This window comes from Glycine max, chromosome 2 (genome assembly GCF_000004515.6).
Source record: "Glycine max cultivar Williams 82 chromosome 2, Glycine_max_v4.0, whole genome shotgun sequence".
In the NCBI taxonomy this organism is placed as follows: Eukaryota; Viridiplantae; Streptophyta; class Magnoliopsida; order Fabales; family Fabaceae; genus Glycine; species Glycine max.
This window is the reverse complement of record NC_016089.4, coordinates 29,258,567-29,330,655: the sequence shown is the minus strand read 5'-3', so window position 1 is coordinate 29,330,655 and position 72,089 is coordinate 29,258,567. Positions and strand designations below refer to the sequence as shown.

At 34.2% G+C, this 72,089-nt stretch overlaps 2 protein-coding genes, 1 non-coding gene and 1 pseudogene across 3 annotated transcripts in view; 3 read left to right on the top strand and 1 right to left on the bottom strand.

Annotated features, from left to right (window-relative positions):
* The first annotated feature begins 14,993 nt into the window (after positions 1–14,993).
* Positions 14,994–20,229, top strand: LOC100812123 (uncharacterized). Its single transcript, XM_003518987.5, has 6 exons — positions 14,994–15,276; positions 15,355–15,447; positions 18,840–18,972; positions 19,400–19,691; positions 19,794–19,848; positions 19,966–20,229. Exons 1-6 carry the CDS (start codon positions 15,199–15,201, stop codon positions 20,038–20,040), a joined length of 726 nt encoding a protein of 241 aa, XP_003519035.1. The 5' UTR covers positions 14,994–15,198; the 3' UTR covers positions 20,041–20,229.
* An 18,559-nt stretch (positions 20,230–38,788) lies between these two features.
* On the top strand, positions 38,789–49,884 carry LOC100788039 (nudix hydrolase 23, chloroplastic-like; annotated as a pseudogene).
* Positions 49,885–51,643: 1,759 nt separating this feature from the next.
* On the bottom strand, positions 51,644–51,730 carry LOC113000967 (small nucleolar RNA Z161/Z228). Its single transcript, XR_003266271.1, has one exon. It is a non-coding gene; the product is annotated as a small nucleolar RNA Z161/Z228 (small nucleolar RNA).
* Positions 51,731–69,072: 17,342 nt separating this feature from the next.
* LOC102667287 (uncharacterized) overlaps positions 69,073–72,089 on the top strand; it is an 8,184-nt gene continuing 5,167 nt past the window's right edge. Inside the window, exons 1-3 of the mRNA XM_014767859.3 lie at positions 69,073–70,590; positions 70,683–70,801; positions 70,914–71,124. Coding sequence (XP_014623345.2) covers positions 69,099–70,590; positions 70,683–70,801; positions 70,914–71,124 — 1,822 coding nt within the window. The 5' untranslated portion in view covers positions 69,073–69,098. The remainder of the gene's footprint in view (positions 70,591–70,682; positions 70,802–70,913; positions 71,125–72,089) is intronic.

Sequence of the window (72,089 nt, the reverse complement as noted above, 5' to 3'; positions counted from 1 at the left end):
ATGCCCAAAGCTACTTTGGGCAAGCTGCCTTTTAACGCATCACACCTGAGACCGAGCTCCATGGTAGTGCGGGCTTTCGATGGCAATTGTTGGGATGTAAGGGGATAGATCGTTCTCTCGATTCAAATCAGACCCTACATATGCCAAATTACCTTCCAAGTAATGGACATAAATCCTTCCTACAGCTGCTTATTAAGCCGACTTTGGATTCATTCGGTTGGGGTGGTCCCATCAACACTGCACCAGAAGTTAAAACTTGTGGTGGAGGGACAACTGATTATAGTTTAGGGAGAAGAAGACATACTCGTAAGTTGTCCATCTTCTATGCCTTATGTTGAGGCTGTAGAGGAGTTATTGGAAACATCCTTCTAGGCGCTGGAAGATGTGAGCAATGCTTAAGTGGAGTCTCCCCCGGTAAAGCTGCGCTCATCTGGTGTGGCTTTGATGGTGGCTCGAGTTATGTTAAGGCACGGATATGAGCCCTGAATGGGTTTGGTCCGAAACAGGAATGGCATAGCAAGTTTGGTGGAGTTCATGGGGAATTGCGGAAGGTTCGGGTGGGGTTACGAGCCTACGTGCGCCAACAAGAGGAGAATCACCTTAGAAAGAAGGGGGAGAAGCTTAGCTCATCCGCAAGGGCTACAAGTGGAAAGAATACCTTTTGCCACATCAATGAAAGCTTCGTCAGTGCAGGGTGGATGTGCGAGGGACAGGTTACCGTGATAAACGAAGAAACCCCTCGAGACCAACCAATTTGGGTGTGGTCGTGTCCTCCAGAGTTTGAATTAGGGAATTGGCAAGTCATCAAACAACCCGGGATTTCCATGGCAAATTCAATGTAATTCAGTAGTTTGAACCCTATTGTTGGGCCTAGGCTTTAGGGTTTGCTTCCTGTTTGGGCATATCTTTTTGTTCCCATAAATTGTAAACACACAACCCTTTTTTATTTGATGTGTTCCATCTTGCACTTTCGTCTATTTTCATTCTTCTGCATATTTATTTTTGTTGCGATTAAATGATTTGACGTAGATCCAATAATGAGTCCTGTGAAAGTAGTGATACTGAGGACCCGAATCTTGATTTTGAGAAACTAATAAATCAAGCCGAGAAAGGAGAAGATGAGGAATGAGGGCTTCCTCCAGAGTTGAAAAGAATGGTCGAGCAAGAAGAAAGGGAAGTGAAGCCACACCAAGAGGAAACAAAAGTTGTGAACTTAGGTGTTGGCGAAGAGAGAAAGGAAGTCAAGATCGGCACTTGCATGTCCCCAAATGTCCGAGATGAATTAGTGGCTTTGTTGCGAGACTACCAAGACATCTTTGCTTGGTCCTATCAAGATATGTCTAGTTTGAGTTTCAACATCGTACAACACAGACTACCTCTGAATCTCGAGTATTCCCCGGTAAAGCAAAAGCTGAGGAGGATGAAGCCAGAGATGTCCCTGAAAATAAAAGAAGAAGTGAAGAAGCAATTTGATGCTAGCTTCTTGGCCGTTGCTCGGTACCCAAAATAGGTTGCCAACATCGTGCCAGTCCCTAAGGTGCGAATGTGCGTGACTATCGAGATCTAAACCGAGCCAGTCCAAAGGATAACTTTCCTTTGCCGCACATTGATATCCTTGTAGATAACATGGCCAATTTTGCCCTGTTTTCTTTCATGGATGGGTTCTCAGACTATAATCAGATAAAAATAGCACGGAGGATATGGAAAAGATGACCTTCGTCACCCTATGGGGAACTTTCTACTACAAGATGATGTCCTTTGGGCTTAAGAACGTTGGGGCAACTTACCGGGGGGCTATGGTGGCATTATTCCACGACATGATGCATAAAAAGATCGAAGTCTATGTGGATGACATGATCGCTAAATCAAGGACCGAGGAGGAACACCTTGTCAATTTGCGGAAGTTGTTCAAGCTGTTGCGTAAATACAGATTAAGGTTGAATCCCGCAAAGTGTACTTTCAGGGTTGCTCGATTTTATCATGAGTCAAAAAGGAATAGAGGTAGACCCAGACAAGGTAAAGGCCATCCTCGAAATGCCCGAGCCACGCACCGAGAAGCAGGTCTGAGGTTTCTTGGGATGATTGAACTACATAGCAAGGTTCATATCATAGCTGACCGCCACTTGCGTGCCTCTTTTCAAGTTATTGGGTAAGAATCAGTCTGTCCAATGGTACGATGATTGTCAAGTGGTGTTCGAAAGGATTAAATGGTGCCTCATAAATCCTCCTTTGCTCATTCCACCGGTGCCCGGAAGACCCTTTATCCTGTATATGACTGTGTTAGATGAGTCAATGGGGTGTGTTCTGGGACAATATGACGAGTCCAGAAAAAGGGAATGGGTTGTCTATTACTTGAGCAAGAAGTTCACGGCATGTGAAATGAACTACTCTTTTCTAGAAAGGACATGTTGTGCCTTGGTGTGGGCGGCTCACCGTTTGAAGCAGTACATGTTGAATTACACCACTTGGTTGGTATCCAAAATGGATCTCGTCAAGTACATCTTTGAAAAACCCACTCTCACAGGACGAATCGCTCAGTGGCAGGTTTTGTTGTCGGAGTTTGGTATTGTTTATGTCACTCAGAAAGAGATAAATGGGAGTGCCTTTGCAGATTACCTAGCTCAACAGCCCATTAATGACTATCATCCTATGCATCCAAAATTCCCTGATGAGGACATTATGATCTTGTTTGAGGAGGAAGTAGAGGATGAAGACAGGGACAAATGGATCGTGTGGTTTGATGGTGCGTCTAATGCACTAGGCCATGGAGTTGGGGCAGTATTGGTTTCCCCAGATGAACAATATGTATCTCTCATGGCTAGGTTGGGTTTTGACTGCACAAACAACATAGCTGAGTATGAGGCGTGTGCCCTTGGGATCACAGCGGCGATTGACTTCAAAGTCAAGTTGCTCAAAGTGTACAGGGACTCGGCATTGGTAATTCACCAGTTGAAGGGTGAATGGGAGACCAGAGACCATAAATTGGTACCTTACCAGGCTTACATCAAGAAGTTGATAGAATTCTTTGATGACATATCCTTTCATCACATTCTTAGAGAGGAAAATCAGATGGTCGACGCCTTTGCCACTCTAGAGTCCATGTTCCAACTAAGCCCCCACGAAGATTTGCCTTACATCGAATTCAGATGTCGTGGTAAGCATGGGCATTACTGTTTAATAAAAGAAGAGAAGGATGGTAAGCCTTGGTACTTCGATATCAAACGATACATTGAAGACAGGGAATACCCGTCTGAGGCCTCTAACAATGACAAGAGGATGTTGCGAAGGTTGGTGGATGGCTTCTTATTGAGTGGGAATATCTTATACAAGAGGAACCATGACTTGGTACTGCTTCAATGTGTGGATGTTAGAGAGGCTGAGCAAATGCTGGTAGAGGTGCATGAGGGATCCTTTAGAACGCATGCCAATGGACATGCCATGGCTCGGAAAATTCTGAGAGCGGGGTATTACTGGCTCACTATAGAGAGCGATTGTTGCATCCATGTGAGGAAATGCCATAAGTGTCAGGCCTTCGCTGATAATGTTAATGCTCCACCCATACCTTTGAACATCTTGGAAGCACCTTGGCCATTCTCTATGTGGGGCATAGACGTGATCGGATCCATTGAGCCTAAGGCTTCAAATGGACATCACTTCATCTTAGTCGCCATTGACTACTTCACCAAATGGGTCGAAGCAGCTTCATACGCTAGTGTGACTAGGAGTGTGGTGATTAGATTCATAAAAAAGGAGATAATTTGCCGATATGGGTTGCCCAGGAAAATCATAACCGATAATGCCACCAATCTGAACAACAAGATGATGAAGGAAATGTGTGAGATTTCAAAATCCAACACATTAATTCCACGCCTTACAGGCCTAAGATGAATGGGGGCAGTTGAGGCTGCCAATATAAACATCAAGAAGATAGTTCAGAAGATGACCATGTCATACAAGGATTGGCACGAGATGCTCCCCTCTGCATTGCATGGTTATCAAAATTTAGTGCGCACATCTACTAGGGCAACTCCTTTCTCTTTGGTGTACGGGATAGAGGCTGTGCTCCCATTTGAGGTGGAGGTTCCTTCTTTGAGAATCCTAGCTGAGTCAAGGTTGGAAGAATCAGAATGGGCCCAAGCTCACTTTGATCAGTTGAATCTTATCGAGGGTAAGAGATTGGCCGCCATGAGTCATGGGCGACTGTATCAAAGCAGAGTAAAGAATGCTTTTGACAAGAGGGTGCGCCCGCGCAAGTTCAACAAGGGGGATCTTGTCCTAAAGAAAGTATCGCAGGCTCAGAAGGACCACAAAGGGGAATGGGCCCCAAATTATGAAGGACCGTTTTTTGTGAAGAAGGATTTTTTGGGAGGAGCATTGTTGCTTGCAAACATGGATGACGAAGAGTTTCCTTCGCCTATGAACTCCGATATTGTCAAGTGGTATTATGCCTAATGCCTAGGGCAATTAGAAGGCTCAACGTCTGGACATCCTCAAGGACTCATTGGAATCTCCAAGTCTTGAAATCTTTTGTAAACTATAATCGCAACATTAATAAATGTGTGTTAATGATTTACATCTCGACCTCCGGTTTTGTGTCTTTTACTTTTTATTGTCTTCAAGAACATACACTCTCAATCTTGCTCACTAAATCTGAAGCCATTCAAAGCGATCAATGGGGTATCGTAAGCATTTAAGTAAAACTTAAACATGATAACACTTGTTTAATTGTTACATTTAACGTTCGATCATAAGCATGCATGCATTTGCATCTTGTCATCCGGGATCCTGCAAATCGAAAGATGAATAAAGAGTCATTTTTGAGTGATGGTCAACACCACACCAATTTGGGTAAGCACTAAGGGCAAGTGAAAGTTAATACAAGCATCTTGTAGTATTGTTTCACGTTTTTTGCATGATGACACTTTCTTTGTCCAAGCTTAGGGGCAGGTACGAACAGGTTCTAGGCCCATGATCAATCGATCACCACCCCCGCGTTCGGCTAAAGATATTAAAGAAGCTCTCCTAGGAGGCAGCCTAGTATCTCTAACTTTGCTCTTTAATTTCCTGTTTCATACTTGTTCTTTTTCTTGAACTATATCCTGAATTCGCCTAAGTTTATATGCAATTATAGGATTTTAAGAGAAAAAATATAACAATGAATAACACAATTTTGTAAAGGATTTTCTTCACCAAAAAAATAATAATTACCTCGCTTGGGCGAGTGGCCAGCTCGCCTAGGCGAGCATGGCTATGGTGAAAAACATAAAAAGGGGAGGGGTGAAGCCATTTTCACCCTATTCTTGCCCAAAATCAAAACCTCCCCCAAGAGCTTACGGGAGCCACCATTGGCAGCAGCCCCCAAGCTTCCTTTGTGCACTTTTGGTTTCATTTTTTCACATTCCTTTCATCTCACACAAGTAAGTCCCATGTCTATTCAATTTTACCTTTTCCTTGTGGTATCTTGGTGCTTTATTTATGTCCTTTGCAATGTTTGTGAATCCATGACTTGAATGCTTGATTAGGGGCTGGAATGGATGGCCCTAGGCCTATCCTTGATCCTATTGTAGATTGGCATGTCATGTTGTTCTCCATTCCTCATTTTTACATGGTTAAACATGCGTCCACCAACTGTTCGATAAAATGCCTCAATGACCATTTCATGTATTGTTTTGGAATTTGAGTTGTGAAATGATTTTATGTATGTACAGACATCATTTAAGATGTGTGAACAACTTAGGTTGGTAGATTAAAATGCCAAGAGCATGAGCTAGGCTTGGAAATCTAGACCTTGTTTTAAATGCAAAATATGTGAATTACATGAACATGTAAAAATGATTGGATGGAATTAACCTAATTATTGGTTGAGCTTGCTACACTATGATGGGCACATTGCATCTAAGTAGCTGTAGAATGTTTATAAAAAAAAAATATGCACTGGTTTGATTTGTTTTAATTAGTTGCACAGTAACACTTGCAATTAGCAAAAGAAACACACACTGCCCAAAATTGGTTGGCTTTTTGCTTGCTTAATATAAATGAAATAATGGTTGTGTGTTACGTGAAAACTAACTTTTTGTGGACATGTCCTTGCAAGCAATGGCTCCAAAGAAGCTTCTCTCTAAGAGGGCAAGGAAGCACCCCGCGAGAGAAGGATCTAGTGCGGCTCCACAAGCGGACATAGAATTTGACGGACACTGCTTTCGAAGTGAGGAACACCAACACCGCTTTGAAGCGATCAAGAGTTGGTCTTTCCTCAAAGAAAGACGGGTCCAACTGAGAGAGGGAGAATACACTGAGTTCTAGGAAGAAGTTGCCAGGAGACAATGGACTCAACTCACAGGGCCCATGGCTAAATATTACCCGGAAATAGTCATGGAATTCTACGCAAATGCATGGCCCACAGAGGAAGGAGTCAGCGATAAGCGCTCCTAGGTGCGGGGTCGATGGGTCCCCTTTGATGAAGATGCCATCAATCAGTTCTTAGGGCATCCGTTGGTCCTGGAGGAGGGGCAATGTTGCGAGTTCAGTGAAAGGAGGACTAGGCTTCGAGATTTGATGAGGAGGCCATAGGCCAACTGCTATGCATTCCGGGACAGGACTTTGCACAAAGTGTGACGGGTGCAGATCATGCGCACTAGCATGACCACCTTGACACAGATCTAGATGGCATTGCTTCTAGCAACATCCTCCACAGCAATCATAATTCTAATCTTCCCCTGCCAAAATGCCAACTGTTCTATGTCATCTTGACCCAGGTTAGTATTCATGTGGCCCAGCTAATCTCGGATGCCATTTACCAATTTGCAGGGATCACACCTCCAAGACACCCAGTGGACCCAGAAAAGTCCAACAGAGCACTGGATTTTCGGCCTTGATCATAGGTCTCTGCCAGTTCTATGGGGTATCAGTTATGCCCACGAAGCTCATCTGGCCTCCCATTAACAGGTCCTTCATAAAAAAGTACTGCATGGCAAGGCAGGCACAATAACTGGGGCAGGACCAACAGCAGCAGCCAGCCATAGATGTACCATTGCCACCTCTACAACAGCCACCATCCCTAGAGTCCATCTCTCCTCACATGTAGAGGATGGAACTCTATCCGTAGCATGTGGCTGACCAGCAGACGACCAATCATAGGGGCCAGGTGCAGTTGAATGAAGCTTTTATTAGTATGCCCTGCATCAATAGCACCAGGATCCCAATCCTTACGCGTGGCCTACTCCTGAGCAGTTAGAGGCCACAGTTGCATGGCTTGGAGACAGACCCAATTTTCAGGCAGTTGCAGGACCCAGAAGGGCCCCAAGAGATGAAGATGGAGCTTTTGAAGATGATGACATGGCTGATGTGATGGACTTTTTCCTTTGATGAGGTTGAGCTGCTTGACCCGGATCGCTTAAAATTGTGAACTCGTCTTTATTTTATTTTATCACTTTTAGTATTTTGTTTGTTATTTCATTGTGATGGAACTCATCTTTATTTTATCGCTTCCAATATGTTGTCATGTTATTTCATTGTGGTGGTTTGTTTGAAACAAGAAAAACTAAGCAAAAAAAAGAGGGGGAGGATTTGTGTGTGGTTTCTTTTCTTTCACGTGCCTTTTGTCCCTTTAATAAGTACGGTCTCAGGTTATAACTTTGCCTAGGATTCAAACTTTTCTATAAAAAAAAAAACTAAAACTAACATGCTTTTAAAAAGAAAAGATTGCCAGTTTTCTTTGGAAAATTCACGGATCAAAACACGAAAGGTTTTTTTTTAAAAAAATAAATGTGCACCTAGAGGGTGAAAACAACGAAAGACTTTCCCGAATGCCAAAATGGACTCAGATGTTTTGTGTGACTTGATAAAAGAGCAATCGTTGAAACAATGGTTTGGCCTGAATGTGGAAACGAACCCTAAGCCTTAGTGTTTGCGTGGCCACAAAGCCTTATATTTGAGTGTCCGCATGGATATGTGCTATGATTGATTTTGCATGAATTTCTAATTATCATAATATGCGTTTCGTGGAAATGATCTGGGCATTCCCTTCTTTATGAGCCATTGGCCAAACAGATGTCCCAATATACATTATGTTCTACCATTTGCAGGCCTTTTAAGCCAAACATCGACCTTTTGCCATAACCTTGACTTGGGATGGAAATTTCCAACCTTACCCTAGGATGAGAGAGCAAGGGGGTCTTCCAAGTGAAGCTTCTATTATCTTGGGTTAGAGGGGTTCGTCAAAACGAAAAAAAAAAAAGCAAAAGAAAAACCCACAAAACAAAAACAACAAGGAAAGAAAGCAAAAGAAAAAGAAAACAAAAAAAAGAAGAAAGAAAAATAATCAATTAATCAAAGATAGAAGAAGAGCAAAGGAAAATAAAAAAGAAAAACAAGTTCTTTGGACCAGACGATGTCTGAACAATGTGCAGAATTGTCGAAAAGAAAAAAAGAGGTAGAAGAGAAATAGTAACTTGGTTAAGACATGGGGGATGTAAAGTGATCGTCTGCTTTAGTTATTAACCAAATCTTTGTGTCTGCTCTCCTGTTCCACACCAAACAAAAAAGAAAAGGAAAAAGGAGGAAAGGCAGAACAACCAAAGCCAAAATTTCCTACAAAATCCAACCTTATAACATTTATATTAGTTAATTTTAATTTATATAAATAAGATAATTTCTCTCTATATATAATTATAAATTTGAGAATGCCTTTGAGAGGTTTGGAATTAGGATGAAACACTTGCTTGTGTGAAACTTCATACACCTTGAGCGATTTTCCTCTATTCGGTTGGACCCAGTGTTTCTTCTAATGTTCTTTTAGAAACAAAATGCTAATGTCTTAAATCTCATTTTTGGTTATGACAAGTTCTATTTGCATGCTTTCATTCCCCTTTAGTCTCATTGTTTGTTTTTTTTTTAAAAAAAATGTATGTTGTTTTGATCGGTTTGAGGGTTTGTTTCTTTACTAAGCGTATTCGCGTTTTAGTGAAAGATTTCAAAGACTTCAATGTATTTTGTCAAGACTTCAACGTCTTATTTACATTTCAAAGACTTCAATGTCTTTTGTCAAGACTTCAACGTCTTCATTACATTTCAAAGACTTCAATGTCTTTTGTCAAGACTTCAACGTCTTCTTTACATTTCAAAGACTTCAATGTCTTTTGTCAAGACTTCAACGTCTTCTTTACTTTTCAAAGACTTCAATGTCTTTTGTCAAGACTTCAACGTCTTCTTTATATTTCAATGACTTCTATGTCTTTTGTCAAGACTTCAATGTCTTCTTTACATTTCAAAGACTTCAATGTCTTTTGTTAAGACTTCAACGTCTTCTTTACATTTCAAGATTTCAAAGTCTTTTGTTTGGTTCTCTTGATACTTCATACATTTATTCTTTTGACAGGTTTCACTGCTTTGGTTTTCGCCAGTTGCCGGTCGGATAACAAGATCGTTGGGATGAAATTAGTGTCCTTATCTTTACTTACCTTTTCATGTTCAATAAAAGATAAATAAAGAGGGGCAACTGTCAGACCTTAATTTCATCCAGGGACTATCATTTGCTAACGTTTTGATTCTCGCTAGCCGAATTGAGCTGTTCGACACCAGTTGCCGCGCAAGATGAAAGATTATTTGACGTTTCGGTAAAGAATGCAGAAAATACCCAAAAGGGAGGGCAAAAAGGTCATTTTAAGTTTTTTTCTAGCCCTTGGCTCGCTTGGGCCCCCAAATAGCTTAGGGGTGAAGTAACTAGCTCACCTGGGCGAGCAAGGTTACTTCAGGTTGAAGCAACAACTCACCTGGGCTAGCTGCAGATCCACTAAACCCCCTCATTTCCTATAAATAGGCGTGAGGTGGGGGGCTGAAGAAAGGGTTAAACTTTCAAACATTGAGAGATTTCAGTGAAAATCAGAGAGAAGGAGAAGAAAGAAGAGAAAAATGAGGTCGAGGTGTTACTGAATCACGACCGTAATCGACTTCTACATCGTTCATCGTTCTGTGTTCTTCGTCCGTCATCTAGTTAGTATTTATTTTAAGGATTTAGATACAATCTATGCACCCTTAGGGGTCCTCTTTGTTGCTTTGCACATCTTCATCTCATTCTTCTACCATCAGTAATATCTTTTCTTCTTGTAAAGTGAGTTTTAACCGATCATTTACATCACAAATCATTTTTTAATGAGATTGAAAGTTAATAAGTGAAACCAAGATGAAATCAACATGTAGTTGAGTTTTTTGTCCATAAAAGTCGCTTGAATCCGTTCAAGGTCCAATGCCTTAACGGTCTCTTTTATTTTTGTTGGTTAAAATGAACCTTTGAAAAGTTTAAAATCAATTCAACGCATAACTTTCTTGCTTTTAAAGAACTACATAGGTCTGAGTTCCTCATCGCACTTGAGGATACATAAGAGCAAAGGTAAGGCTCTTGTCTATAGAAGCAAGCTTCATGATGAATCAAGATTGATTCAAGGAGTTTTGATGATAACAAAGATGATGACAAAAGGCTCAAAAGTCAAGATCACTTCATGATAACAAAGATGATGACATTCAAGAATGAGTTCAAGATTGAGTCAAGAACACTTCAAGGATCAAGAGGAAATTTGATTTCAAGAATCAAGAATCAAGAATCAAGAATCAAGAATCAAGATTCAAGAATAATCAAGATCAAGATTCAAGACTCAAAGATTCAAGAATCAAGAGAAGACTTAATCAAGATAAGTATTAAAAAGTTTTTCAAAACATTGAGTAGCACAAGAAGTTTTTTACAAAATCATTACCAAAGAGTTTTACTCTCTGGTAATCGATTACCAGATTATAGAAATCGATTACCAGTGGTTTTAAAACGTTAAGATTTTCAAAATTCAAAATGAAGAGTCACATCTGTTGATGTGTAATCGATTACACCATTATGGTAATCGATTACTAGTGACTGTTTTCGAAAAATTCATTTCCAAAAGTCCCATTTCTTCAAGTGACTTGTTTCTGAAGATTCTTTCAAAAGTCATATCTTTTTAAGTGATTAGTTTTAAAGGAATTGCCAAGAGTTACAAATTTTGACTTGAGTCATTAAGAAACTATACATATGTGATCTTGGCATGAAACATTTTAACAATCTCATTCAGATCTATCATCTCTTTCAACCATTCTATCTTTCAATCTATCTTTCAATACCTTCTTTCATTTCTTTGAGAACTTTCTTATTTCATCTTCTCTTCATCTTTCTAAAAGTTTTTGTTCAAAACTTTTTCTTCCAAAAAAAGTTCTTTGTTCAAAAACTTGTGCTATTCATCTTTTTCATTCCCTTCTCCTTTTGCCAAAAAGAATAAGCCAAGGACTAACCGCTTGAATTCTTTTTGTGTCTCTCTTCTCCCTTTTCCAAAAGAACGAAGGACTAACCGCCTGAATTCTTTTGTGTCTCCCTTCTCCCTTGTCAAAGAATTCAAAATGACACAGTCTGAGAATTCTTTTGATTCTTCCTTTTTCCATAAACAAAAGATTTCAAAGGACTAACCGCTTGAGAATTCTTTTGTTTTCCCATTCACAAAGTTTCAAAGGACTAATCGCCTGAGAACTTTGTCTTAACACATTGGAGGGTATATCCTTTGTGATACAAGTAGAGGGTACATCTACTTGGGTTGTTGACTGAGAACAAGAGAGGGTACATCTCTTGTGGATCAGTTCTAGTGGAGGGTACATCCACTAGGTTGTTCAAAGAGAACAAGGGAGGGTACATCCCTTGTGGATCTTTTCTTGTAAAAGGATTTTTACAAGGTTGAAAAGAAATCTCAAGGACCGCAGGTCGCTTGGGGACTAGATGTAGGCACGGGTTGTTGCCGAACCAGTATAAAACTCTTGTGTGTTTGTCTCCTTCTTCCCTACTCTTTTAATTTCCGCTGTGCACTTTAATTCCTGCTTTTACTTTTGGTTAAGTTTCTTTTCTATTCTTTATTTTATTAACAACATAGTAAAAGCCTAAGAAGAGTAATTTTTAATTAGTAAAGGTCTAGTAATAATTAATTCAACCCCCCCCCTTCTTATTTATTCGGAGGCCACTTGGTCCAACATTGTCAACCCCAAAAAGTAAAAAAAGATAAAAAAGAAAAAATAAATAAATATAGAAGTCATGACTTTGCTCACTCGATTAAACGTTGTCGTCCTTTGTGACGAACACGTGGGGTGCTAATACCTTCCCCACGCGTAAACAACTCCCGAACCCTTGTTCTTAAAATTCGTAGACCCCTTTTTGGTTTTTTCTAACGTTTTTCTCGAACAAACGTTGGTGGCGACTCCCACGCATTCTCCTTCTTTGGAAGACGCACCTTTGAATTTCGGCTTGTCTTTCCACCAAAGGGTAGGTTGCGACAACAAAAACAATTGATTTGATTCGATTCAATTTTTTTTGTAAAACAAATGCTTAAACATTTTAGAACCATTAGATTTGTTTTATTAGTTTACCAACAACCATTAATTAAAATGCTTGAACATTTTACAATCAATATATATATATATTTACAATAGTCGTTGATTTGAATTAATATCATCTAACATAAATGTTTAAAAAATTATTTTATAGAAATTAAAAATATTGTGAGATATATTTATTAAATGGAATAAGAGAAAAATAATTATTTTTTATAGATTAGTTGATTGAGAAGTGGTTATTGTAAACTCTCATTACCTATATTCGATTCTTATGAATAAAAAAATTAAAATTAAGACAAATTTAAATATATGTTTTTTACTCAAAATTAAATATATGTTAAAACAGGTTACTATTATCATATTTAAAATATCTAATATAAAATATATGAACATATTTAAAATATCTATTTTTTACATAATTTAAAAACGACGGAAATAGAAAAAATATTAAACCAAGAACTAACTTTTAGTTAAGAACCACTTACTATTTTAACATCACATAACAACTAAATATGTAAATCATCTCATTCAGTATCTTTTATTATTTCTTGTGTAATCTCTTTTGCATTTTTTTCTTCTCATTTTACCGTTTTCTTATTTTTATATTTTGATCACTATTGTTCAAGTTTTTTAAACATATTCCTTTATTTTGCTTTTTACTACTATTATATTATATTTTCTCATTTTGAACAAAAATATTAATAATCTGATTTTTACTTTATATTTTCAACTTATAATATATTTTTTATAACATGATACTTTTACTTTATATATATATATATATATATATATATATATATATATATATATATATATATATACTTTAAAAAAATATACGGATTACATAATTTGTATAATTTAAATTAAATTCAATTGTAACAAAATTTATTATTCAAATTTCCATGCACATTAAATATGCATTAGAAATGTTAGTGATAATTATGTATAATAATAATTTATGTATGCTAATATTATTTATTTTATAACATAATTGATTTATTAGCTTACTTGGTTAGAACATTGAAATAATAATCCCAAAATCTTGGATTCAAGTCTTGGCCATTAATTTTGTTCTTCTGGAAGAAGAACTTCTTATTCCGGAAGAACCTTCCCACTCCAGAAGTTTATACGAAAGAAAGTTCTTTCAGATGAACAGATTGGCACAAGGATAATTTTGTCCAATCAAAAAATTGCTAGGTACACCTAGCATGTCCCATATGTAAATCATCTGATTCTGTATCTTTTATTATTTCTTTTGTAATCTCTTTTGCATTTTTTTCTTCTCATTTTACCGTTTTCTTATTTTTATATTTTGATCACTATTGTTCAAGTTTTTTAAACATATTCCTTTATTTTGCTTTTTACTACTATTATATTATCTTTTCTCATTTTGAACAAAAATATTAATAATCTAATTTTTACTTTATATTTTCAACTTATAATATATTTTTTATAACATGACACTTTTACTATATATATATATATATATATATATATATATATATATATATATATATATATATATATATATACACGACTTACAATAATTTTTAATAACCAAATTAAAAATAAAGTAACCCTAAGAAATATATTATATTTTTAATATTTACCAATAATTTTTAATGATAAAAAATTCTCATAATACTTAAATTATAAGATATAAAATTTGAAACATATATAATAATCCTTATTATACTAATAATTTTAAAATGATAAATATTAATTGTTTGTTCAAAATATCTAAATTTTATTAACAAAATTAAAACTATATTTAATTAATAAAAATAACACTATTTCAATAATTTTTTTAAAAAAATTTAAAAAATTTATAAATAAACTCAATTTAGAATATAAGTAATCTTCTTCCTCAAATTTAATGTAAAAAATATTAAATATTAAAAACAATGATTTTATTAATAAATATATATTTTAGAAAAAACTAAATAAAATATAAAAAATAATAGGTTTAAATATAATCATGGTCCTCTATTTTGGTTATTCCGTAATTTTTGTTCCAACATTTTAAAATCAAGAGATTTGTTTTTCTTATTTTTTAAAATACTCAATTTTAGTTCACTTATTTTAAAATAGAGATATTTAGTCATCTTATTTTAGAAAAGTTATAATTTTAATCAAATTTTTAATTTTATCTACATCTTATTTTTTTATCTTATGGTTCAATTGAATCATAAACCTAACATATTTATTTAAGGTATTATCAAAAAATAATTTAATTAATTATAAAATAAAAAATAAAACATAACTAAAAATAAAGATTAAACCAAAATTATAATTTTTCTAAAATAGGAGATCAAAATTATGAATTTTCCAACAACAACCAAATATTTTATATCTTTAAAATAAGAAGATTAAAATTGTATATTTTTAAAATAAGAAAATCAAAATATTTCAATTTTAAAATAAAAGAATCAAAATTACATTTAAATCAAAATATTATTTAAAGAAATCCGTGCAATTTTAACATCTAGTTATAATGTAAGAAATGATTTAATTTTTAACATGCAATGGAATAAGTTTCATAAGATTATAGGATTAGACTAGTAGTTAAAAAATAGTGTTAATAGTTAAATGTATAAAATTATATACTATCAAAATCACTTTCCTGATCCGACCCAATCCGTTGTCCACTGTTGTTGGCCAAGGGCTTCCCGGCGGTGACGACTGACGAGTGAAATGAGTCTCAGAAAAATTAAGTTGTTTTGTTTCTTCTAGGTCTCTTCGTTCCCAACATCCCATGATGCTTGTTGAGCTGTTGGGTTATCCAAGCTTCAAAATTCTGAGAAAATGAACAAGGCCATCTTCACCAGATTCTTTCACTCCACTCCTCTCTTGGAACGCAAATCCCGCACTTTTGGGGAATCTGTTAGTCCCTTGAACTGTACTACCTCGTTTGTATCAACATGAATTACACCTATTTTTCTAACACCCCTTTGATCGCAGAGATGCAACAATTACTCCAAAAGATTCCGAAAACTCCGTGCCAAACAAACGCTGCTTCACGATGTCAATGCCTACGCACAATTCATGTGTCAGGTTTAAAATTATTTTTTAATTTTAGTCTTATGCCCGCAAGTTAATTGTTGATTTACAAGTTTCCAACAAAGCACTATTCAGGAAAATATAAAATTAAGGATAAATAGTTATTTTTATCTCGAATATATGTTTAGTGTGCGGACAAATTCGTCCTTCAAAGATGAATATTCAAGTTTTAGTCCCCTAAAGTAAAAAAAGTGCGAGAAATCTATCCATTCATTAATTTCCGTTTGTTACCGATAATGAAAGAACCTATGATGAATTTGTCAACCGTCTACACATTCAAATTAATTGTTGATTTACAAGTTTCCAATAAAGCACTATTCACGAAAAAATAAAATTAATTTTAGTGGGTACATGCTAATGTTGTATAGGGTGCGGTGATATTTTTCATCTTTAACTGCTTAGCATTAAATAGGGAAAATGAGCTATTGTGTAAGGTTGTTGTGGTGCCCCTTCCTCTACAATCGTAAGCTTTCAGTTCAGTGTCATGATATGATTTAGTTTGGTAACAGAGAAATGGATAATGGTGTGTTTTTGGGGCTGCAGAACTCAATCCAGAGTCTTAACAATGGCTCTAGAGGATTTTAAAATTGTAAAATTCTGCCAATTATTTATTTAGCAATTCAAGTTTATTTTAGATTATTTGTTTGTTTATTTTGTTTGCAGTTTTTGATGATATTTTGTTGTTCTAATGTGAAATACCGTTAGCTGTCCTAAAACTTGGATTGAATTATCTCCATACTCAAGAGAACACTTATGAATACCTTTTCCCTTCTTAAAATGTTTATCTTTTTCTTTTATAAGCAGATTTTTTATTGAGCTTTTGGTACAAGGGGTACTCAAAACAGTAGGTAGAGTTCGAGAGGAAAGAAGTAAGAACATTAAAGTGACAAACAGTCAGCTGGATTGAAGCAGCACTCTGAGGAATTATAATGATATCTCCCACTTCTAGCTAGGAACCATGATCAAGAATGAAATTTGATTGCATCCAACAACTGCAGCATATCCACTGAACCATCTTGACACATGTTATTTCACATAAGCCTAATAGATCATATTACTGCATGCTGAAGTATCATTCATGCTTTCTTTAAATTTTTTCCCCTTACACCAACCTTTGACGTTGAAGATAATGACCTAAACCAGAAGCTGGAAGAACAACAGTAATTCCAATTCAAGCATAGAAGACAAACCATATCTGAGGAGAAACAGGTTAAGAGAAAACTAGATGATCTGATCGCTGCACATTAACATGACAAAGCACGCACACAGCAAAATTCAGATATGAAATTATATTTAGAGCTGCCCAAGTAGGCACCCTGTCAAGCAAGACTTGCCAAGAAAAGGCAACAACCTTTAAAGAGCATCACATTTTCATAATGACTGAAAACTAAACCATCATATTCACTTGGGGGCACACATACCAAACCATTTGATAATGCTTGATAGTCAGATTTAACAGAAAAAAATATGACTATAATCTGGTTTCCAAATCTTGCCGTCATTCTCCTTATTCAGCTGGACCACATTAATCAAATTGATTAGTTCCATCTCTAATTGCTATTCCCACTCAAACAAAGTTCTTCACCTCAAATTTTAACACCAACTATCATTTTTCCATTCCCCCATTTCATCTATAAAGGCATCTTTATCCACAGAAACCATAAACAATCTAGGAAAAGATTGTTTAAGGCTAACAGAACCAAGCCAGATACAATGCCTGAACTTAACTTGATCACCACACCTTACGACTAATATTTTTAGCAATGTTTTATTTTTATGGAAAAACTTAGGTGCAGTTCCTTAGATGCTTTAGGTGGTGTTCTCTAATTAAAATTAAACTGTCATCTTGGTAAACTTTGCTAGTAAGGTCCACGTTTAAAGTCAACACTGGTTTCTTACTGCTCTGTGATATGATTTGTTTGGTCTTTGTTCACTATGTTTGTAGTGGAATCCATACGGCTTTCTAGTGCGGTTAATTTAGATAAAGTTTGCATTGCTATGCTCCTCCCCAATAGTGTGATATCGAGAAGGGCTTAGTATCATTGATTTTTGTAGTTTTTATTTTTTTTAAATATGCACTCTTTTGGACATAGTTCTAGATCCTTCCCGTGTGTGCATTTTCTCCTGATTTTGTTGGTTGTAAGCAGTGTTGTTAAAACTGGACCAGACCGGTCAGTTTGACCGGAAATCGGTGCCTAGGCTGCTCCGGGTGAGTTATCGGATCGGATCTGCATCTGAACCGGATCAGCCCGTAAGACCCCTCCAGTTTCTTTATCAAAACCGGTGACCCAGCCGGATTTGGTGACCCAGACTGGTTGAGTTTGCAGATCTTTTTATTCTCTGAAAATGCAGCATGTCAGTTTTGTGAACCTTCGTTTGTGCTCTCAGGCCTCAGCTCTCATTTCTCACAAATCTAGCCCTATTCCCCTCTTTGATCTCTCATCTCAAACCCACACAACACCGCGACATTTTCGCTCCTGCAAGGTTGCCGCACCGCACCGTTTTGTGACAGTAGCACCTGGATTCTAACCATCTCCTCTCTAAAGTCGTCCCTGTCTCAGTCTTGCATCCTTCCTGTCACCATCGTAGAGGCTGCTAGAACAGCATCCAGTGGTGTCCCTTTCTCAATCTCACAATATCGCACTCCCTTTCTGAACTTGTCTGTTAATGGGAATTGATTAACTTGGATTGTCTATTGAAATAAGGTTTTTCAGTTTTTGAATTGAGTGAGTTACGAAGTTAGGAGTTGGTGGACAGGAGTAAATCTGTAAATGTTTCAATTTAATTTGGATTGCCTATTGATTGCTATTTTATACCAAGAAGCATTGGATTGACTTAATTAGTGTATAAAATTAATGCACGAGAAAACACCATTCTTGCTTGTAATCTCTTTTTTTTTTTTTCGATACTATTCTTGCTTGTAATCTAAATAGTCATTTGTCAATTTTCTATGAGGAGATTGAGGTGGCAAGTTACAGCGGCTACTATTATGTTTTGATTTTAGTTTCTACTAAGTAGTGTTTGATTTGATCATGCTCGGTAGTTTTTTGCTCTATTTGGAGCTATTGAAGCTCTATTATTTCATTTCTTATTTTGTAAGAAAATAACAATAATTGTTGAACTCAGATCAACATATATACCACACATTAAAAGGAAAAAAAAGAGGTTCTGTAATTGACTGGCAATTATCAAAATTTATACAGCGGAGAATAGTAAATTTATAGTTATATTTAATTTTTTAATATGTATATCGGGTTAAATTGGGTCAATTACTGACCCACTGACCCAATGCCTAGACCGGTGACCGGGCCGGTTTTCACAACACTGGTTGTAAGATGTTGCATCTAAAATGCTTTTGCTTTCCTTTTTTTTTTTCCTTGTCTTAGAGCTGGAAAGAAGATGTTGATGAGGATGGTCCATCTCCCAGTCTAGGCCCCTCATGGTTCAGAAAACAATATTCTCCTAAAGGCTCTGGAAGGCACAGGAATGACAATCAAAGATCAAAGCATCAATTTAGAAGTAAGAAATGTCTACTTGAGTAGGATTGGTGCACTTAACTAGTCATGTTGCTGTTTTGGTTTTAACTTGCATCATAAGCTTTCCTGAATAAGCTACATTATGTTTTTATTTTTAGTTCAAAGAAGATTCTGGTTATATATGGCTTTTTCTGGATTCAAGGTTCTCTTGATTAGAGTTTGTTAGATGGTTTCTTCTGGGAAATCTTCTAATTGTATCTTGTCAGCAGAAACTTTCATGTGTGCTCGAGTAGGATTGTGGATTTATCTAGAGACATCAATCACATCATGTTACTGTTTTGGTTTTAGCTTGCATCATAAGTTTCTTGAATAAGCAATATTGTGTGTGTTAATTTATTGCAAAGAAAATTCTGGATATTATATAGCTTGTTCTAGATTCATATGTTTCAAAAAAACTTGATGTCTTTCAGGAAATCATGAATTTTGCAAAGATGATTTTGACGTTGAAACCGTTTTCCGCTCTGCCTTTGGTGGCAATCGATCTTTTTATTGGTCCTTTATAAATGAGGAAAATCCTCAGTGGAGGAAGTCAGGAGGCTTTTCTAATCATGGGAAATCTTGGAATTGGAGACGTTGGAGTGAAAATGGATATAATGGCACATCAACCGAGTCAGATTGTTCGCAATCAGATTTAATTTCAGATAGATTAGCCCTTGGAATGAGTGCTTCTGGCCCTTTGAAACTTGAAGATGTGAAAAATGCGTAAGTTCTTCTGCACTTCCTCTTCAATGTGATTTTAAACTGTTTTCTGAGTTCTTTTCCACTTCCTCTTCAATGTGATATTGAACAATTTTATGAAACCAGGTACCGGATATGTGCCTTAAAGTGGCATCCAGATCGTCATGATGGCTCTTTTAAGGTGTTGCCAAGCTCCAACTGCTGATTAGTTCTCTCTTTTTGTTCTTTTCCTTATTGAGGAATTTCTATCATACATGTTGAGTTTACTGATAATTTTAATTATTATGCATGTTGATAGGTTATAGCAGAGGAAAAGTTCAAGCATTGCAGTGCTGCTTATCAATCCTTGTGTGATAAGCTGGCCTTGGATTAGGGAGTAAGAACTTGCTTTTTTTTATTCAGAGTTAGAACTTGTTTATTAGTACCTTTTCTACAACTTTCTGGCTCTAAGCAATTATATGCCCAAGCTAATTTATTTTACACAAAGCTTGATCGATATCATTCCTTTTCATTAGTTTATGTACAAACTGAAGGAGTGAAGTGAGATATTTTTTCTCCAGCATATTTATGCATACTGTATATAATCTTCTTTTGGTTTTAACCCTTCGGTACATTAGGGGAAAAAGATCCTGACTAATTCGGAATTTAACCGGGAGATAAGTAAAGCCTGATCAAGAATTGTTTCTGTTAAGGATTAAACTCGAGTACTATCCGAACGATTAAACCTTAACTTCAACACATTAATCATTTCTACTCAATCACTTGGTTATACTGTATATAATCTATTTATTTGAAGAGTTTAATAGGAATGTATTGTTAATGTAACAGTTTTTATACTGTCAACTAATTATAAATTTGATCTTTGATATAACTTTTAAGTTAGTTATTATAAAAGTTAACAAATTTATTAGAAAATTGATACTGTTCAACAGCTTAGAGACAAAAGTTTAAAATGTAATAAATGATAGGTGAAAAGAGTGAATCACAAAAATTTGTTGTGTTGTATATCACATCTCAATTTATTATAGCATGATAATGTGTGATTAAAATGACTTTGTAAAAATCAACAATGGTCGACACAAGGGACAACAGCTTGTGTCCCTTAGTTAAGGGGTCTTAGGGATGACAAAGTGTATCTGGATCTTATAGGTATCAGTAAAAATATCCGCAAGTGATGAGGATAATTACCTGCATATTAGGGTTGGGTATAGGGGTGGGTATTTGTCCGCAAATTTACATGGGTATGAGTGCACGTAGAGGTACTATAGTACCCACCCTGTTCCACCTTGCACATGTCATATATATTTAATTATTTATTTATTTATCATTATAATGTGTTACATTAGTAAATATATCATATATATGATTTTATGTGAACAAATAATTATACCTTTTTCAATTTTGTGACTAATACTCTAACAATAATAGATACATAGAGTAGTGGAGTGGAACCCTAAATCTAATCCCTTCATTTGTGCCTAATTTTTTATGTCTAATCTTCTCTTGATAGTTTTAATTATTGTTTTTGATAGTCTAATCCTTAGTTTTATTATCATGTTCTAGTTTCTATTAGTATTAGTGGACCAAAGGAATACATAGACTTAGGAGATAAGCTCTACAAAAATATAAAAAAATTGATTCTGGTGATGAGGTCAAATATTTTATCCATTTGTGTTTTTTATTTATATAATTTAAAATATATAATTATAAGTTAATTAGTTTTAACGTATTCTTTTTTGACATGCCTTGTAGAGTATCTTCACCTTATGATGTCCAAGTTTGATTAGGTTTTTGTGAAACGATTAAAATATTATACACTTTAAGAATCGTTACGTCCAAGTTGGATGATTATCTTTGTAATGTTTATTTATGACTTGAGTTTGGATGAATTTAAGAATCGTTTCGTCCAAGTTTATTTATGATTATCAGTGTTATACTTACTTGTTTTTAATATTATGTGGGGATGCTTTCAAAGTTATATTTTTTAAATTTAAGAATGTCTTTTTAATTTACTAGTAGTAATTGTTTTAATTAATTTTTTTTATTGATTTATTAACTTTATACAAAAGTAAAATGCGAGTTATGGGTACCGGTATAGATATATAGGTACCCGACAGGTACAAAAATGAACATTAAAGTTGTTATTCACACGAGTATGGGTTTGGGTATCGGGATTTTTTTAAAATGCAGATATGAGAACGAGTACTATAAGACTTTATCCATTGTCATCCCTAGGTGGTCTAAAGTTCAAATCCTGGTTAGCCCTTAAATATAAAATAAATTTTCTATATTCTTTCAAAAAATGCTGCCAACATTTTATGTCCCTTATTTTGAGTTGCAAAATTTCTCTTATAAGCCAATGTTCTCTCCCTTTCCTCCCTTTTATTATAATGCAGTAACCATTGTAACACCCTCTACCCTCACAAATAACGAATAAAGGGAAATAAAATCATGCGGAATTTGTTTTTTAAAACATATTGACTTTAAATTGATTTCAAAAGATAAATGATTCGCATTCACTTAATAAAAACATAGTAGAAATTGTTCGAATAAAAACAACAAAGTTATCCCAGCTCAAAACAAGGTCGTCCATACTGAATGAATAATAATAAAAAAACTAAAACAGAAACATAACACAACTATATCGTTTACAGAAAATATAGCATGCGAAGAAAATCCTATGCCCCAATGTCACACTTATCAGAGCATGTCTCTATCACAACTAAGTTTCTCTGGCTCTAACATGGAATTCTCATGTGATGACTCACCTGAACAAATGACAATCAGCCCATACACAAACACACATCGAGAATGAGTTATCACATTCATATATAATAAAATATTAAAGCATGTAAAACATGTAATGCTTACGACTGAATTTATATAATTAACACTACTTCACAAAATCACATACATTGTGCACATCCATTCTAGTTCATCCACTCCAGAAAATAACATCAAACCACAATTGTTAACCCAATGAAAGTCAAACACATACATTATGCAACAATTACTCTAGACTCAAACCTACATGCAATGTGGTACCATTTTTCAGTGAAAAACCTCGTCGGACGCCTAGGAGTACATGACAGGACATGCCTCACAATGGGTAAGTCAGGTCACTCTCACTAAGTGAAATCATAGGGAGACCAGTCAGGGTCACACTGTTTTGCGAAGAATGCTCCAACCATGTGGGATCGGCACAGGCTTATAGGAGCACTCAAATCGGATGACCCCCAAGGCCTACACTCCGAAGAGTCCGTCAGGGCCTCTCCCTCCTGATTCAGGTCCAACCCCAAAAAAATCATTTGAACACACAGATTCTACTATGAATTATGCAATGCACACAACTACTCAATTGTTTTCAAAATCTCAATTGTATATATTTTTTTTAAATAAAAATATTTTAACTCAGTGCGCCTCAAGTGATTAAACTCGTCGGGTTCCACATCACAACTCATCGCGCATTAACTCGTCGCCCTTAAAGGGTCTTACAGTTGTGTGATTACATAATTCATGGCTCACAACTCAAACATACAACATCTCAAGAGTCATGTAATTCACAATCCATTACATATCAAATGGTTTTCACTTACACATCATCTCAATCACATTTTCATAATAAAATAATTTATCGCATCTCATGTATCCTACACATATTATTCAATAATAACATTTACTTGACACAACAAAAATATAAATTAAACTGAAATATATTAGTAATACGAATTCCAGGTAGTATATACGCGCTAACCAAATCAAAATATTTAGGGATAAAATAATGATATGTACCTCTAAGTCTCGATTAATTAACCAGTAAGAATTTAACTAATAGGTAAGCTCAATTATAATCAATGAAATATATCTAACCTTAAAGCATACAAATATATTTATATGTAATAATATATATCATACATAGTACAATTACATGAATTAACAAATATGTATATATATGTAAATTTGTAAAGTGGAACCTGTAATTGTTGCACAGCCTTTAGGAAGTAATATTTGCAATTATTAACACATATAATTACATAAATTAATATTTGCAATAGTATTAAAGCAGAAACCATAACTACTGCACAAGCAATGATGAAGGAATATCTACAACATATTTAAACTGGAAAGCATAACTACTGTACAGCCATTTATAAAAAAAATAATTGTAATTACTAGCTTATATAACATATATAACTGAAAAGAAATAAAATAAAAATTTTATAATAATATTTAATTTATTTATGAAGAGAAATAATTTCTATAACCTTATTTTATTTGTTATTATTATTATTATAGAAATCTCAAATAGCAAAATGATACCATGAGGGATCACGTATAGGCACTTTCACCCAAAAAGCTTAATATCTAATATATATATATATATTTCAACAAAGCCCAGTACGTATGATTACAAGCGCCAAACAATGAACAATCATACGCATTAATATTTAGTAATATATGTATCTACTAAAAAAAATCTGATTTCATTAGATGATTAGATATAATTCAAAATCAGTCATATACGCATCCGGCAAACGTGGGTAAGCAATTCATATAATTCATATAATGTGCCTACATATATGATCATTATTATGTCATTTAAATTGAAATCAAAACATTGAAACAAGAAAATAATTCACATGAAATCAAAACTTGCAATATATGTAAATAAATCAAATTTTTAAAAAGTGAAATTCAGTCACATGACAAGCATAAATTTGGGAAAATCAGTTAAGAAACAACCCAAAATACCCAAAAATTGATCCTCTAGGGATCCCTATACATGTTCATTCTAATCCCCAAGCGTGAATAACTCATCCCTTACCTCGACGTAGTTCCTCAATCGTTCTCCGTTAGCAATTGTGACGTCTCTGGTGCGCTCTAGAGCTCCTCCTCTGATTGCTCTGTTAGGGTTCTTGTGCGTCAGAAGAAGAGAAAGGGACATAAGTGTTTTGTAAAAGCTGCTCTAGGTTAACATTTGGTTTATATAGTGGAAATTTATGACCTAATTATATTTTTTTTACTTATTTATTAATTTATTAATTTCTTATTTATTTATTAAAAGTTACGGCTGTTACAACCATAATATTTGAAAGACTTTGATGTCACTTTAGGAGTAAAATCTGTTAGCTAGAAACTTATTAGCAGAAATTATGAATATTTTACCGCATTAATCAATATTTGAATTGTTGGCTTTCAGTTTTTCACAAAGTCAACTAAAAATTAGTTACATTATTGAATTTAATGTTGGCCAATATCTTTCTAGTTGAGTTGCTCACTGTTATGGAAGGAACTAAACAACCTTCATCAGAAGCACAACAAGCAGAATCACACCTAGCAGACATGAATCAAAGGCCAAAGAGGGTGGTGACCAAGCCACAATACCTGAAAGATTTTGTGTAACTAACCCCAACAAGGGGTGCTGACATGGCAGAATTCTATTGGCCCTCAAGCACATTCTGTCTGCCATTTCTCATTTACGGTTATTTTCCAAGATGCTAGAATCTTCTTTCTATTAGTGGTAGCCCTGTACCTTTACCAAGATTGATAGAATTTTGGTTAACAACTTTGAATCAACAAGCCAAAAGTGCTATATAAGTCACGAATCATGAAAAAGAAAGGCATAAAAATAATAAATCATTTTCCTTCTTCTCTCGTCTTGGAGGAACTTAGCCCTCGAAGCCTAGGACCCCTTGAGCTAATTCTCAGCTCATAACACTTTTGGTGCTTTCATTGAGTTACCCTGCTATTATGCTTGCCATGGCTGAATCAACTTGTTCGAAATCCAACATGGAGCGTATTGAAGAAGCAATTGCCAAATTAGCTTTCAATCATCTCCATGTCACCAGCAAACTTGATGAGCTCATTCAACGTGTCTTGGTCATTGAGGCTAACCAACACTAGTCACCATCCCCTTCTTCTTCGTCCACCATCATTTCACCTGCACCTTCTCCTTCACACTTTCCCAAAATGAAATTGGACGTTCCCTATTTTGATGGGTCTGACCTCTCAGGGTGGATGTTCAAAATCAAACAATTCTTTACCTACCATGCGACCCCGGAACTAGATCGCCTGACTATTGCCTCCTTCTCCATGGAGGGTCCCGCTCTCGCGTGGTTCTAGTGGATGACGAGGAGTTGCCAAATCACGTCGTGTCTTGGGTTCCTTCAGGCCCTTGAAGCTCGCTTTTCTTCTTCACAATACGAGGATCCTATCGGTATCCTCTTTAAACTCACCCAATGCGGCTCTGTAGCTGATTATTTGTCGCAGTTCGAGTCTTTCACTAACAGGATCGTGGGGTTACCCACCCCGTTCCTTCTTAGCTGCTTCATCTCGGGGTTGGCACTAGACATTCGCCATGAAGTTCAAGCTGTCCATCCCTTGACCTTGACTCATGCCACGGCCCTAGCACGTCTGCAAGAAGAGAAGCTCGCTAACCATCATTGTGCCTTCCGCAGACGGTTTGTGGCAAACCCACCCTCCTCATTTCCAACTACCACACCTCTTGCTTTGCTCCCACCACCAGCGAAACCTCCTCCCCTTCCTCTTAAACGCTTGTCACCGGAGGAAATGGTGGTTCGCCCCAAAAAGGGCTTTGCTTTAATTGCGATGAGAAGTTCTCTCGGGGACACCAGTGTTCCTCCAAGTTCTTCCTTCTCACCATAGATGCAGAGGAGACAGCCACAGAAGAAAACCCTATCGAGAAAGTGCATTCTCCTTCAAATGATACCTCTGACCTGCACCAAGCCCAAATAAGCTTTTATGCCTTATTGGGTCACCTGGCCCCAGAGACACTTCGAATGGTGGGCCGGATCTCGAACCAAAAGTGTAATCATCCTAATTGGCAATGGAAGCATGCACAACTTAATGCAAGCTCACCTCGTTCGTTCCTTGGGCCTCACTGCTCAGCCCACTCATCCTTTTCGCATTGTGGTTGGAAATGGCAATGAGGTCGTTTGTCACCAAATGTGTGTCAAAGTTATGGTTAACATACAGGACTAGAACTTCACCATGGACCTCCGTGCCTTACCCTTGTGTGGTGCGGATGTGGTACTAGGCGTCCAATGGTTAAAATCCTTAGGTCGTATTCTTATTGATTATAATGACCTTACAATGAAATTCATGAGTGAGGATCACATTGTTGAGTTGAAGGGCGACACTGACTGTGGCCTTCATTCAATAACTCCTCTTCATCTTCGTCGTATGATCCATACTGACAGTGCCAATGCTTATTTCCACATTCGCCTCATACCCTAGAGCTTCTTTCAACCAAAACCATCTCACCCCCATATCCTGAAATTGAAAGTTTGCTCTGCAAATTTGAATCCTTATTTCAAACTCCAACTACCCTGCCTCCATCTCGTAGCACCAATCATTCCATCCAACTCCCTAATTCTAAGCTTGTCAATGTGTGACCCTACCGTTACCCCTACTTCCAGAAGCACGAAATTGAAACACAGGTCGAAGCAATGATGCAGAGGGGAATCATTAGACCCAACACAAGTCCCTTCTCCTCCTCGGTATTGTTAGTCAAGAAAAGTGATTGATCATGGCGATTTTGCATTGACTGCAGGGCCTTGAATGCCATTATCGTCAAGGACCACTTCCTAATTTTGACCATAGACAAATTGTAGGATGAATTGGGTGGCGCTTGTTGGTTCTCAAAATTGGACCTATTGTAGGGGTATCATTAGATATTGATGAATGATGACGACGTGAGCAAAACAACCTTTAGAGCCCACAATGGCCATTATGAATTTCACGTTATGCCATTCAGATTATGTAATGCCCCATCATCATTCCAGGCAACAATGAAAAGTATCTTTGTGCCCTATTTACGTAAATTCATCATTGTATTTTTTATGACATTCTCACCTATAGTAGAACCTTTCCAAAACATCTGGTGCACCTGGAGATGGCTTTTCAAGTTCTGCTCACAGGCCAATTCTTTCTTAAATTATCCAAATGCACTTTCACTCAAAGACAGGTCGAATACCTGGGGCACTTGGTCTCTCAGAATGGAGTTCAACCTGTCCCAACTAAGGTTGAAGCCATTCAACAATGGCCCACACCTCGTTCCACCTGGGCCTTGAGAGGATTTCTAGGCTTGTTGGGTTTTTATCAAAGATTCATTAAAGGTTATGCTTCAATAGCAGCTCCTTTGACCTAAGTCTTAGCCAATGATAAGTTCCACTGGTCGTTAGATGCCCAGAAGGCATTTGACACGTTGAAGGAAGCCATTTGTCAGGCCCTTGTTCTCTGGTTGCCAGATTTTTCATTACCCTTCGTCGTAGAAATTGATGCCTCAGGGGTGGGTATGGACACCATTCTCTCTCAACAAAATCACCCTATTGCATTTTTCAGCAAGCCCTTTTGTCCCAAACTTCTTCACTCCTCAACCTATGTTCGAGAACTCACCACCATCACTTCGATAATGAAGAAGTGGCGTCAATATTGTTGGACAAGTGGTCTCAGATATCTTAAGAAGGGGGGGTTGAATTAAGATATTACAACTTATTTCCCCAATTAAAAATTCTATTTCTCTTTCTATTCAAGTTATAAATTCCCTTAATAATGAATTTCTTAAATATTGATTCAAATAGAATAATTTGAATACGAATATAAAACAATAATAAATAAAGGAGTTTAAGGGAAGAGAAAATGCAAACTCAGATTTATACTGGTTCGGCCACACCCTTGTGCCTACGTCCAGTCCCCAAGCAACCCGCTTGAGAGTTCCACTATCTTGTAAATTCCTTTTACAAGTTCTAAACACACAAGGACAACCCTTCCTTTGTGTTTATAATTCTTTCACAACAAGAGACCCTCGGTCTCTTAATCCCTTTTCAGAATGAAGAAGAAGAAAAGAAGAAATCTCTCTTGAAAGAGATAGATTGAACAATTTGAGCACTCAAATAATTCCTTATTGAATCACAAGTAATTTGGCCAAGGAATTTGTAAGAGGATAAAATGATTTTGCTTTATAAGAGGATAAGACCTTTTTGTTCTGAAAAACTCTTAGCAAATTCGTGTCTCAAGTCACATATATATAGGCCTTTGATAGCCATTCAAGAACCACATAAAAAGATGTGACTGTTGAGAATATTTTCTGAAAATCTGCTCTGGTAATCGATTACAGTATATGTGTAATCGATTACAAGCTTTAAAATTTGAATTAAAACGTTCAGAAACTGTTGGTAATCGATTACCATATATGTGTAATCGATTACACAGGGCAAATTTTGAATTCAAATTTTAATAGCTGTTGTAAATCAGTTTTGGTCACTGGTAATCGATTACATCCTCTGGTAATCGATTACCAGAGAGTAAATTTCTTGTAAAAGAATTTTTAACTTAATTTTCTTGGCCAAACCTTTTGCTACTTCAATTGGAATTCCCTTCCTATTTAATATACCCTTTCTAAGACTCTATAGATTGTCTTGATCATCCATCTTGAATATCTTTAATTGCTTTGTCTTGAATAAAGCTTTGAGTCGCATGTGATCTTTTGGCATCATCAAAACATCGGCTTGATCCTTTGTCTACAATCTCCCCCTTTTTGATGATGACAATCCCTGAAATCAAGACAAACTATATACAAGATGATAGCACGTTCACACAACCCTTACTCCCCCTATCTTTTGGCATGTATGCCTAATTTTACTTAATGAAAAATTTCTAATTCTAATTGATTTCTAACCCAAGCTCTCTCAAGTTCTCTCCCCCTTTGGCAACATCAAAAAGAACTAAGCAATACAAACAAAATCCAAACATAGCCAAACATGAAATCAAAATAAATCCACACATTGTTATAACCAACCAAAGCAAAGTCCTGAAATATAATAATAGTGCAAGAGTACGATAACTAGAGCAACAAAAAGCCAAATACACGGCGATAAAACAAAGTACTAAGAATACTTAATTACTAATAAGACTCAGTCATAATAACAATAACAATTAATCTAAGAGGATGATGGAGGCGGTGGTGGTGGATCAAAGCAAGTATGGATGAAGGAGACATCTTCTTCAACTTGTGTGAGGCGAATATCCATGCCGGAAAAGCGTGTATCCAATGAGTCGAAACGTTTACCAACATAAGAACGAAGACCTCGTAATTCGGTAAGGACTTCATTCAGGAGTGTTGAATCTTCACGCTGAGGAGGAGGTGAAGGAGTACGCTCATCTTGAGAAGGGAGTGCGTCTTTCTTCAGTCATTGACCATTCCGATCCTTACGGTAACCAAAGGAAGTCACAGCACCAGCACCAATAGCAAAGGAACGCTTGACTTGAACAAATGGCTTATCATCAAGCAGAATTTGAAAATGACGCAGAAATAAAGTTATCAAATGTGGATAAGGTATAGGTGCTTTGGCCCGTAATGCCTTATGCATGCGGTACCGAACCAAATGGGCCCAGTCGATCTGACGACCGGTGAGAAAAGCCCACATCAGAATCAAATCCTCCTCAGAGGCTTGTGCTAAATTTGAAGATCGGGGAAGTAAAATTCTAACAATTATATAGTGCATGATGCGATTATAAAAAGTTAATGATCCATCCAGCAATCTACCGGTCATTTCAGCCTGATCATTGCAGACCATGCGGCGAGCATCATGACTAGAATAATCAAATTTTCAGTCATCAACAATGGTGCCCTTAAAAGGTGCACCTTGACTGGGTAAATGAGTTAAAGAAAAGAATAAGGACTGATCAATGATCATAGGAATATCATGCACCTCAGAGAAAATAATGCCATCCTGAATTTTCAAATTGCAGTAGAAGACCTTTACAAGTTCAGGATAATGTGGCAGTTTTAATGACATGAAATCAACATGGCCAGAATTTTGAAACACTTGATAGCAATCAAACGTTTCATCATTAAAGAACTCTACATCTAGGTACTTAGGGTCTAAGATGATCCTAGAAGAAAATTGAGATAGGTACCGTAGACGCTGATCATCGGAAGAAAACAATGTGGATGATCTTGGAGATGATAAAGATGGATGAATAGGTGTTGTGGATGCTTCAGATGGTCCGTGGCGGTGATGGGCAGCAGCAGCAGCGGTGGAGGGTGATCCCTTTCTCTTCTTCAATGGCTCTACCATTTGATGAAGTTTTAGTGGATTTTAATCGGTGGAAGTGAAAGAGGAGTGAAAAGAGGAAGATTGGGCTTTACGGGACGTTATTTGGTGAAGAATTGAGTGAGATTCGAAGATTTGAAGTTATAGGTATGGAGGAGACGTGAAAGGAGGTTGTGGCTGCGCAACAGCTCTGATTTCGTGAATATTTATAGATGAGGACGAATTGTAATCGATTACAAGGCTTGGTAATCAATTATAGGAGTAATGAGCCTTTTGGTAATCGATTACATGATGTTGTAATCGATTACAGGCTATCTGTTCTTGTGTAATCGATTACAATGGATGGTAATCGATTACCAGAACATAACTTAGGCTAGTTGCTTAAAAAAATATCTATATCTATTCTAAACACATCTAATATGATTAATCATTACTACTAATGCACTTAAATCAATTATTCAACTATAAAACACACAGGAATACATACATTCTATCATAATAACAAGAATTAAACAAAATCAATCAAAGTAACATATAAACAATCAATCATAAGAGTAAATTAATCAATCAATCATAAAACTTTACCTATCCAAATCACTAAGATCTAAAAGTCCTAATTCTCTTCTTATTGAAAAGAAAATATCCTTTGGGAGAGGTTTTGTAAAGATATCAGCAAGCTGATTCTTTGTATCAACAAACTCTAGCAAACAATCTCCCTTTAGAACATGGTCTCTTAGAAAATGGTGCCTAATTTCTATATGTTTCGTTCTAGAATGTTGTACATGATTTTTGGATAGATTTATGGCACTAGTGTTATCACACCTAATAGGTATTCGATCAAGAAGAATACCATAATCAGATAATTGTTGCTTCATCCATAAAATCTATGCACAACAACTGCCGGCAGAAATATATTCCGCTTCAGCAGTGGATAAGGCAACACTGTTTTGTTTCTTACTATGCCATGAGACAAGAGCGGATCCAATGAATTGACAAGTTCCACTTGTGCTTTTTCTATCAGTTTTAGATCCGGCAAAGTCAGAATCAGAATATCCTATTAAGTTACATGTTGAGTTCTTAGGATACCATAATCCTAAATTTATTGTACCTAATAGATATCTCATGATTCTCTTAACTGCACTCAAATGTGATTGTTTGGGATTGGATTGAAACCTAGCACACATGCATACACTAAACATAATATCAGGCCTACTAGCGGATAAATAGAGAAGAGATTCGATCATACCTCGATACTGTTTCATGTCTATAGATTGACCAAATTCATCTTTATCTAAGTAACAGCTAGTGCTCATCGGTGTAGCCATGTGTTTTGCACTTTCCATCCCAAATCTTTTGATCAATTCTTTGCAGTACTTGGATTGATTGATTGATGAATATACCTTCTTGAGTTTGCTTGATTTGTAATCCCAGGAAGTACTTTAGTTCTCCCATCATTGACATTTCAAATTCACTTTGCATATCAAGGGAAAACTCCTTGCATAATGAATCATTAGTAGATCCAAAAATTATATCATCAACATATATTTGAACCAACAAAATATCATTATGCTTTCTCTTTATGAACAATGTGGTATCCACTTTTCCTCTAGAGAATTCTTTTTCTAGAAGAAAATTACTTAAACGTTCATACCACGCCCTAGGGGCTTGTTTCAAACCATAAAGAGCCTTTTGCAATTTATAAACATGATTTGGTTTATCTGGGATTTCAAAGCATGGGGGTTGTTCAACATATACTTCTTCTTGAATTAAACCATTTAGAAAAGCACTTTTAACATCCATTTGATAGAGTTCAAAATTCCTTATGGATGCATATGCTAAGAGCATTCTAATGGCTTCTAATCTTGCAACTGGAGCATACGTTTCTTCATAGTCTATTCCCTCTTCTTGATTATACCCTTTTGCTACTAACCTAGCCTTATTTCTAATAATTATGCCATGTCCATCTAATTTATTTCTAAAAACCCATTTTGTTCCTATGACAGGATAATTTTCAGGTTTTTCTACCAATTTCCACACATTGTTTCTTTCAAATTGATTCAGTTCTTCTTGCATGGCAACGATCCAGTTATCATCTACTATGGCTTCTTTTATATTTTTAGGTTCAATCATAGATACAAAAGCCATATTATTGCATAAATCTTTAAGAGAGTGTCTAGTTGTTACCCCTTTTGATATATCACCAATAATGTTGTCGAGGGGATGATCTCTTGAGGCTTTCCATTCTCTTGGAAGTTCATTATTTCCTCTAGCCCCATTATCTTGAGAATCCTCATTGCTTCCTTCGTCTTTTTCTTTAGAATCATTTCCATGAATATGTGTATCTTCTAAGGAATCTGAAATATCATCTAAAAAATCCTTTCTTGGAAGAATGGCATTAGACTCATCAAAGGAAACATGTATAGACTCTTCAATTGTCATTGTTCTTTTATTATATATTCTATAAGCTTTACTATGCAGAGAATATCCAAGGAAAATACCTTCATCTGACTTAGCATCAAATTTTCCTAAGTTATCTTTTCCATTATTCAATACAAAACATTTACAACCAAAGATATGAAGATGTGAGATGTTTGGTTTTCTGCCATTGAACAATTCATATGGATTTTTCTTTAAAATGGGTCTTATTAAAGCCCTATTTAAAATTTAACATGCAGTGTTAACGGCTTCAGCCCAAAAGTATTTTGGAAGAGGAGTATCATTTAATAAAGTTCTAGCAATCTCTTCCAAAGATCTATTTTTCCTTTCAACAACACCATTTTGTTGAGGGGTTCTTGGTGCAGAAAAGTTATGCTCAATCCCATGCTTATCACAAAATAATTCAAATTCTTTATTTTCAAACTCACCCCCATGATCACTCCTAATAGATATAATCTTTAGATTTTTCTTATTTTGAATTATTTTTGCAAGTTTTCTAAATGCTTGAAATGCATCATTCTTATGAGTGATAAAAAGAGTCCATGTGTATCTAGAATAATCATCAACTATAACAAGAGCATAGTAACTTCCTCCAAAACTCATGATTCTGGAAGGACCAAACAAATTCATATGAAGTAATTGTAAGGGTTGAGTAGTTGAAACAATGTTTTTAGATTTGAAAGAAACTCTAGTTTGTTTTCCCTTTTGACATGCATCACATAGCCTATCTTTTTCAAATCTTAGTTTTGGCAAACCAACAACTAAATCTTTTGATATTAATCTATTTAAGTGTTCCATGTTTATATGTGCAATCCGTTTATGCCACAACCATGGATCGTCATCTTTACTAAGAAAACATTGATTATTATCTAGTTTTTGACTTAAGTCTATCATGTAAACATTGTTGACTCTAAACCCTATATGCTTTATATTCGTATCATGTTTATGTTCAATGACACACTTTTGAGAATCAAATGATACCAGATATCCTTTGTCACATAATTGACTCACACTAAGCAGACTATGTTTAAGACCTTCAACAAGTAGAACATTTTCAATGGAGGTTGAAGAATTTGTACCTATTTTTCCAACTCCAAGAATTCTACCTTTGTTGTTGTCACCATAAGTTACATATCCGCTTTTCTTAGGAGAGATATGTGTGAATTTTGATGTGTCTCCCGTCATATGTTTTGAGCATCCGCTATCTATGTACCACTTTTTCCTCAAGGGTTCCTACAAAATCAAGGTTGTGACTTAGGTACCCAAACTTTATTGGGTCCTTGTGTGTTAGTATGAATAAAGGATCCTTTTGGGACCCAAATCATTTTAATATTGTTACAATTTCTTCTAAAATAGCATGTAGATCTGCCATGCCCTTTTCTTCCACAATAAAAACATGTGATAAAACTAGAATTATATTTTTGTGTGGAAGTAGAGAAGTTTTTATGAAATTTTTGTTGTTTTTCATATTTATATCCTAGTCCAGCCTTATTAGAGACATGTCTTTGTTTTCCTAATATGACATCTAAATTATTTTTACTATAAGAAAATTTTGCAAGTGAGTTTTTCAACTCTTTGATTTCTTTTTCATACTTTTCACAACAACTACAAGAATCTGACATTTTCTTGTCAGAAATAGTAGAAAGATGAACTTTTTCATTTGGTTTAGAAATTGAGACTTCATTTCTAAGATGATCTAATTCTTTGTTTAATTTTGAAATTTCATTTTCTAAACTTGAAATTGTTTTCTTTGAAGATGAAACTAACTTTGCAAGTTTAATTGACTCTTTATGCAGATCAGCAAATGCATCTTGCAATTCATCAAAAGAAATATATAAGTTGTTTGAAGATGTTACCTCTTCATCACTTTTATAACTTTCATAACTTTTAGCCATAAAGCAGAGGTTTATTTCTTCATTTTCTGAATCTTCAAAAGATTCCATATCGTTTTCATCCCATATAATGTATGCTTTCTTCAATTTCTTTTCATTGATATTTTTCTTTTCAGACTTCTCCATCTTTTTCTTGAAGATGGGACAATCAACCCTCAAATGTCCAGGTTGATTGCACTCAAAGCATTTTAGAGTAGAGGATGAAGTTTCTGTCCTTCTTTTAGGTTTAAAATTGGGTCGCTTTTGATTTCCTCTGACTCTCAGGAACTTGTTGAATCTTTTTACAAAAAGACTAATATCTTCATCATTATCCAAGTCAATTGAATCTTCTTTATCACTGTCTTCTTGGATTGCAGATGAGGCTTTAAGAGAGATTCCCTTCTTCTTCTTATCAGTTTCTTCATGTTGATTTAATCTCAATAATTCCATTTCATGCTCCTGCAATTTTCCAAATAACGTAGCAAGAGACATACTAGACAAATCTTGAGATTCTGTGATGGTTGTTACCTTTGGTTGCCATTCTCTATTAAGACATCTTAAAACTTTATTTACTAGATCTTCATTTTGAAAAGTTTTTCCTAGAGATGCAAGATGATTAACTATGTGTGTGAATCTCTTTTGCATGTCTTGTATACTTTCATTTATATTCATCCTAAAAAGTTCATATTCACGAGTTAAAGTGTTTATCCTAGATCTTTTAACATCTGTTGTGCCTTCATGTGTTACTTGTAGTGTATCCCACATATCCTTAGCACTTTTACAATTTGAAACCCTAAAGTATTCATCTATTCCTAAGGCAGATGTAATAATATTTTTGGCCTTTAAATTATATTGTACTAATCTTCTTTCTTCCTCAGTCCAATCTGCTCTAGGTTTTTCTATTGTTGCACTTCTGGCTATTATAGAGGGAACATAAGGTCCTTGTTCTATGGCTTCCCAAATATTTAAATCTATTGCCTCTATAAAGATTTGCATGCGGGTTTTCCAGTAGTGGTAACCCACTCCATTAAAGATGGGAGGTCTATTTATAGAATTTCCCTCGGGAAACAAGTAGTTTGAATAGGCCATAATTCTTGAAGCTTCTAAACTTTATACAAGAATGAAGCTCTGATACCACTTGTTGGAAAAGTGGCCTCAGATATCTTAAGAAGGGGGGGGGTTGAATTAAGATATTACAACTTATTTCCCCAATTAAAAATTCTATTTCTCTTTCTATTCAAGTTATAAATTCCCTTAATAATGAATTTCTTAAATATTGATTCAAATAGAATAATTTGAATACGAATATAAAACAATAATAAATAAAGGAGTTTAAGGGAAGAGAAAATGCAAACTCAGATTTATACTGGTTCGGCCACACCCTTGTGCCTACGTCCAGTCCCCAAGCAACCCGCTTGAGAGTTCCACTATCTTGTAAATTCCTTTTACAAGTTCTAAACACACAAGGACAACCCTTCCTTTGTGTTTAGAATTCTTTCACAACAAGAGACCCTCGGTCTCTTAATCCCTTTTCAGAATGAAGAAGAAGAAAAGAAGAAATCTCTCTTGAAAGAGATAGATTGAACAATTTGAGCACTCAAATAATTCCTTATTGAATCACAAGTAATTTGGCCACGGAATTTGTAAGAGGATAAAACGATTTTGCTTTATAAGAGGATAAGACCTTTTTGTTCTGAAAAACTCTTAGCAAATTCGTGTCTCAAGTCACATATATATAGGCCTTTGATAGCCATTCAAGAACCACATAAAAAGATGTGACTGTTGAGAATATTTTCTGAAAATCTGCTCTGGTAATCGATTACAGTATATGTGTAATCGATTACAAGCTTTAAAATTTGAATTAAAACGTTCAGAAACTGTTGGTAATCGATTACCATATATGTGTAATCGATTACACAGGGCAAATTTTGAATTCAAATTTTAATAGCTGTTGTAAATCAGTTTTGGCCACTGGTAATCGATTACCACCGATTACCAGAGAGTAAATTTCTTGTAAAAGACTTTTTAACTTAATTTTCTTGGCCAAACCTTTTGCTACTTCAATTGGAATTCCCTTCCTATTTAATATACCCTTTCTAAGACTCTATAGACTGTCTTGATCATCCATCTTGAATATCTTTAATTGCTTTGTCTTGAATAAAGCTTTGAGACGCATGTGATCTTTTGGCATCATCAAAACATCGGCTTGATCCTTTGTCTACAAATATTTGTTGGGTCATCAATTCACGATCCTAACTGATCACTGGAGTTTGAAGGAATTGATGTCACAAGTGGTGCAGACCCCTGAACAACAACTCTATTTGACAAAACTATTGGGTTTTGACTATCGAATCTATTGGGCAATTATTGTTACTAACCACTCCTAATTTCATGTTCTTCCAGGACCTAAAGAGTCAATTACATATTCATCCAAAATATGTGGCCTTTCATGCAAAAATAGAACATGACCCTCACAATCATCTAGACGGTGCCATTGTCCAAGACCTGATTCTACACAAAGGACGAATTTGGCTCCCAAAGGGATTCTGTTTCATTAAAACTCACCTCGAAGAATTCCACTCTACACCATCAGGAGTTCACATGGGGATCACAAAGACTCTAGCTCGTATCAACGATAACTTTACATGGCCAGGCATCAAGGAAGATTTTCGAAATTTCATCCTTACCTGCGTTGATTGCCAGCAAACTTAATATGACCATCGCAAACAACCTGGCTTACTATGTCCCCTTTCGGTACCATCTTGGCCGTGGGAGGATTTATCCCTAGACTTCATTGGGGAGTTGCTTGCTTTCCGAGGACACATGGTGGTTTTGGTAGTTGTGGATCGTTTTTCCAAAGGAATACATTTGGGTACTCTTCCACCTCACCATACAACCTTCAATGTGGTGCAACTCTTTATGGAGATTGTTGGCAAACTTCACAGTATATTGCATAGTCTAGTATCGGACCACGATCCTCTGTTCATAAGTCACTTCTGGCAGGAACTGTTCAGACTAAGTGGCACGAAGCTTCAAATAAGTTCGGCCTATCATCCTTAGTCTGACGGGCAGATTGAAGTGCTAAATAGAGTCATCGAACAATAACTCAAAGGCTTCGTCCATTCTCCGCCGACGAGTTGGGAAAAGTTTCTAATGTGGGTAGAGTGGTCGTAAAACACTTCCACTCACTTAGGAACTTAGATGTCTCCTTATGAGGTCACTTTTGGAAAACGCCCTCCCAATATCCCTCAGTACATTGCGAGAACATCCAACGTTGACATTGTTGATGAAATTCTGGTCAATCGTGAAGTTATGTTTGCTAGCTTACGGAAGAAGCTCCTCAAGGCACAACAAACTATGAAGCACTTTGCTGATGATAAAAGACGCGATGTCAACTTTTAGGTGGGCGATTGGGTGTTTGTGAAGTTAAGATCGTGTCGTCAAGCATCAGTAATGGGAGCTTGTATTCTAAGTTGACTAAAAGATTTTTTGGCCCATTTCAAATAGTGCAGAAAGTGGGTCCCGTGGCTTACCAACTTCAACTACCACCTAACTCCCGTATTCATCCAGTGTTCCACTACTCTCTTCTTAAGCCATCCCACCAAGCACCTAATACGCTTAGTCTAACTGCAGAGCTACCACCTTCATGAGTCAACAATGAACCCATTGTATCGCCTTTAGCAATCCTCAACACTAAATGGGAGTCCTCAAACGGAGCACCTAAGCTACTGGTTCAATGGAAAGGATTTCCCCTGATGATGCCTCGTGGGAATCATGGGACGATCTCAAAGCCGAGTATCACCTTGATGACAAGTTGCTTTTTGAAAGGCACCAGAATGTTATGGAAGGAACTAAACAACCTTCACCAGAAGCACAACAAGTAGAATCACAACTAGCAAACACGAATCAAAGGACAAAGAGGGTGGTGACCAAGCCACAATACCTGAAATATTTCGTGTAACTAACCCCGACAAGGGGTGCTCACCTGACAAAATTCTATTGGCCCTCAAGCACATTCTGTCTGCCATTTCTCCTTTATGGTTATTTGTCAAGATACTAGAATCTTATTTCTGTTAGTGGTAGCCCTATGCCTGTTACCAAAATTGATATAATTTTGGTTAGTAGCTCTAAATCAACAAGTCACAAGTGCTATATAAGTCATGAATCATGTAAAAGAAAGGCATAGAAATAATAAATCACTTTCCTTTTTCTCTCATCTTGGAGGAACTTAGCCCTCGAAGCCTAGGACCCCTTGAGCTGATTCTCGGCTGATAACACCCGCAGTGTCCTTTTCTTCCACCTCAAAATAAAGCATGTTATTTATTATTTAGAGAAACCCATCATTTTAGAAGAAACAGAAGTTAACAAGGAGAAATGTCACTTGTGGCTTAGATTTAGAAGTAGCCAACAAACAGATGAATCATTTGTAAATATCAATTGCCCTTTCAAATTCATGCAGTAGACAATAATTGATATAAGACGAGAAAGTGTCTTTTGGTGAAAATAATCTTACTTAAGTGGGAAATATTCTCAAAATGGTAAAGCTACCCTTTTCACACACGATAGAATTCATTATTTCACCACTTTTTTTTTCCTATACTTCAAAACATTAGATGTTCAAAAAAATTAGATGTTATTTGCACTTAATTATATTTTATATGCTTTTAATTACTGTTGAGATGACTCAATTTAATCCGCTATTCTTAATCTAGTTTGATTTTGATTTTAATGGGTTTGTATTTTTTAAAATTAGACCCGACACATTTTTTAGGACAGGTTGGAATTATATTTTAGGTTGTCTCAACTCGATTTATTGTATAAAGTATTCTCTTAAAAAAAGTATTTTTTTAAAAAAAATATTATAAAATATACTTTAATTTAAGTTTTACAATTATTTTATTCTATGATTTAGTTGTATATAATAATAAGATGATATATTTCATTAAAAAGTTAGATTAATCCAATATTGTCTAATATTTTGACTCGTGATCGGGGCAGGTTCGAGTTTAAATAAATGACTCGATTGAAATTTTGGGTAGGGTAGAGGCAACAATGTACTCTTTCGACTCATCCCTTATTTAATATTTAATATTGTATTTTACAGGATAGATATTTATTTTATAATAATTAAAATTTATCATAAATTAATATAGTTAAATATATAAAATATATTTTGAAATTATTATTAATAATTTAAATTATGATATGAAATTATTTTTAACTATTGAAAATTAATCTAGAGGTAGAGATAAAAGAGAGTAAATTGATTTAGATAGACTACTAACAGGATAAAATATACATGTAAAGATAATTTGAGAATAGTTTGAAGAGGTTAAGAAGTGAAATATTTGTTACACTAATGTGTAAAATGCATTTCTAAATATGAGAAAATAAATATTGAATATAAGTAATTCAGAGAATAAGAAAGTTGTGTATTTTAATTTATATCATAAAATAAATAAATAATAATAATTCGAAGAGAATTGCCTGGAGGGAAAATTTTCCAAGTATACTTATTTTTAAGTTTTAATTACCTATTTAATCTTTATAATTTTTAAATTTATCTCTTTTAATGCTTATAGTTATTAAGCTGGTTTTTTAGTCCTTAAAATTTATATTTTAATTTTCAATTGATTTATCATTAAAATTCCTTTAACTAATGCAATTAAATTTTTTTAAAGATAAAGATCTTTTGAGAATTAAGATGTAAATTTTAGGAACTAAAAGAATTTACTTATTAAATTCTAAGGATTACAAAATTTAGTTAAGAACTAAAAAAATAAATTTGAAAACTATAAATTAAATCTTTTTTTAGTAATAAAAAAAGAAAACTAAGATAAATTTAGCGTGTCGTCGCCATCATATTTATTGCTCAAATGTCATTGTCATTTTCTGTCCGAATGAATTGACTTATCCGCTGTTGAAATTTCAACAGAACAAATCTTCACGGTTCAAAATATTTTTTTACACATTAAAATCTATATAACAAAAATGTAAGTTTGTAAACTTTAAATGGTGGAATATGGAACTACATGACCCTAAAGTTATATCACAACTGTAGAGAATGGCTTTCCTTTTTGGTCACCTCTGCAAATGCTTCAGCTCTTTGACAACTTGGGTTGTTAATCTGCGTTTGTTGTTTAACATTGGTAACCGTGTACAAATAAGATAAAATTGCATTTTTTATCTCCCAATTTATCTTTAGTTTCGGATTTGATCCTCCAACAATTTAATTCACAAATTGGATCTTTCTATTTTATAAAATTGTGTAATGTTGACCCTTAGGCCACAATTGGACATTAATCATTAGCAAGTGACGTTGACGGTTACGTGTCACGTTCTTATTGGATGATAAGTGTTACGTGTCATGTTCTGATTTGATGTCAACTCCATGAAAGATGAAATGCATTGTTGTTTTCATTGACAAATCAGAACATGACACATGACGGTCATCATCCAATAAGAACGTGACACGTGACCGTCAATATTCCTTTGTAACGATCAACGTCCAATTGGTCTGAGGGACCAATACTGCACGATTTTATAAAATAGGAAGATCTAATTCCTGAATTAAATTACTGGGGGGCCAAATCCGAAACTAGAAATAAATTGGGAGACCAAATTTACAATTTTGCTTACAAATAAAGTGTTGTCCTCTTCTGTTTCAATCTCATCATGGATTCTTCTTCTTATCACTCTCCCCCATCATCACTTCATTCTTTTGTAAGTTACTTTAACTATTACATTTCTTTCTCTTTTTTTTTATATTTTTTATTAATAGACTTGTTAAGTGAATTATAATAATAAATATCCCACTTGGTTGTTTTAATCATAACAAATCTTTGGTTCCAAACTATTGAAAATCAATCCTCATATATTCTTTAATGTGTTCCACTATCTATTCTCTACTCTACTATGCTTCTAAGTTTTAATTATTTTTCTTATAAATTGGATTTGAGCCTAATTTAACTCAAAAGGTTATCTCATTGGGTTAGAGTTAACCCCATTTGTCTACGCTGTTTTGGTGACATTACTTGTCAATTGAGATCTTCAACAAATTTTACTTACATTTATATGTTTTGAGTGAGGGCAGGACACAACGGTAAAGTTGCACCTTGGTAACCAGTTGATCATGAATTCAAATTCATAAATAGTCTCTTTGCATATGCAAGAGTAACCCATACCTTCTCTCATAGCTAGGAGTTTTCTCGCATTGGGGTACTTTAGTTTTATACATTTGAAGAGTGTGCAAGATTTGAGATCTTTTTGGATGTGGTTGGTATTTAGTTGTTAGTGGTAGATAGATGAGTAATACTACTACTTTAAATATTATAGTTGCGTTATGGATTGGCTTTTGAATTTTGATGTTATAAGAATGTCCCTTTTATCGATTTTCCATGGTCTCAATTAGAAATATGTCTTGACACTAAGTCAAAATCTTAAAATTATAGATCCCTATACGTTCTTCAAATTTTGTCACCATCTATTTATAGCTACTGGTCTTATAGTTGAGTACCATTACAATGTAGGGAGATGTTCAAAACGTTAAGTTCTGTCAGTGGTGTGGTGGTCCAACGAAGCATGAAATACCGGAAGAAAGGTTGAGAGTTATATGTACAAGTTGTGGGAAGATTACCTATCAGAATCCAAAAATGGTAAGTGGCTAAAATATCACAGGAGCTTCTAATTAATTCAATAAGAATGTCATCATTTCTCAAATGTATGGATAATTTACATAATATTGTTACTGGTGATAAGGAGAATATGAGATGTGTGTGGCAGTTGTGCAAGTAGAATATGAAATGAAATAAGGAGGTAAAATGAATCCAATTTCTTCCATAGTTAAAATCAACTCAATGCACCCCACTTATGGAGAAGTTAAATGAGAAATTTTTTGAAAAGTTGAGGTACCTGATTTGACTTTAACTTCCGTAAAAAGTTTGATTTATTTTAATTTTTCCCTCTAAAAGTGCTTGTGGAGAAGTTTAACCAAATTAAGCTATACTTTTTTAGATAAATAATCTCACTTGTATGAGGAAAAAATTATGATAATAGTTGTATATTATTTATTATAGCAATTAATACTTTCTTCTGATCATGACATGCATTTGGATGGCAAAGTAGGTAGTTGGTTGCCTCATTGAACGATAAGAAGGTCTTCCTTTGCAAGCAGAAGATTGAACCTTCTTATTGTGATATCCTCTACCCCAACATACATATAAATAAATAAAATATATAAAAAATACAAATAAACAAATTTACGTGGATAAAAAGTTCAGATTCACTTTATTATTATCAAATTAAAAGCATATTTGGCTCAGAATAAGATCGTCAAAGTTTACAAAGGAAATTTTGTTAAATCGGTGAGGTAAAATAAAATAAAATAACATCATGCAATTAAAATAAAAATCCGTTTCCAGTGTCACATCCTATCAAAGCATCACTTCTAACGTCCTTTACAAAGTTTTTTAAAGTCATCCACGTAGTCATTCTCCCACAAACACAAGGTCCGAGATCATCATTGGATCCAAACATAAATAACACACAGGGAGTGAGTTATCACATTTCTAAAAAACAAATAAACAAAGACATAATCAAAATAAATTATGAAAGTATTTATAACATAGTTCAACTTAATGCAATCCACATCACTTCACCACTTTATCATTTAAAATTCATTTTTCAATCACCAATCACAATACACGTGAATCACACACTCTGGTCAAGACGTAATAACACTCATCAATTTCATAATAGACAATTAACAAATGTTATATAACAATTATAATAAGACTCACACCTATATGCAATGTGGTATCATGTCACTCAAAAACCACCTTGGGGTGCTTAGGAGTACATAAGGCCTACACTCTGAAAAATATGTTAGGAACTCACCTTCCTACCATAATAATGTATGTGAGGATGAATTACAAATTAGAGCCCCTAATGGCCAAGGGAATGGGTATGATTGGGGTAACTAACTGCTAGCATGGCCATAGGTGAAATTCTGATGTAAACCAAAGAAAAATATAAAATGAGAGAAGAGTAGTAAGAGAAAGTAATGATGTTGTGAATAAGGTGAGGATTGGAGAAATTGGCCCCTCTCAAATTCTGTGTTAGTGGTATCTCTTTCCTTCATATCACTCTCGTAATCCGTTGTGAATCCATCTATATCATCACTGAAATCACATTGATATCGATGGTTATTGTGAAATATTATTACATACACTTTTCTGTGTGATCTGATCCAGTATCACATTTTTTTTCTCTGAAATCTGTATTAAAACAAAAAATGCTAATAAATTTCTCTGCACGGTGAAGATTAGTTTCATATTTTGGTGTCAACAAGGACACTTCCTGATGGTTATTTAGAAATTGGAGAGTCGGCTATGGAAGGTGCTATCAGGGAAACACGGGAGGAAGCCAATGTTGACGTGGAAGTGATTTCTCCCTTTGCTCAATTGGATATTCCTTTAATTGGCCAAGTAAGCAAGAATCATGCATTTCTTTTCTTTTTTTTCTCTTTTTTGTCAATCATCTATGTAACTAGAGATTTTTGGTCATGATTATGGCATCTTAGCAAGGTTGAAGAAACCTCACTTTTCACTTGGTCCAGAATCATCAGAATGCCAGCTTTTCTCACTCAATGAAATACCCTACAGTTCTTTATCTTTTTCATCAATGGTTGTTACTTTAAGTTTGGTATGGTTCAGATACTTGAACATTTTTTTTAGCTTTTGGGTTTTTTTTTTCTACTCATAATTTATCTTATGGTGTTTTCTCATGGCTGTAGTATGTTGAGGATATGAAGGAAGGAGGAAAGCCTAAATTCCATTATGTTACCATTATCAAAAGGTATTTCCATCTTAAGTATAGAATATCTATCTATTTATCTATTATCTATAATATATAAAAGCGGAGTGCGAATTGTGGTATAGACATTTTAGCTACTTGACTTGATTGACATACCTTTTGCCACATCAGTATTTTGTCATTTCTGTCATATTTTGATTCAGTCCTTCACTTCCTCTCTAGGAGTTTACCCACATTTCTTTGATCAATCCTTTACTGAATGTTGGGAGCATATATTTTTCCCAAATAACCTATTGTCAACTAGTATAATAAGACTCATTCCATACCTCTCTGTGTTCCAAACTACAGAGGTAAAAAAATGTGTAATAAATTTCTCTAGGATTTGATGAGATCAAATCATTTGTTGGACATTTTAGTGTAATTGATCTCTTTATTATGTTAAAATAAGAGTGCACGCTTATTTTAATATAATAACGAGATGTTCGGTTTAGGCAAATTTTGGAAGTTACATGGAAATTATTAAAACTTCCATCAACGGTTGGAAGTTACATGGAAGTTACTAAAACTTCCATCAACGGCAGTTTTTAAAAAGAAAAAAACTTCCATCAACTGCCAAAAAGCACCTGTTCTTTGACCATAAAGAATCATTCTGGTTCAGAAAGCATAACGGGTGACAAAACATACAAGACCAAAACAAAATTCTTGAATTATAATCTTCTGATTTTATCCGATTGAACAATTTTGGTTGAACCCCGAAATTTGATTCAATCTGAAAGTGTTATACACGACTTCAGATTTATCCAATATCATCTCGATTTTCAAATTAACCAACAAAAGATTGAATCAAATTTTTTCGAGATGACGAACGATAGTTTGAAGATGACAAGCAAGTTTGCGAAGTTGGACAAGTTTGAAGGACAGGATTTCAGAAGATGACAAAAGAAGATGCACTTTCTCTTGACAACATTGAAGGTGGTGTATGTGCTGAGTACACCAATGTCGGTGTTTATGGAAGACGAAACTCTGGATCAAACAAGGAAGCGTTCGAAATGGGAGAATAACGATTACATTTGTCGTGGACACATTCTGAACGGTTTGTCTGACTCTCTCTTTGATATTTATCAAAATGTTGAGTCTGCTAAGGAATTATGGGACTCTCTTGAATCCAAGTATATGGCAGAAGATGCCTCAAGTAACAAATTCTTAGTTAGTAATTTCTTTAATTACAAAATGATTGATTCGAGGTCTGTTATAGAACAATATAATGAAATGCTGCGGATTTTGGGTCAGTTTACTCAACATGATTTGAAAATGGATGAATTCATTGCAGTTTCATCTATAATTGATAAACTGTCTTCTTCTTGGAAAGACTTCAAGCATACCTTGAAACATAAGAAGGAAGAGTTGACTCTGGTTCAACTCGGTAGTCATTTCATGATTGAGGAGTCGCTGAGGGCTCAGGAAATTGACAAAGTCAATGATAAAAACGTAGCAGGTTCATCTTCCGTTACTATGATAGAGGAAAGTGGAACAGTTAAGCAAAATTACAAGGCTAAAGGTAACAAACGAAAATTTCAAGGAAATAAGAACAAAGGTCCAAACAAACAGACAAAATTGTCATGTTGGAAGTGTGGGAAACCTGGTCATTTAAAGAGGGATTGCCGGGTGTTCAAAGGAAAGAACAAGGCTGGTCCAAGTGGGTCTAATGATCCTGAAAAGCAACAAGGTCAGATTGTAGTGAATAATTTTAATTCGAATACGAATTCAAATTATGTATCACTAATATCTGATGCATTCTATGTGCAGGATGATGACGTTGCTTGGTGGTTTGATTCGGGAGCAACAAGCCATGTGTGCAAAGATCGTCGTTGGTTCAAGGAATTTAGACCAATCGATGATGACTCTATTGTGAAGATGGGCAATGTTGCAATTGAACCAATCCTAGGATTAGGTTGTGTGAATTTAGTTTTTACTTCCGGAAAAAGTTTGTATTTGGATAATGTCTTATTTGTACCTGGTATTCGTAAGAACTTATTGTCTGGTATGTTTTTAAATAATTGTGGTTTCAAGCAAGTACTTGAAAGTGACAAGTACATCTTGTCAAGACATGGTTCGTTTGTTGGATTTGGTTATCGTTGTAATGGAATGTTTAAATTAAACATTGATGTTCCTTTTGTTCATGAATCTGTTTGTATGGCCTCATGTAGTTCTATAACTAATATGACAAAATCAGAAATTTGGCATGCTAGATTAGGACATGTTCATTACAAAAGATTAAAAGATATGTCAAAAACAAGTATGATTCCTCCTTTTGATATGAACATTGAAAAATGAAAAACTTGCATGTTGACCAAGATCACTAGGAAACCTTTTAAGGATGTTAAAAGTGAGACTAAAGTCTTAGACCTTATTCATAGTGATTTGTGTGATTTGCATGCTACTCCATCATTAGGTCATAAAAATTTCTTGTTACTTTTATTGATGATGCATCAAGGTATTGTTATGTATATTTATTAAATACAAAAGATGAAGCTCTTGATAAATTTAAAATTTATAAGAAAGAGGTAGAACTTCATCAAAATGGGCTAATCAAAACTCTTCGTACAGATAGGGGAGGTGAGTATTATGATCCGGTTTATTTTCAATCTACTGGAATAATACATCAAACTACAGCTCCCTATACACCACAACAGAATGGTGAAGCCGAAAGGAAGAATAGAACCTTGAAAGAAATGGTGAATTCCATGTTATCCTATTCGGGTTTAAGTGAAGGATTTTGGGGTGAGGCTATGTTGACAGCCTGTTACTTGTTGAACCGAATTCCTAACAAAAGGAATAAGGTTACCCCATATGGGGACACCAAATTTGAGTTATCTCAAAATTTGGGGATGTAGGTGCGATAGTCAGGCTACTTTGTCTAGACACTTGGATGTTAGACACAACATGGTTCGGGAGTTAATCATGCATAGTGTGATATCAGTGGAGTTTGTGAGAACTCAGCATAATTTGGCCGATCATTTAACCAAAGGGTTAAGTAGAGATCTCGTGAAAAGGTCGGTTGTGGGATTAGGATTAAAGTCCATCTGAAATCTCTTATGTTAAGATACCTAATTCCCATCTAATATGACATTAGGTGCTAAATTCAATGTGGAAAGCTTAACATGTAGAGATTGGAACACATCATCGAAAGTATCCCAAAAGGTATGTGTTCGGTTCTGTAAGTTAAGGAGGTTGAAGTATAACTTCTCAATGGTTCTTTTGAAAAATTGCATTTGCAGGTGCAAGAAAGAAAAGGACTACCTATATAAGCATGAACTTTAGCCGCTTCAAGAAGCTGGGACTTGGCTTTGATATGCTTATGAAGGATAGGGACACAGGCTAGTAAACTAGTGTCGAGCAAGAGTAATGTTATAAACTATTGTGCAGATTATCTTCATGTATTCATTATGAATAGAAAGGGTTCAATCCATAGTGACACCCTGATATTCGAATATTTGAAACGTGTAATTTGCTAAGATGAAATTCAATCGTCACGATATTTCATTTATGCAGTAGTTTGTTGTATGTTATGACTTTGGTGATTTGATCGGTAATTACACTAAAATGGGGGAGGTTTGTTGGACATTTTAGTGTAATTGATCTCTTTATTATGCTAAAATAAGAGTGCACGCTTGTTTTAATATAATAACGAGATGTTCGGTTTAGGCAAATTTTGGAAGTTACATGGAAGTTATTAAAACTTCCATCAACGGTTGGAAGTTACATGGAAGTTACTAAAACTTCCATCAACGGTTGGAAGTTAAACTTCCATCAACGGTTGGAAGTTACATGGAAGTTACTAAAACTTCCATCAACGGCAGTTTTTAAAAAGAAAAAAACTTCCATCAACCGCCAAAAAGCACATGTTCTTTGATCATAAATAATCATTCAGGTTCAGAAAGCATAACGGGTGACAAAACATACAAGACCAAAACAAAATTCTTGAATTATAATCTTCTAATTTTATCCGATTGAACAATTTTGGTTGAACTCCGAAATTTGATTCAATCTGAAAGTGTTATACACGACTTCAGATTTATCCAGTATCATCTCGATTTTCAAATTAACCAACATCATTATATATCCATATCCTTATTTAGACAACAAAATGTTCTGTATATGTTGGGACAAAGAAGAAATTTTTTGTTAAAGACACTTAATTTAGTTTTAAAATTAGTCAGAATGGAATTTTAATTTACGTCTTATGTTAGGTTAACAGTTATAACATTAAAAAGAAATTTAAGCATCTTCCTAACAATTAAAATTCAAGTACATATCTAGTTTTCCTAAAAAAAAGTCCATCATTTTACTTTGTCTGCTTTGAGGGAAGAAAGCCCCTTCAACATTTTAAAAAGTAATTGTACTTCTGTTTAGGAATAATTCTGTTAGCCAGCTTAACTACACACATCTCAACTAGTTGGTGGTTCATGTCTGTGAATTTCTTCTTGTTCTGGGATAGATGTTATAAAAACTTATAAATTAAGTGGGACAGAAAACATTTGGTAATCCTTGTGTGCGTTTTAGAGCTGCTATGCAACTCCTGATCTTTCTGTGATCTCATGTTTGTACAAGGCTTGCTTAAGCTGTTGAATATTTCTACGATGTAGCTACAGCTACCTACACCTTTTGGTGCTCTAATGTTTAATTTTATTCTGGTGGTTGTTGTTAGGCCTGGTACTAGTGCTTCTGATATTCATGCCTATACCCTGGATCACGTGATATGAAAGATCCAAAAATTACTGACTTAAGCTCACCATTGTTGCAAGATTGATGGGCAATGGCAGCAAGAAAGACATGTGCCTGTTGCTTGATGCAATGTTGCAAGTCATGATCACCCCCTCCCTCTTGATGTATTATATCAGAATAGATTGTTGTAAGTTGTCAAAAGTGCTTATTTTTCTAGATATTTGATTTGATGCCCAATACATCAGAACTTAAAAGCTTTTTTCCTGTGTGCCAATTTTCTTTGTCAACCTCCTTGATGCAATGATGATGTGCAGAACTATACAATTTATAATCTGAAAGATGAACCAAAAACCATATACTTCCATTTGTTTTCATGAAAGTTTGATTGTTGACTAAGTTCTGTTTGTCCTAATTGTTCTTAGCTCCTTTTGTTGTCATGGTTGTTTGTAAAATAAGAAGAGATGACTAATTTTACAATTAAAAATAAATGAGAACACAAAAAACACTAGTCAGATACCCAACACAAAAAAACCCAGTGTAAAGCAGGCTACTAAGCAATTTGGCGACTGCAACGGTTTTGTTCATTTCAGACACTAAATATAAACTATATATATAAAAAAAAAGAGGAATGATCTAGAGAATAAAACATTGAAAGAGAATGAGAGGGCAGCGGTAAAAGGATTGGCACTATGTGACAGAGGTTGAATCTGGTTTGCCCTCCAATTTTGGCACCTACTCGTAGGGCAAGAAAGTGCTTACCTATCATGACCCTCAATCTACAAAGCCAAGGCATATTTTACCTCTCCCCTTCCCTTCTCTTTAAATTTTCTTTTTCAACGTTTTTTCTCTCTTGATCTGTCAAATCCTCTTTCATTGTTTGGAATTTTATAATTACTGTGTCCGAACATACCCTTTACCGTTGCTAAGTGCTTAGTACCATTTCACATTGGGTTTTTTGTGTTAAAAAGATTTGGCCAGTGTAATTTGTGTTCTCATTTGTTTTTGTTTGTGAAATTAACCTATTCTCCTTGCTTTACCAAGAACATGACAAGGAGCTGAAGAACGATTAGGACAATCACAAACTTAGTCTATAATCAACTTTCATGAAAACAACAAATGCAAAATTTAATTTCTTTAAATATTCAACCTATCCACATGCACCCAACTTTTGCTTTTCCAAAAGTGATGCAAAATATTGAAGTGATGCTGCTCGGATTTGAACACAAGACCTCTAAGCTTTGCCTCCACTGTCATATTCATACGTTATTTGGTTCAACATTAAATTGAACCGACGCACATTTTTCATGTACGTTTTTGTGAGAAATGAAAATTCATAACTTTTAATTTAACTGTCATTTGAGGAATTCCAAATGGTAAACCAAACACGCTATCTTGAAAAGTTCCTGTAGTTACAGATAACCCAGTAACTGAATAATCAAGTTTGAAAAATTCATGTAGTTACAGATAACCCAGCTACTCAATAATCAAGTTTGAGTCAATAATCAGTCCAATTCTAATAAATCCTTAATCCAGATAGTCACGTTGAACAGAAAAACATAAATTTTTATGCCAAAAAACAAGGTATAAATGCACCAGACACAAATGAGTAAAATATAATTTACGTTTAAAACAATACTAGTACTTTTTAATTTTGCTACAACCCTTCAATATTCTAATAATACCTGCGTCTGATTTATATCCCAATTTAACTTAGAAAAACAATCATGGAATAAAACATCAAATCAAACTAATGTTTCCTAGAGCAAAAATTATGACAAGTTTCCTTTATTTTATTCTTTGAAATGGATCATACCAAGTTCCAACCAATTCATATTTTTCAAAGACTAAGATGGTGTATTTTTTCTTAAAAAGTAAAACAATATTTATTAAAATTAAGAAATTATAAACGCACAATTTCCCAAAATCAAGAAAAATCATCAATAACTCACAATTCCTTGCCTTCAATCCAGAGGCAAAAAACATCCACAGTATTAAAAAAATTGAAATTGAAAACTGTTTTTGCAGCCGAAAAGAATATAAGAAGGTAAAAGAAAACCATCAGAAATAGAGGATCATTGCATCAAGAAAATCTCAGACGACCGTCGTGAGTAATTGTAAATCCAAATTCATCATATGGTTTTCAAACTAAACAAGAACATTCGAAATTGAATAAAATTAACGACAACAAGCACTGAAAACCAAACAGAAACCTAAGCCGCACAACGTAGTTTTGGCACTTAGAGATTCGAATGAAAGAGACGATGAAATTGAGTAGAATTAACGACAATAAACACTGAGTGAACCAAACAGAAACCTAAGCTGCACAACGTAGTTTTAGTAATTAGGGTTTCGAAAGAAAGAGACGATGCGAAGACCGATTCAACGAAGGCATTTAAAGGGGAGGAAGGGAGGGATTAGGGTTGGGAGGGAAAGGGAATGCTTGGTGTTTGTATTGACGATTTTACCCTTATCTTTCAAGGCCCAAAGACGATTTGAGCCGGTCACCAGGGTTCATGGGCCTTATCATTGTTGAATTTTCTTACTTATAGTATTTTTTTAGCATTGTAGGCAGACATATTTCAGTATTATAATAAGAAAATATCTAAGTTTAATAATTAGTAAAATAGAAAGTTAGTCTTAATTTTATTTACTTTGTATTTTAAAAAGGTTTATATTAGAAATCAATGAAAATGAAATCTTTGAATTCTTTGTTATTTGAACGCTTTGAGTACAAAGTTTTAAAATTAAGAAATAAAATTAAAATAAAATAAAATAACATTTTTATAGTTAAAAGTAAAAAAGAAAATTATTGACTTAAAAAAATTATTTAAATGCCACTTTTTTGTAGTGTGCGGTGTGCGGGATTTGTTTGTGGATATTAAGGGAAAATTTTAATGGTATTAGAATCTTGATTTCTAGAAGATATTAATAAGGAGTTTTTTGTGAGATCAGAAAAAGATAAATTTAAAAATAAAAATTGATAAAAATAAAAACAAACATATGTGTTGTTTTTAATATGTGAGAATTATAAAACTATATCCGAGGTTTATAATAACTCGTGAAAAACAATTGATCTAGACAATTTTGACACATGTAATGTTGTTAATGAAAGTAAATTAAGGGATAAAAAATAGACGTTGCTAATTGCTTCCTTAACGTAACTGAGAAGATTGTCTCAATGTTATCACAAAACTACCCATGTTATATATTGGCATTGGTGTTCACCTAGTGGGTTACCACATTTATTGCTTCTATACATTGTTGGCAGAAATAGAAGAAAACAACCATGGCATCCATCTTAAATTTTGCTAAAAGTGTAGCGAATATGTAACCAATTCGAATGGTTAACCTTGCATGCGTCCAATATCAACAAATAGATGAAGAAATAAAAAAAAAAAAAACAAATATGAGGTAGAAAAAGAAGTAAAAAGTTTAAGGGTTCTCTAGATTAACAACGATAAGAAACCAACATGATCTTTAAATCTATGATCCTCATAAATAATAAACAAACAGTGTATACTTTTCTCCACAGTGAGACTTATCTGGTGTACTTTGATTTCATCAGAAGAGGAGAGAAACAAGATTTCACTATCTTGACTATTATTTGTGTTTCTCTACGTTTGTGATAGATTAGAGAAAACACTTTCTGTCAAGAAGGCGACCTTATTTCACGTTAGTGGATATTAATCCCTTTTTAAATTACTCCCATCAAGTAGCAGTTACTTTTAGAAACTTTCCCTATTTAACCCAATTACAATTTAGTCTCTAATTATTAATTATTTATTTATTAATCCCTACATAAGTCACATGCTTCTCACATGAGACATTAATTCTCATTTTTCCACTTGGCTCATGGGACATTATTAAATATTATGGACTAAATAAATAAATAGATTAAATTAACATAATGCGCATTAAAATGACTAAATAGTTCTATACATTGGATACATCATAATTTCGTGATTAAGAATAGAATCAATTCGAGTCATGGCGGTTGTACATCACTTAATCGACATAATCCCTTCCATGTACTGGTCTTCTCCTTAATATGACCATTAGTTAATAGTACATAATTGGTCCAACATAATGTCTTTATTCAAGACAAAACCTCTTAACATTACTCTAACAAAAATATGCATGCAAACATAGAGAACAAGTAACCAGAAACATATAATAATTGAGTTTAGAGTGTCACTAAAATGCATAAGATAAATTACACTTAATGATCATCAATAACAATAATGCTCATACTTTCAACATGTTTTATAAATGTCTTGGGCGGTAATCTCTTTGTCAATCTGCCCCTTTTTCCTTGTTTTTTTAACGTTGCAAAAGTTGGTGAATGTGACAAGTATATAACACATATACCTAATGTATCTTATCTCCGACATTTGGGAAAATTATCATTTCGAGAGTGTAAGAATTTATCTACAATCCACTATTCTGCTGAGCTCTTGGAAAAACTTAAAATCTTGGACGCCTCTGAATCCCACAAGCTGAAGAGTCTTCCACCCCTCCAATTGACCTCTGTTGAACAACTCAAACTTTGGAACTGTGTCAGTCTTGAGAGTTTTCTATAAATATTAGAAAAGATGGAAAATATAACAGAACTCACGTTGTCAGGAACTTCTATAGGAGAATTCCCACTTTCATTTCAAAATCTTACTCGGCTTAAAGAATTAAGTCAGGGTGTTTCTCTTAGATTGCAGACAATTTGCCTTATGCTTCCATTTTGATCCGGGTCATTTCCAGGACCGTATCTAGAAATTTCGGGGTCTTAGGTGGAAATTAAGACAGAAGACTTTTTTTTTAAAAAAAAAAAAAACAGGGGCTATGTTATAATATTAATATAGACTAATAATTTTTATGTTATTTTTCTTAATTTTTGAGCTACAAAATTATTTATTAAAGTTTTATAATCAAGTAACTCTAATACCTTATTCTCAATAGATAACATAGCTAGTTCATTCAATCTATCTTGTAGCATGGTTGATATCAAATATGATTTAATTAATTTTAATTTTAAAAATCTTCTTTTAGCAGTCGCAACAGTTACATGTAATGTTAATAGTATCCTATAAGTAATGTATGTATTTGGAAAAAACCTAACCTTTTTATATTGTTCAATATTTTTAATGGTGCGTTAATTTCATTTGTTAAAACTTCTTTCAATAACTTTAATTCTGAAAACAAATCAAGACCATCATCAGAATGATCCTCAAAACTCAAAATCTTTTCAAGATTGATGTAATATTTTTTCAATTAATTCATCTTCACTCAAAGTTTTAAATTTATTTGAATCAAATAAAAATATAAACATGTTTTCATATTCTAAAAATTATTCAAATCGACTCTCAATAGAAGACATAAACTGATCTAATATATACAAAAAATAATCAACGCAAAAAGAATCTTCAACAGAATGAGCTATCTTATCACTAACAAGGTCATCAAAATGTTTTTTTCTTATGAATCTTATGTTTTTCATTGAACTTGGACTCTATATCCATTTCAATAGTTATTTCTTTGGTGGATTCTAATGCAAGTGGAAAACCATTTTCCCTATAATTTTTCAAATAAGTTATAAGGCCTCTTAAGTGATCTATAGTAACATCTATATGCATATATTTAGATTTCATGATCTTACTTACAAAATTCACAACAAAAACTATGTCATACCAAATATTCATTCCCAATAAAAATTCAAAATTCTCCATCTCATAAGTTGCTAAACATATGCCTTCACTCTTTATCTTAGGATCTTCACTAGTTTTTGATAATTGAACAAGTGCATCCTTATTTTTGGTGTTTGAAACTTTATGGCTTTGACACTTTCAATTCTACATTCCCATCTAGTTTGAGATAGTGATTTAACTGAAAACTTAGATATATTTTCTTGTAAGATTTTCCACTGTTTGGTCAAAAAAGCAAACAAAGAATAAAGGCGTTGCAAAACTCCAAAAAAAAAAAAGAAACAACTCTTGTACATGAATTGTCCATATCACCTAGAACTAAATTCAAATTATGACAATCGCAAGGGGTATAATATGCTCTAGGGTTTATGTCTAGTAATCTCTTTTGTACTCATTGATTTTTATCTTTCATATTAGACCCGTTATCATACCCTTGACCCCTTATATCATTAATATCAATGTCATATTTTTTTAATGCCCGAGTAAGTTCCTAAAAAGACCTTTTCATGTTGTTTCATTGACTTGTAAAAACTCTAAAAAGTATTCTTCTATTTTGATGGAACAACTGAAAGTATCAACACACCTCAAGAATGATAGAAAAATATTTTGCATCTTTAACTTTTTTTAGTGCAATATTTTTTATTTGAGAAGCTAATAATTCTATAAGTTCATTATGTATAGTCTTACTCAAGTAATGATTATGAAGGTCACTGTTTTTTATACACTTAACATGCTCTTGTGTAACTGGATCAAATTCCGCTAACACGCTTAACAACTCAATCAAACTCAAAAAGTTTCCATTGCCTTTTTGGTATATTTTTCATTTGTTCCACGAAAAGCTAAATTGTTTTTAGAAATATATTTAATTATAGTTCTAGTCCTTATCAAAACCTTCTCCCAATGTTCCTTCTCCTTATTAATTTATTCTTGGATTTCCTTATCAATTGTATTTTTCTTTCTCAATCTTGTTTCTAATTCGATCCATTTATCCATATTAGTTACATGTTCATCACTTGTTTCGTGACTCTTAAGCTTGGAACCAATATTTTTTCAATCTCTAGTACCTTCATTAACTAATTGATTAGCAATACAAACACTACTTTTTGAGCAAAACAACTTGTAGCAAAAACAATACACTTTATCTAAATCCTTTGAATACACTATCCATCTTCAATCATATTTTTCTTCATTTGGCATTACTTTTTGGTAGTAAAATGAAGAAAAATGTCTATTGTTTTCATCTTTTGGATACTGCATATCATTATATCTAATTGGACCATTGTCAACAATTAAATCTCTAAAGTTTTCATCAATATTTTTCCATTGTCTTGGATCATAAATATTTTTAAGAACTTCATTTGATGTACTATTGAGCTCCTTATTTGTTTCTAAACTATCTTCTTGTAAATTTTCATTATCCTCTTGTTCTTGACTAGGATTAGGACTATTTATATTGTTAAGATTTTCTACCTCTTGAATGTTTTCATTATCAATATTTTGTTCTACCGTATTAATATTATTTGGAATTTCTAGAGGAGAATTTTCTGTCATATTTGTATGTTAGTTGTAACATCCTTTTTATGAATAATAACAAATTTATGAAGAACATCTTGTTGAGATTGAATCAATTATTCAATTCTTCTTTTTTTTCAATTTTTCAAAACCAGATGCATACTTTCTATTTGACATATTTTACTGATAGACTAAAATAAAAATAACAAGCAAAATTATTTTAAAATTTAAAGAAGATAATAATGAAACAATAAAACCTGGAAAGTAAAAAATTAAATTCGTGAATGAAAATTTCTTTAAGCTATGATTATGCTCTGTCACATCTACGAGTATCCAAAATCCAAACGATAGTGACAATCACTTTGCTTGCACCTACAACGATAAACAATAAAAAAATGAGATGTAACAATTGTAATTTGTTAATGTTCATTCAATTCAATCAATTGCTTTATAAATTAAAATGCAAAAACAAATGAGTGAAATGATCAAACCAGTTGAGAATTTGAGATGCTAGCAACATTTGTGAGTATTCTCTTCTCGTCACTTGGATATGGAGTATTAGAGTTGGTCACTTGGTATGGGGTATACCAATTCACCAATTAGAATATGATTATATGAAAGTCAAAAAGTCAAATAATTGCTAGAATGTAGTAGTAGATAATTGAGAATAGAGAGAATGAGAATGAGAGAGACTAGAGAGGAAACATAGAGGTTTATCCAAAAATGATGTTTCTTTTTCAAAAGAAAATTGAATTGCATTAACGTTGGAACCGTACAAGTAGCCAATAAAAATTATATGCTCAACTACTAAGAAATTTATTGAGTCATTCTTGAGTGACTTTTCATTTATAAAAACTAAAAAATGGACTATGGACTTTTAAAAAATAATTTGTATTAATAATACTATAAAAAAATTAGGGGTCTTATAAATTTGGGAGCTCTAGGCCATGACCTTAGTTGCCTTGTTGAAAGTCTGGCCCTGGTTGTAACATCCCATTTTTCGTAAATTAATTTTTAAAAAATTGTTATTTATAAATAAATAGAGTTTTAAAAAATATAATGAGACTTTTGTAATTAAATAAATAAGGAGAAATAATTTTATTAATTAAAATAATGGTTTAAAAAAATATTTTATTTATTCATTTGATAGGGAATAAGATAGAGTTCTTTTTTATAAAATAATAAAAATAAATAAATAGAGTAAATAATAAGTTGTAAGTATCTTAACTATAAATAGAGACGTATTAGGTCAGTTTTCACACTGATGATGCCTCCTCTTACTCTCAATTTCGTTTTTCCCTCTCCTCCTCCCAAAATCCTCTCTTTTCTCGCATACCACCAAACCTATCTCAAGAAAATGAAGATCTCAGACTCATTCACTTGGATCGTTGTGAAATTTATGCACCAGGTTCACAACTCAATTCCAAGCCTTTTCGTCGTTGGGAATTACGAAAAGATGTCGAAGCTGACAGAAATATCCTTCGCATTGTAACTTTTTCTTTCCCGTAAAAACCCAGAACTGTCTCGGTAAAACTACAATCCAAAACTCATTAACTGTTGGATTGTCGTGAAATTTTTATATGCAGTTCATTATTTAACTCCACACAACTTCACCGTTGGGATTTACAAAAAAATGTCTGTGAAAGGAGAAAGATGCATCCTACGTAGGACCATGGAATGGAGGCTTCAATTCCTTCTCCTTCTCTCTAACGTTTGGGAACCCTAACAGAGCAACTGGAGGAGGAGCTCTAGAGAACACCATAAACGCCACAATTGATAACGGAGAACACATCGAGGTAAGGGATGAAATTATTCACAATTGGAGATTAGTGAGAACATGTGTAGGAATCCTTAGAGTATCAATTGGAATGAGTTTTGAGATATTTCTGTAATTTTTTATTTTATCCTTATAATTATAACTATGAATTATATATGTTTGATGAACCAGTTGATGTTCCAATGAGAAATTGCTGTGAAATTGATGTGTTCTTGTGTTAAGTGTGAACTCTTAAAAAATTGAGCTCTTTATATTAACGTGAATTATATTCTAAATAATCTTATTCAATGACTTATTTTATACAAATTATAATCTTGTTCTAATTTTTTCCGTGACAATGGTCAACATGTTATGTGTATATTTATTGTAATACTAAAATAATAAATTAAAGAAAATTGTAAGGTTAATGCCTAGTGATAATTTCTTTTGATGTAATATTAAATTAATTGTTATAAAAACTCTTTTGATTAAAAAATAATGTAGCTTGATTTACTATATATATATATATATATATATATATATATATATATATATATATATATGTTTTGTGTCATGCAAATATGATTACTATGTGATGTGTATATGAGTTATGAGGTGTAATAAATTATTATAATGATATTATAATATTATGGAGATTAAGTAGTACAAAGTGGAATGTGTCAATTTACAAGATACATGTAAACATAAGATGATTGATTGTGACATTATGAGATGTTAAATTGTGAGTATGATATTTGGTTGTGAATAAGTGTGTGTGTTTAACACTTATGTGACAATAATTATGTTGTGAGCTGTGAATTATACAATAACCTGACCAGTGTTAATATTGAGAAAATGTTTATGCGTAGTGTTAAAGAGAAAGTGTAGGTTTCCTATTTAGGAACCAATGTTAAATTGTAGCGTAATGTGTTGAACGTGTTTAAAACACGAGTGTGAGGTCGTGAGTATTGTATAATTCATGAGCAGTGTCTATAAATTAAATTTTTGATGAATTGTAGAATAACATGTTGCTTTGAGATTATAATATTGTTATTGAGATTGAGTATAAGTGCAAAGTTGAACATGTGTTAATCTCTGATATACATGTAAACATGTGATGGTGGATTGTGACATTATGAGATGTGAAATTGTGAACAAGTTTTAGTTGTGAATAAGTGTGTGGTTAACACTTGATGTGATATTACTTGTGTTGTGAGCAGTGAATCATACAATAACCCGATCAGTGTTATCTTGAGAAAAATGTTGATGCGTAGTGTTAAAAAAAAGTGTAGGTTTCCTATTTAGGAACCACTTTTAAAGAGAAAGTGTATGTTTCTTATTTAGAAACCAATGTTAAATTATAGCGCAATGTGTTAAACGTGTTTAAAACACGAGTGTGAGGTCATGAGTATTGTATAATTCATGAGCAGTGTCTGCATGCAAAAATTATTTTAGGGGTTGGACCTGAATCAGGAGGGAGAGACCCTAACGAACTCTTCGAAGTGTAGGCCTTGAGGGTAAATACACCCGGTTTGAGTGTTCCTTTAAGCCTTTGCCAATCCCACATGGTTGGAGCATTCCCGCAAAACAACGTGACCCTGACTGATCTCCCTATGATTTTACTTAGTGAGAGTAACCTAACATACCCATGTTGTGGTGTGTCTTGTTATGTAATCCTAAGTGCCCTAGGATAGTTTTTCACTGACATGGTACCACATTGCATATAGGCTTGAGTCTTAGCATAACTGTTGCATACACTTGCTAATTGTTTATTATGAAATTGATGTGTTATTATGTCTTGATCGGAGTGTGTGATTCATGTGTAATGTGATTGATAATTGAAAAATGAATTTTAAATGACAAAGTGGTGGAATTACGTGAGTTATGTTTAAGTAAGTTGTATCTCATTTATATGATATGTATATCTAGTTGTCTTGTTTCTCTATTAGTTAGGAATGTAATAACTTACTCCCTGTGTGTTGTTTGTGTTTGGATCCTGTGATGATCTTGAACTTTGTGTTTGGGAGAGCAGATGACTAGGTGAATTGTTTTAAGGAACTTTGTGCTGAAGGATGTCGGGACACAATGCTCTGATAGAATGTGACATTGGGGTATAAGTTTTTATATTAATTATATAAAGTCTTAAGCGACCTTGTTTGAGCCGAGATGACTTAATTATTTATTTGGACAAGTTTGAATGTGATGTAAAAGAAAGTGAATGTAAGTCTTTTACCTTGTAGAAAAGATTTTATTTAAATATATTTTAAAAAAATTTAATTAATTATGATTACTTTTCCTTTTATTAGTACATATATGTATGGGGTAGATGGTGTCACATTAGTCATTTTCATAATGATAGAACTGGCTGAGATTGTAGCTATTAAACGGGAAGGGTGGGTGTTACCTAAGGAGGATGAGGGTTCAGAAAAAGTGAGCTTAATTGTGTCTTCCAACGTTCAACGTCTTTGTCTTATAAACTGCAACTTGTTAGATGAATTTTTTTCAATATTTCTCCCATGTTTTGCTAATGTGAAGGAGTTAGACCTAACATATAACAATTTCAGTTATTCCTGAATGCATCAAAGAATGCCGTTTCTTAACTAAGTTGAGTTTGGATTATTGTATTCATCTTCAAGAAATTAGAAGGATTCCTCCAAATTTGAAATATTTCTTTGCAAATCGTTGTGTATCCCTGACTTCCTCATGTAGAAGCATATTACTGAATCAGGTAGTTTAACTTTTAGAATTTAGAAGTTGATTTGTTTATAGAAGTTCTACTATCTAACTTTGATGAATTATTTGCTACTAATAGGAGCTGCATGAGGCTGGAAACACCTTCTTTTATTTGCCAGACTCTATGATTCTAGAGTGGTTTGAGTTCCAGACTTAGGCACCATCAATTTCTTTCTGGTTCCGCAACAAATTTCCAGCAGTAGCTATTTGTCTTGTCATGGGACCGGCCTAGAAACAGATATATTGTTATTATTTTAAACCCATCTTGATCATCAATGGCAATGAAGAAGTGTGTGACAATTTGTTTAGAACTCAAAGATATTGTATACAAGTCTTTTTGATTCACGGCAGATAGAACTCAGATTATTCAGATGAAAAACTTTTAAAAAATGTATGGAAGCGTCCACGATAGACAAAACTCAAAGATTATTTAGATGAAACACTTTTAGAAAATGAATGGAACCATGTAGACTTTACATGAATGGGTTTGCATTTTGTCCTAGTCTATATAAAATGAGGAATCCGTGTATTGAAATAACAAAGAAACATGGAGGATATTCAATTCACCAATCCGTGTGGAGATAGAAGATTAAATGATGATTTCAATGATTCACAATCACAAAACCAACCGTTGCCGAAAAAGCAAAGATTAATGAACATGGAAGTTGCAAAGACATGATTTGTGCAACAACAACAACATATGGGTGTTTTGTCATGCATGCGGAACTGGGCACTAGTGTTTTTCATTTCTTGTTGCTCCAGCAATGAATAATTGGATAATAATGTGAAAGAGGATTCAATCAAGTTCAACAGTGTCGACAAAGATAAATGAGAACATTGTAACTAATTGTCCTTATGCTTACTTGAAACTGATTTGTATTGTCTAGTCAAGGTTGGTTTTAGATATTTAACTTTGATTTTGTTTTAATGCAAACAGAATGAGCATTCAAGTCTTTTTATACATTCCTCTGAACTAGTGTTTACCGTTTCATATTTTACCCTATACCCAAACTCCAAATTATAGTATATAATTTTAGATAGTACCAAGGCCCAGGGAATCTAAAAATATGCTGATGTGGGGTTGTGGTGGAACCGAAAAAATATGTTAAATATGAGAGGAGTCGTCACCATGATTCATTAAGGAATGTTATGTAAACTTTTTAAAGAAAATAGTCTACAAACCATAATTTGGGTTTAGAAGTCAATTATTCATAGGAAAGATATTAGTATGCTACAACGTTCGTCCTATGACAGTTACCTCAAATTAAATATGCAAATTTTAAGAACTTTAAAATAATTTATTTTACCACTCAAAAAGAAAGAAGGAAATAATTTTTTTTAGATATTTTAATTTATTGCTGTTATTATTTTTTTAACATGAGAAATTTTTTATTATTAAAAAGAAACTTATTATTATGTAAAAGAGGATTATTAATATGTCTTTTTATCTTTCTACTTTATATTTTTTTACCTTTTTAGCACAACAAAGGTAATCTCCTACTCTAACCTATCTGCAGGTGTAATGAAGAATCAAATGTATTTTGTGTATAATATTTTTTATCTTTTTAAATTTATTTTATTTTAAAAGTTTTGATGACAATCAAATCCGAATTACATCCAAAGTGATTGTCATTAGCTTTCACAATAAACAAATTAAAATGCATCTAAAGTTGCTATTGAAAAAAATGGTTATTATATTTATATTTTTAACTACTAAACCTTTATTATTATTATTATTATTATTATTATTATTATTATTATTATTATTATTATCAGCAAACGAAACTTATTAACTGAAATATATTTAAGTTAGAATTCGACTCAACCAAAGGCAATAAACTAAAGACCAATAGAATGAATAAAAAAAAAAAACTAGCAAGAAAATCACATTGTTTAGTAATTAAAAAAAATTATTTTTTTTAATTACACATTTAACAACCGAACTTTTTATAATTTTGTAAATTTTATCATCGAAGTTTCAATTTTATGAATTTTATCATTGTATTATTCAATTTTCACAAATTTTACAACTTCGTTAGTTTCCCTCCAAAATTAAAGGTAATTAAGTGCTAAATCATGAAATCGTTACAGACCCATATATTTGGTAGAATGTTGAGTCAATTTTATACTTTTTTATGGTAATTACAATTTTTTGTTGCTGCAGTTGTATGAAAATTGCCTGTGACCCTATCTTTTGTTTGTATTTGATGTTACAGCGAACTCAGTTTTTAAAAAATTATGTTAGAATCTATAAACTTTATTGAGGCAGTGATATTTTATAATTAAAAAATTTGTAAAAAAAAGACGATTAAACAAGTTCTGAGAAGAAAAAAAATGATTTTGGGATTTAAAACCAGGTGCCTTTAACAAGGACGACGAACACTAACAATCATGTAGAAGAACATGATGCTTCTCAACAAGGGGGATCCATTAACCACAGGAAAAAAAGGAGAAGAAAGCAAAATGTGACATGAAAGAAGACAAGCCTTAACGTACGAAAGATGGAGATACTGGAAAAACTTTAACGAAGTGGTAAAATTTTAGAAAATTGATAACATTTGTAAAATTAAAACTTGAATGGTAAAATTTACGTAATTATAAAAATTTGGTGGTAAAATATACAATCAAGCCACATATTTAAACATCACAAGACAATAATAAAAGGAAAACTAGATGGCACGAAAGACACATGCATCAGATAGTTTAGAAATTATATGAACAAAGCACATAAAGCAGTAAGAAACAAAACTAAAAATAATAAAACGTAATAACAACAAAATGTAAGAGACGAAGACACAAAATGCTTTAGCTTTTGAAAGTTGAAAGGTAGAACCAGGGGATTGCGGTGCTATTGTGGCTCACTGGTGCCGTTTTAGGCTTGGTTTGGTGCCTCATTCTGGTTGGCTACACTGCTTTTGGCTCGTCATAGTAGCTTATTGGTCTGGTGAACAACACGAGTTGGAGTGTTGGTGTTGGCATGTTGTGGTGGTTTACAAGTATGATGGTGGAGTTGATGATGCTTTGGTTTGTGGCGTGTAGGTGACGGTGTTTTTGTTTATGCTAGGTGAGGAGGGTGATATGTGAGGGGCTGTATGTGTTGGGTACTATGATCCTATGAACTTATGATTTTAGGTGCAATCCAGATTGGGACAATGTAGCAACATTGAAAGATGCTACCATCTTATGTTCTAGATTGAAAAGTGCAATCATCTATAGGACAACAAATCCACCAGATTAGTTGCATTAAGAAAATCCTCTCTCTTCCCCTTTGTACAGGTAACTAAAGTAGGATTTTCCCCATATTCTTTACTCCACTAGCGTTAACCTTTTGTGCCTACTTTAAACTGAGCTTGACTAGTTTTTAGATATGCCCTTATGGGGGATGCTATTATTATGTTTCACATTACCACCACCTACTAATGTTTTGAATCAATGTTGAAATGATCATTGTTAAAAGTAGGTCATTTTTAACATCAATCATAAAAATCGATGTTGAAATTCACTATACAAGATCAATTCTCCCCAAAACCAATATGGTATAATAGTAACAAATAGCAAAAACAAAAGCATAAACAATATTAGTTCTGCCAAAACCGATGTTGTATAGTTGTAAAGCACAATAAAACATCAGTTTTGCGGAGAACCAATATTTTTTTTTTAAAATATTGTTAATATTTTGTTTATTTATTAAATGAACCCAAGCCTACAAATTAAACACAGAACCAATCCAGACCAAAACCAAATCAATCCAGACTGTATATATTATATTCAAATTATTATTGAATAAATACTAATAAATACAATAATGTCAATATATAAATATTATCTATAACTTAAGATTTACATAAGTATAACATTTGCAAAATTTCTTAAACACTACTTAGTGTTTCAATTTTAACTCTTAAACATCTTGCCCACTGAATGCGAATTGTCTTTATTCTCTCTGGTTCCAATAGTGTTGGATAAGTAAGATATTGTATGATATAATAAAATATAACTTAATAAGTGTAAATAATAACAACTATAACAAACGAAATTAGTTTTGAACTAAACAATTACCATTTCCCAATTATCCTTGAAACCTCTTAGGACTATGGTTGACATCCAATGCATGACGTAATAGCCACACTCGATGCTTCCTCTTTGCTTATTACACTAAATTCAATAAGATGTTCAAATTTATCCAAAAATTAGTGTACAAAGTAATAAAATGTCATTTTGAAGAGATCAAGCATTGTTTAAATGATTTACTTTAACTAGAATCCAATTAGCAGTTGCCTTGGATTTACTTATGTGATTATCGTTGAATCCCTTCAAAGCATTGGTTAAGAGTAACATGCACGTATATTGTACAATTAAAATATTGATGTCAAATACTAATGATAAAGTAAATGTGTTACAAATTAATTAGAACTAACTTGTTAAACATTTCTTTCAAGTAGTTGTCAGACTTATTTTGCAAGGAACATAACCATGCGACAAAAATTGTCCTTAGAAGATATTATCACCAGTTGCCAACACCAATTGCATTGAAGAACATTAAGTTATTATAATGAATACATTATTTAAATAGATTCATTCAGTTTTACTTACCCATTCAAGTAGGCTCCTAGGTAGACTGCAACGTCGACTGCATCCATTTCTTAATATGATCCTCAAATTCAAACGGCGATTGCCCAGATCTTTGTATGAACTATGACTCAAGGAATCCATACACAGAGGCATTCCCCGATCGTAGACTTAACTCATTCATATGACTATTGTTGTTAAAATAAATTAAATTATGCACCAATTTAAAACAATCAATTAGGTAATGGATTGTAATTTAAATTTACTTACATAGTCCATAATTGTTTAACAATGATGTTCAGACATTGAGCACTGTCTGCTATTTCCCCAAGATCGTCATGCTTTATGTACGTACAAGGGGACGTCATCATTGCACACCCCAACACATAGTTGCATCCCACGACACATGCATATGCTTGAGGAAAAGTTGTGGGATCATCAATGTCATATGATATATGGGATCATCATCAGGTTTCGGCCTATCGACATTGTGTTCTTACAGGCGATTATAACTGTTTTCTCTATAAATAACCACATTATGTTCTTACTTTAACAACAACAGATAGAAGAAGAAAATGAGAAGAAAAAGTGCATAGAATAAGTATGCGACTCACAATTTCTAGACTTAGTTTTTCTAAAGCCCTCATGGTAAAAAGTGAGTTGTGAATTTCTCTTAAGTTCAAGAAGACACTTATTCACTCAAGCAAAGGTTCTTGCATATGATTGATTAGGTTGTATCTTTCCTTGACTCAATTTTTTGTGTGTTTTACATGTTGTTAGTATATGCATGAATTTTTGAAGGCATGCTAGAATAGGTTTTTCTAGTTTGGACTAAGGGTATGTTTCTCTTAGGCTCTTATTCACAAAGGACCCTAGGGTTGGGTAGCTTAGTCTCTTTTTCTAGGGTAAGAACTGAGATTGACTGACATTGCTTGTAAGGATTCTATATGCTTAGTGAAAATCTAATTTAGTTTAGATTAGATAATTGGATTAGCTTCTCTAGAAAGAGAGAGTGAACCAATATAAAAATTGGTGTACATCTTCTCTTGATCTTATTTTTCTTTCTCATTATAGTCTTGATCAATTTACTGAAGGTTAAATAAAATATATTTTTGTGAAACAACTTGAACAAAAGATTTTTGTATTAAGGGTGATTGATTAAATATTGGTTTATCAAAAGTTTGTGATACGATCCTTGGAAAAGAAATTTTATATTTGGTTTTTTAAAGTTTGATTTGAGTTAGAAACCAATTCAACCCCTTTTCAGTTTGTGAGTTCCATCATCTTTTTTAGTTTTATGGGTACCTCTGCATTGAAGGCTTCCTCAAGGATTCTAATGTGATTTGCTGTTAAGGGTGTGTAGCGCTCATACCTGGGCCCTTTTGGGAGAGGCTGACATTTATCTGACTTATGTCTCTTGTCCAACTTGTGTGAGTCAGTCTTGGTACCTCTGTTCGACTTGTCGGACCTTATTTTTGAACTTGGACATCTCCTCCATCTGGATGTAGCCTTTGACTTATTTGTGCAACTTGTCAATGTTACTAAGCGGTTTGTTGCATAGACAATCCACAAACTTACTTGGCTGTAAGGTGAGGAGCATGGAGTGCAATGCTACCTTTGGGTGGATATTTCAAATCTAGACAACAATGTGTCCAAACCTGCCTTAAGAAAATAAAGAAATATTTATCTGCCTTATGTTTAATTAAAAAGAGTGTTTTAGAAAAAAAAGGGATGTTTATTTAATTATTTAGTTATCAGAGTAAAATAGAGTAGTTTTATAAAATAATAAAATAAGGGAAAAAAATAGAACAAATAATAGGCTCAGAGTACCTATGGATATAAATAACTCTTTTAGCCATCAAAATAGTTTTTACAAAACATTTCTATGCTTCTTTGAGTTTCTCTCCTTTTCTCTGGCGCTCAAGAATCCTAATAGAGCAACCAAAGGAGGAGCTCTAGACAGCACCGAAAATGCCATTGTTAACAAAAAAAATGCTTGAGCGACTACATCGAGGTAAATGATGAGTTACTCACCGATGGGGCTTAGAATGAACATGTGTAGGGATCCCTAGAGGATCAATTTTGGGTTATTTTAGGTTGTTTTATGAAATTCAATTATGTTCATATGCTTTTAATCACGAATTGACTATGTTTGACAAACCAATTGATGTCCCAATGCAAAATTGTTGTGAAATTGATGTGTTCTTGTGTTAAGTGTGAACCCTAGAAATTGAGTTTTTTTTCCTTCTAATTAGCATGAATTGATGAAACCAATGATTAGTATCAGTGTTGTTAAATGGCGGCCATGGCAGCGCCATGGCGGTTTTCTGTGGCGGATTTTCGAAAAAATGCCACCGAATAGCGGTGGCGTTGCGGGTTTGGGATGGCGGCGCCATGGCGGTCGTGGCGGGGTGGCGAAAATGGCGGAAATGGCGGAATTTGGTGGGTTTTTGTCCGCGGTAGGAGTTGGGCCACCCGACCCAACCCAACCCTACCCGGTTATTCATTAAATAAAAGACTCCAAAAGCTTGCCTTCAGCCTACCTGCGTCCCTCCAAAAGCTTACCTTCAAAACCTTCTCTGCCTGCGTAACTCCCGCACCCCGCCGCACCCAGTCGCCGCCGCGACACCACCCCTTCCCGCAGTTCGCACGCGCACGCATCGCGACGAGCCCCGGCAAGCACAAACGGCGGCGACGAGCCCCGGCAACGCATGAACAAGACGCGCGAAGGAAGAAGACGAAGTCACGAAGAAGAAGAAGAAGAAGACGCGGGTCAGACCTGCTCTTTTTTTTTAATTTTGTTTTGGGCTTTTTGCTGTTTGACACCCCATTTTTCTGTCTACAGCTTTTTTTTTCCTTTTGCTATTTCACACCTTTTTTTACTGTTAACAGTCCCTTTTTTTTTCGTATTTGACACCACAATTTTTTTTTTCTGTTCAGACCTCTTTTAAATGGCTGAACCATCATCCAATGCTGCTACTGCAAGTGCAACGAGGAAAAATAAGGTAGACCCAGGCTGGAAATATTGCCATTCACTAGTGGAAGGAGATACAAACACCATTGTTTGTAATTTCTGTGGAAAAATCACTAAGGGAGGAATAACCTGAGCCAAACAACACCTGATTGGGAAGTCGGGCAATGTTGTAGCTTGCAAGAAAACTCCCCCAAATGTAGTCGAAGAGTTGAAGGAATATATGGCTACAAAAAAAAGTGGGACCACTTACAGTACTTCTGGCAGTGGTAATATGGCAAATATAAGAGACTTTGAATTTGGTGAACCGATTGGATATGATGGAAGTGAAGAAGATGAGTTTGCGGACTCTTGTAATGCTGCTGCAAGTGCAAAGACAAAGTGTGGGACTAAAAAAGGACCAATGGAAAAATTTTGTAAGAATCCAGAAAATGCAATCAATCGGAGAAAAATGGAGATGCTGAGGCAAATGAACATAAGAGAGTCAATGGATAAGAATGAAGTATTGAAGGTGCATCAACATATTGCTCGCTTTTGGTACCAAGCAGGTTTGTCATTCAACCTCATTAAATTGAAAAGCTTTGAGAACATGGTTGCAGCCATTGGTCAATATGGGCCACATTTGCCCATTCCTAGCTATCATGACATCAGAGTTCCACTCTTGAAGAAGGAAGTTGAATATACTGAAAATTTGATGAAAGGCCATAGGGAGCAATGGGTCAAGTATGGTTGTACTATTATGTCCAATGCTTGGACTGATCGGAAACAAAGATGCATCATTAATTTTTTGATTAACTCTCAAGCTGGTACCATGTTTTTGAAGTCTGTTGATGGCTCTGATTTTGTAAAGACAAGTGAAAAGCTTTTTGAGTTGCTTGATGTCATTGTGGAGGAAGTTGGAGAAGAGAATGTTGTTCAAGTTGTAACCGATAATGGGAGCAACTATGTTTTAGCGGGTAAGTTGTTGGAGGAGAAAAGGAAACATATTTATTGGACTCCTTGTGCAGCTCATTGTATTGATTTGATGCTTGAAGATATTGGGAAGCTTCCCTTGATAAGGAAGACAATTAGAAGGGCAATTAATCTAGTTGGGTTTATCTATGCCCATTCTAGTACCTTAAGTTTGTTGAGAAATTTTACAAAGAAGAGGGAATTGGTGAGACATGCTATTACTAGATTTGCCACTTCTTATCTAACCTTGGAAAGGCTTCACAAAGAGAAAGCCAATATTAGAAAAATGTTTACTTCTGATGAATGGACCTTGAACAAGCTATCTAAGGAGCCTAAGGGAAAAGAAGCTGCAAAGGTAGTGCTCATGCCTTCTTTTTGGAATAGTGTGGTTTACACTCTTAAAGTCATGGCTCCACTTGTGAAAGTGTTTCGTCTTGTGGATGGTGAAAGGAAACCAGCCATGGGCTATATTTATGAAGCAATGGACAAGGCAAAAGAAACAATTATCAAGTCTTTCAACAACAATGAAAGCAAGTACAAAGATGTGTTTGCAATCATTGATAAAAGATGGAATTGTCAGCTTCATAGGCCATTGCATGCAGCTGCCCACTTCTTAAATCCAGAGTTCTTTTATGACAACACTGACTTGGAGTTTGATTTTGAGGTCACCAATGGTTTGTTTGAGTGCATTAAGAAGTTGATTCCACAATTTGATGTGCAACAGAAAATTCTAACCGAGTTGCATCTTTACAAGATTGGTGCTGACCACTTTGGTTCCGACTTTGCAATGGCTCAAAGGAAAACCCATTCTCCTAGTAAGAAAATTTTATCATACTATTTTTTTTATGTATTAGTTTTATAATTCAGAATTCTAAGTTATGCTCTTGGTTGGTAATTGGTATTGCAGCATATTGGTGGCGAATGTTTGGGTCACAAACTCCAAATTTGCAGAAGCTAGCTATTAAGATTTTGAGTTTGACTTGCAGTGCTTCAGGATGTGAAAGAAATTGGAGTGTGTTTGAGCAAGTAATTGTGAAAAAACTCTAACTATACTTTTTAATTTTATTTAATTTTGATGATCAAGTTTTATTTGGAGTATATTTGAGATTGAAATCAACATTTATTTGTTATGTTGTAGATTCATTCCAAAAAAAGAAATAGGCTTGAGCATAAGAGGTTGCATGATTTGGTGTTTGTCAAATACAACCAACAATTGAAGCAAAGATATAATGCAAGAGATGAAATTGATCCAATTTCTCTTAATGATATTGATGTATGCAATGAATGGCTCGTGGGAGAGATGGATCAAGATGATGATAATGATGCTGGAAATGATTTGGTATTTGAAGATGATGTTGGACCTTGTGGCCTCAGATATCTTAAGAAGGGGGGGGTTGAATTAAGATAACAAGAACTATTCCCCAATTTAAATCTTGCTCTCTCTCTTTAGATTAACAATGCATCCTTAACATGAATTACTCAAAAGATAATTCAGAATAAACTTCTTTAAAGGCAAAAGATAAATAGCAATAAATAAAAGAAGTTTAAGGGAAGAGAGAAATGCAAACTTGATTTATACTGGTTCGGTCACTTCTTGTGCCTACGTCCAGTACTCAAGCAACCCATTTGAGATTTTCCACTCTCTTTGTAAAATCCTTTTACAAAGTCTGAATCACACAGGGACAACCCTTCCCTTGTGTTCAGGAATCCTTTACAACAAGAGACCCTCGGTCTCTTAACCCCTTTTCAGAAGTAAAAGAAAAGAAGAAGAAATCTCTCTTGAAAGAGACAGATTGTACAATGAAGATCAATCATAATTCCTTATTTGAATATGCAAGCGTTTGACCAAGGAATCTTTGAGAGGATAAGATATTTCAATTTAGAAAAACTCTCTTAATCTTTTGAGAGGATAAAACTTTTTGGGCAATCAAAAACTCTCTCTCTATTCGTGTTTCCAAGTCACATATAAATAGACCTTTGATGGCCATTCATAAAAACATTTGAATAGATGTGACCCTTGAAAGTTATTTTCTGAAAATCTCCTCTGGTAATCGATTACAATAGTTGTGTAATCGATTACAGGCTTTAATATTTGAATTAAAACGTTTATTAACTGCTGGTAATCGATTACCAATATGGTGTAATCGATTACACAGTCTAAAATTTGAATTCAAATATTTAGTAGCTGTTGTAAAGCATTTTTGGCCACTGGTAATCGATTACATCCTCTGGTAATCGATTACCAGAGAGTAAATCTCTTGAAAAACACTTTTTAACATACATTACTTGGCCAAACCTTTTGCTATATCAATTA

What these genes read in the sequence shown, in the direction of transcription:
- LOC100812123 (XM_003518987.5), top strand. Translation starts at nt 15,199, where the DNA reads ATGAACAAGGCCATCTTCACCAGATTCTTTCACTCCACTCCTCTCTTG. An exon ending in CCCGCACTTTTGGGGAATCT is followed by an intron (nt 15,277 to 15,354) that starts GTTAGTCCCTTG and finishes CTTTGATCGCAG; the next exon opens with AGATGCAACAATTACTCCAA. An exon ending in CTTGAAGATGTGAAAAATGC is followed by an intron (nt 19,692 to 19,793) that starts GTAAGTTCTTCT and finishes TTATGAAACCAG; the next exon opens with GTACCGGATATGTGCCTTAA.